At 44.6% G+C, this 72,089-nt stretch overlaps 2 protein-coding genes across 4 annotated transcripts; both read right to left on the bottom strand.

Annotated features, from left to right (window-relative positions):
- Nucleotides 1-7,162: 7,162 nt before the first annotated feature.
- LOC147904359 (glucan endo-1,3-beta-glucosidase 13-like) lies at nt 7,163-9,543 on the bottom strand. The gene is made up of 4 exons (XM_087394100.1): nt 9,151-9,543; nt 7,764-9,026; nt 7,605-7,632; nt 7,163-7,486 (listed from the first exon to the last, which is right to left on the bottom strand). The coding sequence occupies exons 1-4, from the start codon at nt 9,236-9,238 to the stop codon at nt 7,381-7,383; spliced, it is 1,485 nt and encodes a 494-aa protein (XP_087250226.1). The 5' UTR covers nt 9,239-9,543; the 3' UTR covers nt 7,163-7,380.
- A 36,764-nt stretch (nt 9,544-46,307) lies between these two features.
- On the bottom strand, nt 46,308-66,100 carry LOC147904358 (SET domain-containing protein). 3 transcript variants are annotated; one of them, XM_087394093.1, is made up of 6 exons: nt 65,961-66,100; nt 65,488-65,863; nt 65,166-65,362; nt 61,527-61,821; nt 46,853-47,115; nt 46,636-46,730 (listed from the first exon to the last, which is right to left on the bottom strand). In XM_087394093.1, exons 1-6 carry the CDS (start codon nt 65,981-65,983, stop codon nt 46,718-46,720), a joined length of 1,167 nt encoding a protein of 388 aa, XP_087250219.1. In that variant the 5' UTR covers nt 65,984-66,100; the 3' UTR covers nt 46,636-46,717. The 3 variants fall into 3 exon arrangements, with proteins under 3 accessions (XP_087250212.1, XP_087250214.1, XP_087250219.1); XM_087394086.1 differs by having other exon boundaries at nt 46,308-47,115; XM_087394088.1 differs by lacking the exon at nt 65,961-66,100 and having other exon boundaries at nt 46,308-47,115; nt 65,166-65,366; nt 65,488-65,612.
- Nucleotides 66,101-72,089: the final 5,989 nt, after the last annotated feature.

Below are 72,089 nucleotides of genomic sequence, written 5' to 3'. Positions count from 1 at the left end.
CCCCTTTCTGAACCCTACAAGCCCTTTCTAAACCCTTGAACTCCCGTGGAGGCAAGAGCCTCCATCCATCATTGCGATCAAACCCTCTTTCTCACCCACACTGGCATGAGATTTGCTTTCCATGTTTTAGCCTACACCTCTCATCAGAATATGACCCGAGGACCTATGCTAATCTTGTGAACACCTATGCTACAACAAGCAACAACACAATTATAGGTGGCCAACACCCGCGAAACCTTGACTTGGGAGAGACAATGACAACAGTGGATGGTTCCCTTTTGAATTGAATCTGGGCCTTCATATTTGGCACCATTTGTTGTATCATTGGCCATACAAGGTGGGCACCATGGCCTTGGTGGATGGTTCCCTTTTGATTTCAATCTCGACCTCCATAGTTGGCACTCATTTGTTGTACAACATGTCAAAAGATGAGGGCACCACACATTCTCTTTTCATGGATACGTAGGCATGGGGGATTGGGGGGACACTGCTAGCTTTTGTTCTATGGCCTTCTTCATTTCCTAATTTACTTTTGAAGCCATTGGTTCTAGTTAATCTTCACTTACTTGGTCTTTATTTGTTTTGTTATCCTTCTTTAGAACTTATTGTCATGATGATTGGATTTTCCATCATAACTGAGATTGAGATAAAAAATTCCACAAGTAGTTTGGTATTAGAGTTTGACTTTCAAACTTAGGACATGGACTAAGTGTATTATCTCTATCAAAATGGAATACAAGAGACCTAGTTCTCTTTTTCATTATAAGTTATCCTTCATAACTTTCATAAATTATGATGAGGGCCTGTTCAATGCCAATAAGCTTATGAGATTATTCAAGGAATTATTGCATACAAGAACTAATATTGATAAATATTAAAAACTTTAAATACTTGTTGTGGTTAAGATCCGAGAGCGAAAAAAAGAACATTTAACTAGCTTCTCAATTGTGTGATGTATATTTTGATGTTTCTTTATTTTTTCCTTTTTGTGATTCATTCTGTATTCCATCGTGTCAATTATGTTGTGTTTATGGATGTGCAAAAACCTATAACTTTATCAACCTAGTATCTATGTCTTTGATTCAATTCAAGGTAGGAACCTCCTTTGATGGTGCATCCAAGGGATGTCAAAGCAGAGGGGAATTGGTTTATTACTATATGTAGAGTATGGAAATATTATGTGTGTCTACCTAGGCTATCATATGCCAAAAATATGAGAGAGTGGAGCACTTTGATGCCTAGACTTTGACTAGCAATCCAAATAAGAATCTCAAGTTTAAAGATCATGGATGATTCAATGTTGGTAATATGACAAATTCAAGGCACGTATAAGGTTCTAAATAACTTCATAAGGAATCAATGGCTCCAAGCTTTAGAGCTGATCAACAAATTTAAATATGTCAAAATAGCCATTATCAATAGGGAAAAAGAATTTAGTGGGGAATTTGCTAGCCTCTAAATCCTATAATGGCCATGTTGCCCATGGAATTCAACCAATGATCACCAATGAAGCAGATTCCCTGGCAATTAGCAAAGACAAATGCAAAGCTCTTCTTCTCTGTTCAGGATAGATTGAAAAAGCTTTAAAACTTTTCGAGGAATTTTTTCCTAAGTAAATGTTCATGCATCAACCGGTAAAAAGTTCTAGACCAAAAAAATAAGGTTTAGAGAATGTTTTGTTGTGAATTAAAAGTATGCAACAAAAGTAATTTTTAGAAAAGTCTAAAGTTAAGGGGAGCACATATAAACACATTTTATAAAAAAGAGAAGCACTTGCAAATACATTTGTAACCAACTCAAAGTCATGTTGAGAATTTGGAAAAGTATAATGTTAACAATAGAGCTACTTTAATATGCATACCTTGTGAGGATTGCTTGTAGGGTGCATGATTTTAATAATAACTTCGTGTGGAAATACAAAAGATTTGTTGGCCCTGCTAAGGGTCTAGGAGGGATGAAGTTTTTTGCTCATCAAGTTCATTGTTTAGAAGTTAGTGCATTTGGTCAAGTTGGCCATGGCAATGGGTGTTGAGTGTTAGGATTAGTGGTAGTTTAGGCCATTGTAATGAGTTTTACGTTTAGGCTTTTGTCTTTTTGTGAAGGTCCTAAACTAAATGATTTTGTCACTTTGTGTGAATTAATTTTTTTTCCCTTACATGAGAGGTAGTGAATTATTTTGTCATTTAGCTTCTTTGACACTACCTTTATTAAAAAGCACGTGAAACGAGGGTCTCTTGCCAAAATGGCCGCGTCCCCCCTCTTCTTCTTCTTTTTTAATAGAAAAATCCAAGTATATTATAGGGGTGGTCAGCCCGCCCAAAAAAACATTAGGGAAGGATGACATTAAAATATTAGGTCTGGCTAGGACTTTTTGGCTGCGTGCAATGCTGGTCCAGGGCGGTGAGCCCAAAGTGGACCCATTTTTGTATTACTAGTCCCCACTCATATTTAATGGCCTACCCCCTCTTTCATATCTTTTGTCTCCTCTCTTTTCACTCATCTACCTTTTCCCATATTCATTTATCTTTACTTATATTTTTCTCTTTCCCTTTCATACACATTTCGTTTCCCTTTTATAAGTTATTGGAAAATTTAATTGTAATATTATCCGAGCTACTTTACATTTTCTCTAAATGGGGACTTAGTGATTGTGCCACCTTGTTGAAAGCAAGGCCGTCTTGGTGACTTCAACTTAGATAACTCTCAATAACCACCACAATCAACAAATCTACAAACCATGATAGACTACTTTCGCTTCAACTTAGTAGAACAACTTGAGAGACCATTGTATTGCATACGTTTACAGATAATGCACACTAATACTTACCTACAATAACATTTCAAAAGGCCCCTAGGGCCTTAGTGGGATTCCCACCTTGTTTTGATAACATTTCAGAGATGTGGCTTGGAAAGCTAGAGATGAACTCAACTAACATGAGTGGCTAAATCAAATGTTGCCATGGTTTGTGGTCACAACATAACCCAAAAAATGCTCTAGAATACGTTACGGGGAAGGAGCTTCAACATGCAAAAAGGAGGTGGCCAACAAACACACCTGGTCTCCTTGGTAAAAGTATACTCAAGTCAAATAATCTTTTTTGGGCTCTTCTTGATGTAGATGAGCTCATGAAAAAGATTGATCCATAACGAATCTTAATGACGTTTGTTCTTGGAAACTTTTTAGTTTATGTTCTGGTACAGTTCATTTTTGCAACTCGTTGTCTTGGAACTTAAAAGAGGTATTTGTTCTACGATTAAACAAAACGCCTGTGCACATATGATTTTAGGTGTGAAGGCTTCTTTGAAACGAGATAGATGATTCCGGTTAAAAACGTTCAAGATCCGAGCGCACAAAAACAGTAACCATTCCTTTGAAACCAAAAGCACCACACCACCAGACCCTCAGTTGGAACTGTTTAAAGATCTTGTTTTTTCGAAAATGTGACTTTTCGTTCTACATTGGGTCTATTTATGCATCTAACAAGTCGGAGGAGTGAGCTAGGCTTTGGGATACTTTTCATGCTTTGGCTATGGATCAATGCATGTTACTTCGTGATTGGAATGTTGTGCAAACCTGGCGCGATAGATTTCACCGAAGAAGGGATAGAAATGCGGGTGAGCTCGATGCATGGAGTGCTTTAGTTGACAGTCAAGATTGCAAGCATGCTTCATAATGAAAAGTCGTCAAGATTTACATGGACAAACAAACAGGATGGAGAATGTTTCCGTGCTATCAGGTTCGATCATTGTTATTGTGGTTAGCATGTCCATTGGTGGGACAAGTGTCTCTTTGATTCAGCCATTTTGGATGACCGACTAACTGTCTGAAGTTTGCTTTCCTTTAAAGGTTTAATATATCTCGTTTAGAATGGCCCGAGTTTGAACGAAGGGTGACATCTGCTTGGAAGAAAGCAACAAAGCGTATGCATGATTAATTGTGAGTGGGATGCAGATATTAGAGGTATTCTCATACTGCAAGTCAATTCAGAAGAAGAACCCATGAAGCAAATGAGGAAGTGTCATATGCGACAGGCTGTGTTGGAAGACTTGAAAGTAAATCCGATGATGAACAAATGATGATTTTAATGGTCAGGTCATTGCATAAGTTGATGATGCTTTGTGGGGTCTCGAACTACAGCATGCTCAAGAACAAAAGCCAGATAAAGTGGCCCTTCAGGTTCCATCCAAGTCCTTCCAAATGCTTAAAGAAAAGCACAATGGGAGAGAAAGTGGACAATATTTTGAATGCAGAGGGTCATTTACTCACTCAACACAAAGATCTTTTGTGGTGCATTTGAAGTCCACAGTTGGGGCAGGGCCTTTGCAAAATCATGAATGGTTAGATGGGTGTTCGAGGTTGTTGAGGTCACTAACTTCCACTTGGCAGGTTGTCTCTCATCTAATGTCAATATGGGGCTTATTTAAGTTTATTCCAAAAAGCCTGATAAGGGGGCTGGTGTCAGTCCACTGTTTTGTATAAGATGCTTGCAAAGGCAATGGCATTATGCATTAGATGGTTATCCCCAAGTTAGTTTGGCCAGAACACGGATTTGTGCAGGACTGAGATATATTTGAGAATATCTTGAATGTATTTACAGCTAGGGATTATGCCTCTAACAACGCCAGTAACTGGATTCAGCTTAATATTGACCTTATTGACCTTGACAAGGCATATGACCATGTGTCGGTGCTTTGCTTTCGAATGCTACAGCAGTTATGAGGATCAGTGGGAGTGTAGTTGGTCATCCCACCTTTGAAAGACTGGCACCTATAAGTTTTGGATCACAATTTATGACTAATGTTTGTGCTTTGCTTTCGAATGCTATTGCAATTTTAAGGATCAGTTGGGAGTGTAGTTGGTCATCCCTTCTTGGCAGATGCTTTCTAAGCAAATGTTTGTGGATTACAATAATTTAATTTTGCAACTAAAGATGATGAGATTGATGCACTTTTGGATATAATTACCTTCTTCCATAAAGCTTCACAATAGCTGGCCTACCAATACAGCGGTCAACCTGTAAAGATGGTAGATACAGAGCCTGAGGTAGCTCCTTGAGGGAAATGAAAGTAAATTAACAAGCTTAAATCTACCCCTTTACCATTGTCATTGTGTGTCAACTCAACCTCGACAATGCGATGGCAAAGCCAATTACTGCAACTTTGGAAAGGGTCGAAGCTTTCCCAGATTCAAGTTCCTACAATGGAAGATCCTCCTCCCTCTTCTTAACAGATTAGAACGGTTGCTAAGCATAGACATACGCTGTCCTGTTTCTTTGATAGCCACTGAGGTCACTCCTGTACCACTTCTGGAGCTGCCCCATTGTTCAACATGTATGGCTACAACTGCAAAGAGTTATGAGAAGGTCTAGGCTACCGTTCAGTTGTGTGATTTGTTGGAAGCATGTGCTACTAGGTGAGACTATCTGACCTAGCATAAGGTGAGGTGCCATTTGGCTTCATGAAAATCCATTGTGCAAACTGAAACAGCCCTTCAGGTGTATGGGATAGAGAGAGTGAAACTTTCATTTTACCTTTCTTTAAAGATGCTACAAGTTCAACAGAAAACAATCGTTGTGAGTAAAGGAGCTGCTGGGAGAGAGCAGGTTGAAATTTTGGGTTATGCTCATTATTGTTTACTTTAGGGAGAAATCCTTCAATTTTGTACGGGGCCTTTGTATGGGGGCTGGCCACCCACCTAAATCAAAGCCGACAATTTAACATTGAAAGAAGCTAGGTCCAGCTTGGAATGCTTGCTTTTTTTTTTGGCTCAATTTGATACTTTCACAAGGTGCCCTTTCACAGTAGAATCTAGATTAAGAACAAAAAATGTTTTGAAAGTACACAATGACAACCACGACGTCCAAGAAGAGGCTTGAAAGGGCTCTGAATATGAATTGACTTTTGATCTAGAACACATTCATCTGGGGAGCAAAGAGATGAAGCTTTTCCCACTGACATTTGTTTAACAAAGTCACGAGGGCATAAAACAAGGCCTAAAATTAACCCAACATACAGGGAGTCCTGCAGAGCTACCATGTTGAGAGGTACTACCCGCAAGGCTTAAATTATTGTTATGATAGTCAAGGTACATGCAAAAACATGGTCAAATTCAATGCCACAAAGATAGTCTTCATGCATGCTACAGATTATAGCCCTCTCAGATTATGTAAAATTCTTGGAAATCTCTCCAAGACAAAATGAGCATTTCCGTAATTGCTGGAGGTTTGGTCCTGAGATTTCTTCCTGTAACACTCCACTCTTCAAAAGCTTTCTTCTGGTCATGCGTGGATGGCTCAAAAAGGTTGCGTTGAGCCAGTCCTAACCAAAATGGAAGGGACATTCCACAGGCGGTTGGTTAAGGGAATAAGCTGAAATACTGCTCGGAAAGAAAACTTGTTTTTTTGGGGGCAAAACTCATAGCTCACAAGTGAAACATAAGCATATGTGCAAGCATGGTCAAATTTATCTTCCTTCAAGGGAAAATGTGAGAAAGAGGGGAACAGAAAAGCCTGGTTGAGCTTGGACGACTTGCTTTCGCTCATTATATTTTACCAGATTTTCTTTACATGGGATTAAGAGTGAGAAATGCTTTTTCAAGTGCTCAATGACCACCTCAAAAGCTTTAGGTTTAACCTGACCTATCCTTAATGTCCGAGAAGGGTTGAAAGGACCCCAAGTATGAAGTAACTTCTGAGCTAGCATATGTAGAGAGAAATGTTGCTTCGAGTTCAGCAAGAGCAGAAAGAAAGGGTACTGCTTGCTTTAAGCTCAGCATGAACCTTTCTCATGGATTCATTCAAAACAGGGTATTAAGAAGAAATTATTTTGGAAGTGTTCAATGACAACTAATCAGAACGTAGCAATGTGCCCTCAAGGCTGGCCTGTAATGAATGTCCATACGAGGATCCCTTCATGAGTGTTCTAAGAACAAAAAGTGCTTTTGGAAGAGAGCTAACCAGAACCTACCACTCGGTGAATAAGTACACTGTCTCTTTCGTTGTTTGAATTGCAAGATGTCCAGTACTTATGTCCAGAGAAGGCTATACGGATGGAGGCTTTTACTTTACTATTATTCTACCCATTGATCATATCCTACTTTGTTTCTTACTTTATTCACACAAAATCCCATCAACAACATATCGAGCCTTCCACAACCCTTGAATCCATATACTTGATCGAAGGAATGTTATACAAAATCTGTGCACCATTTCACAATCTTGCTTCAAGATCGTACTTGGGTACACTCTGACAGGACAACCCCCTTCAGCTGTTTTGCCAATCTTTACCAAATAATGCATTTTGAGGGTTACAGCACCTTTCATCATCAATATACAAAGAATGTGTAAATATATAGCCGCAATGCTGATCTTGTCCCATTTGCTATAGGGCAGAAATAAGAAAGATAATGACTGCAACCATCCAAGCGGGAGCAGTGCCACGTGTTGCGGAAGAGTTACCATAAATACTGCCGGAGGGTGAGAGAGCACTGTTGCAAGTGAAAGCAAAAAAATAAAGATCAGTTGCTTGCTGGTTGAGCATTCTGACTTTAATGCGAAAGCATGAACTCAGAATGAAAGAAAAGTCCGTAGGAACCAGTAGCTTACTCTGTGGGGTAACTGCAAGAACCATAACCTGCAATGTCAAGCACAGCTATGAGAAATCCAATCCAAGATCTAGCTCGTCATGCAAGGGCATCCAAAACCAAGATCACATGGGGTTGGAATCAAGCAAGCCCACTGATGGTCAAAATCAAACGATCTTACTCGGATCTGAAGTGGTGATCATGGCAGTCCCTCCGAAATTGCAGGCAGCAGTGTTGTCTCCGCTCCTCTGGTAGTAGCTATTGTAAGCATAGGATGCATGATTGACAAAGGTATCAGGGAGGAAGCAAGGCTGACCCTGTTGAATCGGTCCACAATCTGCATTCCCCTCCCCGCAAGCATAATTCAGGCCGGCCTCCAAACTATCATTGCTTGCTCCAGGCAGGGCAACACACCACGTAGCCCCTGTGCCATTAAAACTCTGAGGAGCCCCGCTTGGGGAACCCTTAAGACCAAGGTAATAGATGCTGGTCTCATCCACATTGAAAACGCCCCAATTGCGTTCTGACGTCGGCCCTGGCTTCTCATCCTCGTTGAAAACCGAAAAGATGTATGCATCTAGAGGTTGTCCCGGCCTGTGAGGCGTCCCTGTATTGTTCTGCACAAGCATCAAAAGATTGTTGTTGTATGTGGCTGCATTCTGCACATTCGCCACTGTCTCATTTGCATCCCCTTTGGTTGGCCAGCCCGTCTCGCTAAGCAAGACGCTAAGCTCACCGTGTCCCATCCCTTCCATGGCAAAATAAACCGCATCCACTTGAGCTGTGAGCAGACTAGAATACGTTAAGTTCGTCGTTGCATCGATCACCACATCCTTGGGCTCAAACAGGGCGTAATCTAGGGCTATATCTTGGGAGTCAGCAATGTAAGCATGATATGGGTAAGCGTTCACCATGTAGAAAGAGCCGATCGCCTTCAGGTAATCCAGTATAGGCTTGACAAAAGAAGTGGCGAGGCTATCGTTGAACGCACCAGCGGAGGGTGGAAAGGAGGTTTGCAGAATCGCCATCGAATTAGCAGTGGAGACCTTGATCTGATCGGCGAGACTGGCTTTGGTCAATCCCGTGTGTATGTTCATCATTGCTGGTAGAACTGCAGCGGTATACTGGGGAGTTAACGTGGCGACCTCGACTCCCACTGTCACGACCGTGATTTTGATAGATTGGAGGAGTGGAGCTAAGAAATTATTCACCCAATTGTCCGCTTGCTGCTCGGTCTGGAAGCTGGACAGCTGTTCGTTGGGGATGGTGATTATGAGCTCGATGTTGGTGTTGGCGAACGCTTGGACGACGGACGAATCGTAGTCATAAATTCTAACCTTCGTGATGGACTGTTTGGCGAGGAATTGAGCTACGGATTGGGGGGAAGGAAGGTTATCTCCATTCCGTCCATAACAGAAGCCGATACTACCGGAAAGAACCGGAACTGCGAAGCAAAGAGATAGGACGGGCATCAAACAATTTCGCGAGAAAAAAGGGGAGCTTGGACGCGAAATGAGGACGCAATTGCATGGCGAAAGTGACGAACAAGATGGAGGCAGGGAACGCACCTGGGATGCAGAGCAGCAAGCTCATGAGGAAGACGAAGATGATGAGGAAGATGCAAGAGCGAGAAGCAACCAGAGCAACTATGTCCATGGCAATAAGTTCCTGCTCCTTCTGCACATTCTCTTCCTCTACATTCCTAAATCTCAGAGTCCATTCCTTCCTCGCCGTCCTCTACAGTCCTCCCAACGCCTCCCCTCAGCTCCCTGCCGCTGCTCACACTTGCTCTGATGTCGCAGATGACTCTCGCGCAAGCTCTACCATTGCAGATGAACCGATCCTACAGAAGCAAGCTCCGTGTCTCCACGAGGAAGCAGACATTGAAAGTGAGGAGGTCCTTCTTGCTCAGCGAAGATCTCCCAGGACTCGCACGCGGCCGCGCAGCTTCAACGACGAGAAATTTCTAGCCATTGATCGGAACTAACCCCCTACTTGAGTCTTGAACCTCGCACTGTTGCTGAAAGCCTCGGAGAGCCCGCGCGCCACGCCCTCTCCCGTCCTCTATCATTTCCCTGGCTCTCGCGGCCTCGCGATCGTAACTTCAAAACACACACCTTTCTCGCGCGCTCGCTCTCACGTTCTCACGCAGTCTTTCGGAAATTCTTACTGACGGCCCTCTAAGCCAACATGCTGCTGTCTACTGAAGATGGCAGGCAACGCACAAGGGGATCGATGAATGAAGCATGTGGAATTCGCCATTGCAGCACGTCCATCTGGCAGGGAAGAAGAGGTGCGTGGGGAGTTGCTGTGCTCGCCGAAGCTCTAGTGTGGCCGTCTCGAAGAATGAAGAAGGTGGGGGGGCTTGCAAGGATCGAGAGGCAAGGAAGGCAGAGATCCAGAAGCAGGAATGGCGAAGGGAAGGGAAGGGCGGCTGGCTCGCCAGCAAATTCACTGCTCGAATCTGCAACACAGAAACATACACAGCGAAGAAGAAAGAGAGAGTGTTTATATTTTTTTTTAAATTTAATTTGTGGAATTTCTTGTGGTTTTTTTAATCGTCCCCTCATAACTTCGTCATCCTTATTCCTCCCCACCCCTTTTTCAAAATCCCTCGCTTTGCAACGGGTATACACCTCCCACGTCACCGGGCATGTTGTGTATAGAGAGCTCTCTCTCTCTCTCTCTCTACCCCCTTGGGCATTTTGCTTGTTCCGACTTGGTGGCATTCTAATCACCAACCTTGTTTCAGGCTAGGTGCAAACACGGCAAGCAATGGTGGCTAACCTACAATTAGGGATCATAGACATGGCACAGTACATCTAGCACTGCCCCAAGCCTCCATCCAATCAAAACCATTCGCACCTTGCAACGATCAGGAAATAGAACCCATGTGGAGCCACAAAATAAAGTTCTCACATGACCAAGAGGCCCATGGTAATAAATGGCTTTATTGTTGTGCCGCCATGTGTGATGACGGCAACAGCCATTCTCCAAAAGGTGTTTTGGCCTCCTCCCCCATCTACAGCCAATAGCACTGAAGGTATTCGCTGCTCCCCACTACTAGGCTCTGCAAGACCTGCATAAATACCCTTCTTGACACCTTCAAAATCTTGCTTCAAATTTTCCATGCAAGTTCTAGTCACAAAGATGCCTCTTCTCAATAATGCCTCCGTTCAACAATGCATCACAGAGCTAGAGAGCCTCAAACTCAAGGTGTTGGTTTGTAGCTGCAATGCTCTAGCCAACCCCATTGGCAAACCTAAGGTTCTACCACAATGGCACCCATTGTAGCTATTGGCCATGCCCCCACTTAGCCTCAAACTAGACCTAGCTACTACCATTTACAATATTTAGCAATGCCATCTAAGAACCATGCAAAGGCAATGATCTTGAGGTTCTCTACTAGCACCACGACAAACCTAGAGTCAAGTTGAGGATCTCAAATTTCAAGATGTTCCCACATGATCATCTCTTCGTTTGCCTACGTTTTGGTGGTACTAGTGGTCAATGTTTTTGAACTTTTGGCCTTTCATAAGACAACGACACTCATGAGCTCCCTTGAACTAATATTCCATCATTCAAACAGTTACAACTTCTGGCCACGATGGTGTTGCCCCTTTAGAACAAAATTCAAGGGGAAAAAAAAAACTTTAACACTTCAACATCATCTTAAACTGTCCACCTAGGGCATACAATCACAACAAGGTTTGCAATGCCACTTATCCTCCACATAGGCCTTGCCAACTAGAAACTTTTACTTTGATTGTAACAACCCACTGCTACACATAGGCCTTTACCAAGCAAGAGTTTTTTAACATCAACTTGGTTGCTAAAACCCAACCCTTTTACAAACATCCATATAGAAAGCGTCAATTATAATCTTTCTTAGTTTTACCTCAATTTTTTAACATCAACTTGGTTGCTAAAACCCAACCCTTTTACAAACATCCATATAGAAAGCGTCAATTACAATCTTTCTTAGTTTTACCTCTAAAAAATTGATTGGAAGCTTCTTAAGCATTACTTGTGCCCATGGCTCCCAAACACAAAGCCTTAAAGGTGAAGGATTTCCATTACAAGCCCCTCCACATGGCTACTAAGATTCTCAATGTAAAAGAGGGAAAGGTGCAAAAGCGCTTCCATATTTCATATAGACATATCGTGTGTGCTTAAACCACTACCTTATTCTTCGTCCATAAGTTGAGCTTATGAGTTGCATTTGTTACTATCCACTCCATATCTTATTTCAATTATTTCATATTGGAATTTATCAAATTTTCAATTCGTAACTCATGCATTAGTATCTCCACATTAGTTAGGAATAACATTCATTAAAAGGCCCCACAAAACATCTAGAGTATGTGTTGCCTAGTAATGAAATCTTGTTTAACTCAACATGCATGGTCAAGCATAATCAAGTTGCCATGCAACAAAACTAACACTAACACTCTTGGTCGAATAATGTCTTTCTTGAAGCATAAAGGTTGCATGTCTCACGATTAAGCAAAGCAACACATAATGAAACAATTATATCTTGCAATAACTAAGATATCTTTTGGATATTCTTAATAGTATTCTTAAAAGCCATTCTAGTGTAGATTGCTTACATAGTTTTCCTTCAATTTCGTAACTAGAGAAGATTCCTATAATCTAAAATATATTAGATCAAAAGGTGACTACTCAAACAAGGCAATCGTAAGAAACAATTCATACAAATATCCTCACATGAGCTACCCAATCTATGTGCCCCCAAAGTGTACAAGCAAGAGCTGAACCAAGCACATGTTAAGAGTTGTCAAGAGGCGGTGATTTTGTAATTTCCTCCCTCTTGAAGCTCTACTTAAACTATCATTCTGCAATGACCTATGTAGAACTATTGTATGGCTTCCACCGCCGATCCTCTGACCAATATGACCCATTATGAAAGTATCTTTCATGTGCCATCACTCAAGTTGGAGCCCCATTTTTTGTTGAATGGCAAAGCATCTTCTCAAATATATTCTTGTCTTTTGAGCCGTTGATTTTGATTCTTCCTAGTTCTTCTCTTCTTTCTTCTAGCAAGGGGGGCACCATTGTTAGTGAAGGCACAACTCCACCACTTTGTTCTCACCCACACTCTTATTTTTTGAAGGCCCGAATGGCCCCACTCACTCAAACACTTGTCAATCAAATGCTGCCAACAGTTAACTGACCCTTGATTCAAGTTTGAACCTATTATCTCTTAAACAAGACTAGCCCTGCACTTTCTTTCTTCCACAATGTTGAACAATAATTTAGTTATTTGAGCTATCAAAATCCAAAATATGGTGTGAAACTCGTGTTTTCTATTACAAAATAGTAGAGTAATTCTCTAAATGCTCTCTCTTTATGGATTTTGTCAAAATTTCAAGTGCTACTTACCTATGCACAATAGGAGGGCTATGAAAGAAAAAAATCCATTAATTTGTGTAGGTGGAAAGAAAGGGGTGAAAAGGAATGGTTCATAATGCACTCTCCTCCCACCTGCAAGTTGCCAAGACCCCCCCCCCTTCCCTTCTCTGAACAGTCCTCCGTCCGACTCGCCAAGCTCCACATGGCACCAATCCTATGCATAATGCCCTTATCAGTTCTCCATCTCTGCTCCCCTGCTTCGCCTCATGCCCTTCATTAAAATGTTCGTCAAAGAAACCCGCCCCCCCACTCAGCCAATTCCCAGCTCGCCAGTCCCTTAGCTCACAGATTAGCATTGGAAAAGCTACAGTGGCGGTTTTGAGGTCTCTTCCCGAAAACCAAGTGATCTCATGATCAATGACTAAAAGCCCTCACCTGTGGCATGAAGACGAAAGTGGTAGGAGGACGGGAGAATCAGTAGTACCAAGAGGGAGTGGCTATGTAGGATGTCGCGATCTTGCCGTCTGTATGCTTTTAAAAGAGCTCGGACCTTCCATCTAGAAACATCGTTAGGAAAGACCAAGTATACAAAATTTGGTCCTATAAGGGCTACTCGCCCTTGACTTGCGCTGCCCTGGACCACTTGCCTTACAAAAGAAAGAGGTTTGAGTATGTTAGCCTACCAAATAAAGCACAATAGATTGTGCTTTGATACCACGCCTTGAAAAGAAAGAGGTTTTGATTATGTTAAACTATGAACTAAAACATTCTTGTATTAATATACTTAAAATTGTCGTAGGCCTTTTACTTGTGAACTCATGAACTACAACTTGATTAATATCATGTTCTAGATCTGTTGGTATAAAGTGGTACAATCTCCACAAGAATACACCTTGCCTCTACGAATCCACTAATTTAACTCTCAATATGTAACTACACCTTGATTGATATCATGTTTTATATATGTTGGTATAAAGTGGTACAAATATGTCTACCACATTGCCAATTCCATAAAAATACACCTAGCCTCTATTCTCAAGATGTAAAGAATGTACCTTAGAAAGGTATCTACCTCCTTCGAGAACATGCTTTCCAAAGGTACATTTACTTTCAATAAGTGCATGATTACATTTGAATATTTGTCTTTAAAGATAATTTATTCTCCATAAGAGGGGAGGAGGAGTGCACACTAGTACAATTGAATATGAAGAAGACTATACATTCTGAAGAAAGAATCCATCTATGTTTTAGTGAGTTAACAATGAGGATTAAGATATTATCTATTTGGCATACGTGTTGTTTTTCATCACATTAGAATTTTGAAGATTTGCAATAAAAGAATGAATACTTCCAAGATCTTTTTTCAAAGACTTCCTTGCAACTATACATTATAAACGTCAAACGTCTGATGAGGCATAGTATCTATTTCCTTGCAAAGTACGTTATAAGCATCAAATGTTTGATGGGGCAAAGTATCTATTTCCTTGCAAGTGTACTTTAAAACATCAAGCGCTTAATGATGCAAAGTAATAACTCAATAGAGTACAAGTAGCTTTCATGTCCATGTCAAGCTGTGCTCTTTCTTTTGTTAAATTGAAAAGAGTCTCCATCGAAGATAGATCCTTACCTTTATGATTGTTTAGTCCAATAGGTATGTCAAAAGCGTAGTGAATATGATAGAGGGGATTTGTTTTCTTAAAAGCATAGGGGCATGTTTTTTTTTTTTTTAATGCCGAGTTTATTAGAGGGGGGCTCCCGCCCCGAAAAAAAGGACCTTAGCTATACAAAAAAAGGCCTACACTAGGGGCTAGCTCCCTAGGCCAACGCAGATTTGCAATTACATCCTATTTGAGCCACCAAGAAACATTCCACAGATAGGCAGCCACTAGGTCATCTGAGGATAGGATAGCCGATGCCATGTCTTGGAGTTGTACAGCCACGTCTGCAACCAGGACTGAGGCAGTTCCAGCCTGGGTGCCTCCCTTTCCGAAAGCCAACTGGTTTCTTTGTCCCCAAGTAGCTAGGTACACAGCCACTTTGATGAAGGGCTAGCTTGCTGCCAACGTGGAGGGTAGGCCTTCTGTGTCGCCCAGCAGCACCGCCTGCCATTTGTGCCCGCTAGCCCGAAAGCCCTCTGCATTTTGGCCCACACCTCCCTGACTACCGGGCATGCCCAGAAAAGACGTTTGATGCTCTCCTGTGTCGACTTGCAGAGTGGGCATGATGGGGTGACATTGATCCACTTGGCTATCTTCCCTGGCATGGGCAGGGTCTCCAACATAATCTTCCACAGCACAAAGCGAGCTTTGCCAAACTTAACCTCATGCCAAATTTCACGAAATCTACTCCGCCACCAACTACTTTTGCATCTAAGACCCCATTTCCTGTTCAGCACTGGTATTAGGGGGTTTGGGGGTAAAAGGGCTCTGTATGCTCCCTTTGCAGTCAGCTTCCTAAGACAAGAGCGGTTCATCTGCCACTGGTTTGCTTTCCAGTGATGAAAAAGATTGTATTCATTGGCCACCCTTCTGGAATTAGTTGCAGGCAGGGGTTCAAGTAGAGTACTTCTAGGCGATTGAGACTACACTGAGTTCTCAACATCTATGTCATTTTCCAACCCGCTAATCTGGCATCCCAAAGATCGATCCACCGTCTGATACCTTTTCTATGCAAACGTCTTGCTAGAGCCAAATTGGATTCAGCCAAGGGTCCCTGTGGGAAGGGAACAACCCTGCTCCACCAGATCCATTCACCCAGGCTGGCGTCACCTCGTAGCCCGCGCTTCTACCCTGCCACTGTAGGTGTTTCCCAACTTCCTTCCAAGCACGGACCAAGCCTTCCATTAGATCCGATCCCTTAACTTTCACCAGGAATTCAGAGAAGATTTTGTGGTACCAGGAGGTATCAGGCCAGTTTCCCACCTTCTGTCCCTTTGCCCTGTCTACTGCCCATTTAAGTATTTGCATATATGGAGTGTTAATCTTGAGTATGGCTGGCATCCATTTGCAAAGCAGGGCCTTGTTCTTGGTCTCTGCATCGACCAATCCCAAGCCACCCTAGGCCTTTGGGGTCTTAATTGAGATGGATGTTAGATGGATGCACAATGAGATGACCAAATGTGGACTAATGAAGCAAGCTAGTTATGTGCGTGCATGCGTGCATGCGTGTGTGTGCGCGCACGTGCACGGCCTTTTAAAGACTTGCACATATTTCAAGGTTAAATTGAAGCGTGATTGGTGTGAAGATCGGCACCTCGATTTTGGAGGATGCCATTCCCCACACCAAAGTGCCATTGTCCAATGAAAAGTTGGCATGTGGCACTGTTACTCGATTGAAGTGCCTTCAATTCTCTTCAATTGGTACAAATTTTGATGGACAAGCCAATCAAAGATGCCCAGCTCTTTCTGCACAGCTCCTTGCAAGCAACCGAAGGTGTCCTACGCTCCTATAGTAAAATGCTTCATGCTCTCTCAGTATTTTGGCGTGTGAACAAAATGGGGCCCCGAAACGAACGACACATTTCTAGTGTAGAGAGAGAGAGAGAGAGAGAGAGAACGCGCGCGCCAAGGCTCTCCTAACAAGCGAATGTTGGAGTGTGTGGAGGCACGGCTGCTAAAAAAATACACGAGAATTCAAACAAGGATAAAGCTGCAGATATTTTGTCAAGCTAAACCTTTAAGAAATACAACAAATGGTGGGTTTTGGGGACTCGTCTTAACAAAAGTAGAAAAGTGAGGAACGGAATCCTAGAAGAGGCGTTCCAAAACTCTTTTGTAGCAGAGGACAGAAGGTCTTGAGGGAAATGTAGTGAAAACAGCAGGGAGGCACCTACAAAAAAGCAAGACCACCCAGCACGCCCAGCTGCATTTTGGTACAGCCCCTTGTCAAAAAAGCCTTTTTACTCTCCTTGTAAGATCTGAAAATCACGAGCCTACAGAATTTGGCATCCGAGCCTCGAGGGACCGGAATCTGAAGCTTCAGGTACCCACTCTGCTCCGACAGCTTAGTTGGCCTTAATTTAACTGCCAAACGGCTCTGTCTCACATAAATACCTCCTGACTCCTCAGTCCTGATCGCGCAAAAGCCTACAATTCTGCCATTGCCAAGGACGTTCTGAGAGCGCTGCTGATGATGAGAGCGCTTTCGTTTGCTCCCATCCCACTACGGTTCGGGTCTCTGCGTCAAAGCCAAGCAAACCAGGGACTTCCTAGACAGGCTAGACTCTCTCTGTCTAGTTCCATCGGAATGAATCATGACCAATGGGGCCTTTGAGAGCTGGAATGTACTCAGATACCCCACTGATTGTCGGGAATGCAACTCAAAATACCTTTTCCGCCCACGTCTAACCATTCCATAACAGCTTTGCTTCATGTAAACTATAGAGTTTTGAACACTTATATTTTACAATTCAATTAAGGTGAGAGCCACTAATGGTACGCCATGAATCCTTGCCAAATTTTCATGTATATGAAGACAATGTACCATTAGATCCCTCTCTTTTGGGGCGACTCACAACATACTGTGAACTAGAGTTGTGGGTGGGAACTAGAGCTTCTAGTCGACTCCCATTTGTTCTCTCTTGTGGTTGGTTGCATGCCACCCACCTTGTAATTAGACTTGAAGAGCAATAAGAGATCGCATGCCTCCTCACTCTATTCCCCTTGATGCAAAGTGCCTTGAGCCTGGGAGGTGGAGGAGCTTAGGGGAGATGCTTTGAGAGGAGGTGGACATGATGCTGGACTTGGCAATAGGCATTGATCGATGATGGACACCTAGACAAAAGGCCTTCATATATTGACAAGGCAAAAAACGTGAGCTTAACACAGAAGAGGTAAAGATGTTACAACCTTTAAGAAATAGGCTAAAGAGGACAAGGAAGGAGCCCACACCAATGCGCAAAATCTTCGATGTGTTGCTCGCATCCTGTTTGAAGACGTCCTTTATGCAGTATTGTCAATTTTCTCACTATGGTGTGTATGTGCTTTTCACATTCATTGTCCCTAAGTGGTTTTAAGAGCGAGTTCGACTGTACCCTCCCACATAGTATGTAGTTTGCAGGGAAGGGCTTTTACTTGGTTGAAGTGGGTTCTAGACACCAATGAGACTTCTTGCTCGCTAAGATGGATATTATTAGAGGAATAATGGTGCTCATGCTCCCTTGATTTGCTTCTTTTTGTTTTGATAACTATTTGCGATTGAAAAGCCCAATTTGGGTGTACTTCCCTAATCTCCTTGCTTACCTCAGAAGATCCTTGTGGAAACTACTCCTTGCTCTTGGTTTCCTTGAAGATTTTGTGGGTGTGTATAAGGCTTCCATTTTACAGAACAAAATGGGTATGGTTGGGCAAAAATCAATTTTGCAGTCACAATGTTTGCTTTGGGCCATTTTTAAATGCCTACTATATTTGGTGAAAGATGAGACCTTTTGCCAAGAACGGTCTTGGGAACAATGTCATCATTAAACCACACAAGAGACCTCCCATGGGAGCAAAGAAACTCCTAAAGAAAGTAGCAAGAAGACTATAAATGGAAGTAATTCATCCTCTATGTGACAAGCAAAGCCTTGTCAAATCCCATTAGGAAGGGCAAGAGATTGTTGACACGAGACTAAACGTGCAAGGCCTAAAGAAAATGAGAAGTCATGAGAGAAGGACATGAATTTTCGAGGTGAAGTGGATTGGCAAAAACTTCAAAGACCAAAGGCCACACATTGACCCATCAAAACAAGCTTTTGAAGTCAAGCATGCACCAAGCTATTGAAGTCAATAAAATAGTCATGCTGGATATTAAAGAGGAAGAAATTCATCTTAGTGGTGGGGCCTCCAAATTAGGGTTACCAATCATCTCTAAACCTCTCCATCGCATAAGATTAGGATTAGTCATGGGTGCAGTCTCACTCTATCAGTAACCACTGAGCACCTGAGCTTGTGCTTGTGTTTGTGTTCTCGTGCTCTTGCTCGCATCCTACTTCTCAGCTCAACAACTTCCACCTTTAGGCTCAGGCAGCGGAGATGGTAAGATGCACGATTAAAATTAAGCGAATAGAAAATGCAAGGAACAGGAAGGTGACTTTTCATAAACGGTGTCAAGGGTTGTTTGAAAAGGCACATGACTTGTCAGAGTTGTGCGATGCGGAGGTGGGCATCCTTTTGTTCTCCACGAATGGGAAGCTGCACCGATTTGGAAGCTCCAGATCCAAAATTGTTGGCCTAGGGAATTATTGAATACAAGAGTATAAATGTGACTTTCTCTTTCGCTAGAGAGTTAAGATTACGGGCAAGTCGGACCAGCGCAAGATTTGCAAGACCTTTGGGCACTTCATTAAACATCACCCAAGGGATCTGAGTAGGAAGAATGGAGGAGCTGCTCGGTGAGCTCCCCCCCTCTGCCCGCGGTGGCTTGTTTGCTCCGCCCGCTGCCCGCCCTGCCTCCTTGCCTCGCCCTCGCCCTCACCATCGCTCCACCTCAACCCTCCCCCGTCTCCGCTCTGCCCTGCCTTCCCCACTCCACCTCCGCCCCCTGCCCTGCCTTCTCCCCCACCTCCCCTCGCTACCCTCTCGCTCGCCTACTGCCTTTCCCGCTCCGCCTCCCCATGCTACTCCCCCCCTCCTTTCGCCTCCTTGCTGCCTTGCACCTCCTCCTGCCCTTCTGCCCTCCCGCCAACATGCCCCCCCACCATTCCGCCTCCCCCCACCGTCTTCTTCTCCTCTTCTCCCACCTCTCCTACCTCCTTCCATTTCTTCATTCCTTCCTCCTCCTCCCCTTGCTCCCTCCTTTCCTCCCTGCCCTCTCCTTCTCTCTCCTTTGCCTCTCCACTTTGTCCTTTTTCATTTGCCTCCTTGCAGTGGGAGCATTCGTGTTTGTTACGATGAAAGAAAATCTTGGTAGTGACCTTTGGTCTAGCCAAAGGGGCTCTATGGCAACACCCTTGACTCCCACAGCCGTTAAGGTTCTTCTTTTCCCAGCTGACAAGCAATAGGTACAGCAGGTAGTTCAGTCCCTCCAAGACAAGGCACTTGTGGGCAAAATTATGGGCCTCACGCCCACACAAAGACAAGTGTGAGAGTGGATTCATGCGAGCTTGACATTAGAGGGCGACCACATCCAAGAGGTCACCATCTATGGATGAGGCATTTTCCTCATCCAGCTGAGCTCCCCTGACACTGCCTCGACACTTGTGGAGCAGAGCCCCATACTCCTTGGCCCGCACCTTGTCTACCTCTTTCCTTGGTATCATGGGTTCACAGTGGAGGACATGGATACAACACACCATGTTCCACAATTTTTGATTACACTCCGCCTCCCAGGGCTACCCAAGGAGGATCTAACCATCCTCCCTTCCATTGGTTGGGCATTTGGCATAGTGCTCGAGTCCCCGCCAGAGACAGCCGCCTCCGTTCTAGCAGATGATGGAGTCCCCAGGATCAGACTGGTGGTGGAGAGCCTGGAGTCTCTCCTAGAGCTGATCCTTCTTGAGACCCTGGAAGGGGGCACACTTCACCAGACGGTGGAGATCTCCGGGTTACCATGCCAGTGTCTTCGATACAGACAAATGGGTCACCTCGCCAAAGATTGCCCCCGTGGCCTCCCTTGTGTGCCTCCCACCTCCTCCACAGAGTAGGCAAAGTCAGCAGGCCCGAGTTCAGTGCCCTCTCAAGCAGCAGCAGGAGTCTCAAACCCCATGGGTTACCCCCTTGGAAGGGAACTAGACACAGATTAAAAAGAAAAAGAAATCAAGCAAGCAGGCCCACAAACGTCGCAGATAGAGGACCAACCGTAGGGAGAGGGACAGGGTTGACTGAGAGGCCTCGAAAGAGGAACAGCAGGAGCCACCTCCATCAGCAGCAGAGGGGAGGCCACTATCCATCCAACCGATCCTCCAACTTCGAAAGTTCAGCCTCCGCACCCACCCTTGCAACACAGAGACCCCCAAGAGCTCCAGATGTGGTGATGGCGGAAGCTGCATACGCTAGCCTGATGAGGGCCGTGGAGGAGCCGATCTAGAGCCCTGACGAGCTTGATCAACAGGGGGGCCTGTGGTTGAGCTTTTCCCTCCTCCTCCCCCTCCCCCCCCCCTACCCCTCCTCCTCTTCACTTCCCCCTCCCCCTCTAGGGTTCCCCCCTCCCCCTCCCCCCCCAGCCCCCCCTTTTATGGTCACTCTCATAACCCGCCCCCCGCCCTCCGTCCCCTACGTCCCTACCTCTCTCTCCCATCGCCCCCCTCTCCGCTTTAGTAGTAGCTTATTTCGCTTTGACACCCTTGCCATCAGGCAAGGGAATGATGATGCCCCCTTCTGTTTCCTCATCGCAGTAGCAGGTCTGCTCAGAGAGGGATCATGAGGGACGAGGCTTGTCTTCCTGGCCAGCAGCTCCCAACTTCCAACCTAGGCATCCCTTACCACGGGACTTCTAGAGGTTAGGATCTTGGAACTATTTGGAGATCCCAGACTCATACCCTCTACCATTGGAGGTCATGCTAGTGGTCCTTCAGCCTCGAAAGGGGGGTTTGATCAGTGCGGTGAGATCTCAGACACACCCCGTTTGGAGATTTTTAATTGCGCCCACAAGGTTGGAGAAGTCCCTGGAGGTGTTTGATGCTATTTTGGGTAATCAGATTATGCTCATGATGGATGAGTGGATGGGACCACAGGGACTAGAGCTTTGGTACGCCCATGGTGCGGAGGTGAACTTTCAGCTGAGCTTCACACGCAAGGAGCCGGTGTGTGGTTTGGCAACGGGAGTTATCAGATTGCCGATGGAGGCAAAGGTGGAGCAGGATCACTTCTGGCCTCTCCAGACATGCACGGAGTTGTTCGAGTGGAAGCCTCCTTCATGATCAAGTGGGCACAAAAGATCGGTATTAAGCCGGTATCCACCCTAGTACAACGCCACACAGACACTGACTACTCGCCCTCCAAACCCCCAACAAAATCACACAAGGCAGTCTTTCTAGGACAAGCACCCACTCACATAAGAGCCTTATTCCCAAATCCCCCGTCCTCATGAGCTGGACCATAGTGAGCTGGAATGTACACGGGCTCCACGACCGTGTTCATAGTCATCCGAAGTACCTGATGCTCTGGCAAGAGTTGCAAAGGGTAGTGGTAGGGTGGGCAATGGACATCCTTATGATTTAGGAGCTCCATCACCTTCTCCCAAGGAGAGGCCCAGAGGAGTGGTCACCTGTAGTAGGACAGAGCAGAGCACTCTGCATCTCAGTCTCACAAACTTTGGCTTCAGAGGTCAACGATCAAGGTGAGCTCATTCCAGGATGCGCAATTCGGATGGGAGTTCGGACGGGAGAGTCTAGGATTGGAATCCTGAACGTGTATGCCCTAGCATGTAGACAGCACTGCCCGGCCTTTTGGAGGAGGCTGTCAAAGTGTCTTCTGGATGTTGACTCCTAGATTGTTGGAGGGGACTTCAACAACCTGGAGTTTGGGGACGACAAGCAGGGTGGCGCCTCATTCTCAGAGATGCTAGCAGCAGAGCGTAGTACCTGGGAGTAGTTCATTTTCATGATTAGTGGTAGAGACCCGTGGAGAGAGCCAGAGTTCAGCAAGACTCCTGGCAACCTTCTCTTCTCCATTGGACAGAGGAGACACGATGGATTGCTAGAGAGATTAGATCGCTTCTATGTTGGGGACTGGGCATTACATAGAGGCGATTCTACCAGGATTCTGGCAAGTACCACGATGTTCAACCACTCTCCAATGGTACTTCACTTGGATCAGCCCCACCAAGGTCTCCCCCGGAAGGGCCCTTAGAAGGGGGTCCACATTCTAGAGGACCTCTTGCAGGACGAGGAGATTCAACAAGTTATGGTAGAGATTTGGGAGCAGTCAGATATGGCACCAAGTGAGGGTTGGGCTGCATGGGTGGTAGATGTGATTCAGAGGAGCATGGAGTGTAGCCTGGCAGTACGATGAACCCCTCTGAGATCCATAAGCCGTGATCTGTGTAGAAGCTCAGTTTCATCGAAAGATTGCTACCAAGTCTTGAATGTGTAGAGTTGCAAGAGATCCTCTGTGATGACCTGGTTCATCTTTTGATAGGTAAGAGGAATGGATGGAGCCTCAAGGCTATACTGAAACGGTGGCAATCTATCCATCTGTAGCCCTAGCCTTGCGAACCATGTGCATGTCCGAGCAGACTACCTCCTTTGATCCCCCTCCGCCTCCAATGCCCTAGATGAAGTCAGGGCTAGCCATGGCAGTCTGTGTCGTCTAGCTGTCGTTGTACCAAAGTCTTACTCTATGGAGATAAGTGACCACGTGGAAGACTGCATCAGGGAGCAGGACTCAGTTTCTCAGTGGCTTAGTGACAGATTGGAGAGCGCTCCGTCCCGAGCTTCAGGACATGGAGCTGTGGCAGGCTGAGTTCTCCTACCATTCCTCCTAGGCCCGATGGGTACAGCAAGGAGACAGGATGACGAAGTAGTCCTTTCAGACCACTGGGCTCGATCTATCGGCACACAACTAGCGTCTTCAAGACTCGTAGGGTATCATGCACACTGACCCACAAGAGGTTCTTAACATGACCACCGTATTTTATAGCCAGCTCTTTCAGACAGAGAGGATGACCCCAGTTGACCTTGTGGTCCAAGAGCTAGTTTGGGATCATGTTCCGACAGTAGTCTCACAGGACTTATGCAACGGACTTGAGGAGCCTTTCACAGATGAGGAGCTCTAGGAAGCCCTCAAGGCTCTCCCGACCCAGAAGTGCCCAAGGGAGGATGGCTTCACTCCGGCCTTTTTCTGGAACTTCTGGGAGATTATCTCCACCCCTTTCCGTTTAGCTTGCTAGGAGATTTTCGACACAGGCCTTATCCCTCAATCCTTGTGCAGGGGGTGGATCTGTTTGATCCCGAAAGGGGGAGATAGGTCAGATATCTGATAGTGGAGGCCGATCACTCTGCTTGATACCGCATACAAGATCCTCGCCAAGGTCTTGAGATTGCGGCTACGGCCTCATCTTACATACATCATCCATGACACACAGACTGGGTTTGTCCAGGAGCGCAGCATCCTAGACAACATCTTCACGTTCTGGGAGGCAGTGCATTGGTCCAAGGAGGAGTCACAGCCACACTGGCCATCCTTCTCTTGGACTTTGAGAAGGCCTACGACAGGGTGGAGTGGTCTTTCCTGGAGGGCACTATGAAGAGATTGGGCTTCTCAAATAGATGGGTCAGAGGAGTTTCAGTGCTATACGCAAGGAGCTCTAGCCAGATGATTATCAGAGGACACACAGGCGAGGCCTTTCCTCTCTCTCGCTCGGTTCGCCAGGGCTACCCACTAGCTCCCTCGTCTTCTTGTTTGTAGCAGAGGCTCTGGGCTACTATTTGAGATAACAGGTGGCGGGTCTCACAGGGCTAAGGCTCCCAATCAGGCAGGAGGAGGAGCTCCTTGACTCAGAGTTTGCAGATGACATGGCCTTGTATGTTGAGGGCACCACGGTGAGTCTGGAAAGTGAAGAAAAGCTTAGGAAACCATTGAACCTTTATCATGTCTTATTTAGGAGGAGGGAGGAGCGTGATTCAACTTTAGAAGCATCAATAGCTTCCTCAACTTTTGCAAAAGCCCATGAAGGTCGAAGCTTGTCTGCTACGCTTCAATAACATTGATGAGTGGCTTTGCATGGTATCTCAAAGGGATATTATGAACCATTTTTTATGGGTGGACTCTCTTAAGTTCTTGATAATTCCATGTGAACAGATCGACAAAATCTCATCACAATTGTATGAGTTGTCTTTGTAGATTGAGATTGAGGTGCACTCCTATTTGAAGGTTTCTAATCCCCTCAGGATGTTCCCAAGCAATAGAGTCTTTGGTTCTAGTAGTCCCATCATGCGAGTATTACTGTAAAGATCATGGATGCCAAGGCGCTTCCATGGACGCCAATATGTCAAAAGAGATTAGACTTCATTTGAAGAGTGGGTAGTCTGAGACTGGACTTTTGTGCATCACCAATAATCTACCCACCCAAGAGCCTCACTTAAAGGCTCATATCTATATGATTCCTGTCATGACTCATGAGATGGGTTGATAGCATGCTCATGAGCTCAAGTAGAGAAGAGGGTATACAAGGTAGTGTGAACAATTTTTGGGGAAATTGGTGTAGACAATGCAAATTCTAGATGGAAGTTGGGATCTCATGGTTCTAATCTTACTTGTAGCTTCCATATGTCTGGACACAATTTCCACACATATTAGGAGGCTTGGTTGACTTGGGTTGGCTTATTGCCCCAAATCATTGACTATAGAGCTATAAACAAGCTCCTATCTTTTAACATATAATGCATGCAAATGTGGCATAGCCTGCCAAACTCCTTTTCTAGAAGCCAATCACTTCCACAAATTATAGAAATGTGTCAGCTTTTAGGTCTTCTCTTCGTCGATCTGGGCATTGAAATGTACCATCTACATTCTTTTATACTCTAGAAATTTAGACCCTTTTCCCCTTAAACCTTCTCATATTTTTATTCATAAATGTTTTGATGGGCTTTATATCATGGGTTTTAGATCCTTGTATATTCTATAGGTTATATTCTATAGTATGTTATTTCATTTTTTCTTTCTCCCTATAGAATATACTTATTCTAGAATGAAATATCAAGTTTTGTGTGTGGTTGTAGATAATATATGTCACCAAGAACCCTCTCCATACTATTTAGAGATGGAAGAAGAAGAAGAGGATACTATTGTATTGGAACTCAATGCAAAATTTCAAGAATTGTGAGACATGGTCAATCTTGTGATGCAAATTGCCAACATCAACATGTTCTTGGAAATCCATCTTTTGTCCTTGAGATCTTTAGTGGAGAAAGAAATAAAAGCATTTTGACCATGTGGAGATATGGTTTAATTACTAGATAAGCCATTTTGTTTTGCATAACTTCAATGGACTAATATTATCCACCTAACTACCATGCAAGGGTAATTGAAAGGAAAGGCGCTCACATGGTGGTATGATTTGAAGATGAATTTCAAGAAGTTGTTCGTAAGGACTTCATTCGAGAAGGGGATGATTTTCATCAATTTATTATATTGGCAAGCTTGTAATGAATTCTCAGGGTGTGCGTCATCAAATCCAATAGTTTTATGATTTGAGTGTAAAGGTTCCTAACACAGATTCACTTATGATTCATAATATGTTCATAAGAGGACTTCAATGAGATTATCATAATGAAGTCCATGGAAGCAAGATCTTATATTTAGAAGATTCAATCCGATTTGATAAGATTTATGGATGATATGATTGTGCCCACTTGCAAGTCTACGAATCCCCCAACCAATGGAAAGAATGGTGGTTTCAAGACGAAAAGAAAAGTTCTCTCCAAATTCAAGAAAGATAGCTTGAACCCTATGCATTCAAAGAGAGTTCATCCTACAGATTTGTCTAAAGCATGCAAAGAAGTTCTATGTTTCCATTGCATGGAAGAAGACCAATGAAATCGTCAAAGTGATGAAAGTCACATATGAGTTAGAGATTTCCTCTTTTGAAAATTTTCATTTGGATCTTAACTAAGTTTCCTATTTTACTTAATGATTTCATTAAAATGAGCGGTACAATCTTAGGTCATGGTGTTCGCATCTTGTTTTACCCTAGATCAACTCATCATTTCATTGATCATAAATTGGTGTAGAGTTTGGAAATCCAAAAAATGCCTAGGGATCACTTGGATAGAGTTTAGATGGTGCCAGTTGATGGACTAATGGGGGACTAGAAGATTCCAAATCTTCATTCATACATAAATATCAAATGGAAAATTTACCTTTCCTCGTTATTAATATAGATAGGATAGATCCTCATCACGGGGAAAGAATGGCTTTTTGACAAGATTGATACTTTGAATGGTGATTGGAAAAGACATGCTATTCATTTTGTCCCAAAGTGGGCATGATGTATATCTTCAAATAGATTTTGTTGAACCATCTTCAAATATTATAATCTTTGGAAGTAGTTAATGTATCACATGATGTTGATTTTCAAAATTTTCAATGTATAGCTATTCCTTTTTCTTTTGATTAATAATCCCTCTAAAGAATCATGAACTATTATGTATGACAAACAATAGAACTCATTCCTATAAAGAGTCAAGAATTTATTTATGTGTGACAAACAACAGAGCTCCCAAAAAAGAATAAAGAATGATTATTTCATGTTTTTGTAAACAAATTGCCTTATGGGTTACCACTTGCTTGAGATGTTGACCATAAAATCATTCTACTTCCTAGTACTCACCCATGTATATGAATCCTTATAAGTGAAGTTGAGTGGAAAAGGTTGAGATTGTAAGGCAAATTAAAGATTATTTGAGGATGTCATATTAGACTAAGTAAGTCCCTTTAGGTGTACAAGTATTATTGATTGATAAAAAGGATGGAAGGATATGCATGCGTGGCAATCAAATACGTTTTATAAGTTATATCTAAAAGAGTCTAAATGTGACTTTCTATCGAGGAGGTCAATAAGCAATATGTAAGCTAGCATTTGATTTCAATAGAAGGGAGTTTTATTTTCTTGTGTAGTTACAAGAAATATACATACATAAGGGGGTTAAGGGTTAGTTAAACTTATTCTATTGAACTCAGATGATGTAGGATGTTTTACATAGTGAGCGCCTTAGGGACTTTCTTAAACATGAGATCTTAAATCTTGGTCATGTAAGCTCTAGTTATTGGACTTGAGATTTTGCTAAGAGATCTCTTCTATTAGCAAAACTTCTTAAGGAGTTGATAAAGAAGAGCAACAAGCCTGTAAGTTGGAATTAAACCTTGAACATAGTTTGAAGACCCTAAAACCCACATGGCAAGGAAGGATTATCCCACATGTCAGTAATTTATGCAAGTATATACCCCACTTCTATGAAAGGGAGATCATTTTCATGCAATAATACAAGAAAAATCTCAAGTCTTTCTATGGGTGTAAGTCTTAACCGTGTACCTTATTGAACTTAAGTCAAAGGTTTAATTAGCATGGATGCGTGGACACACATTCATGATGTGTTTTCTTCATTTTTATCCACCTTAGATTAGTGGTTGTTATCTTGCTAGTAGGAGAGCCCAATCTCATTTTTAACATGTTCTCAAAGCTTGGTTTAGCTCTCCTAGTTTAGTTCAAGAGTTTTTCTCCTATTCTTCTATATTTTCTTTGTTAGAAGCATCATTTGTGGTTGTTTTTCTCCCTCGTATCTCTCTTTGTCCACCAATGTGGAGCGTGCCACATAAGAATGCACAATGCTTGTAAAGAATATTTTTGTAAGCATCATGTGAACACACAATACCACATCATCACATAAGTGCCACATTATTTTGACCCTTCTTCTTGATCAAATTTTGACAAGCCATGCATTTTGATGTGGGAATAGTTCGCATACTGTCCAAAAAAGAAAAATGATCAATTTTTTGAGCTCGTCATGTCAGAACTATTGTATGTGATTAGGCAGTCAATTTTAAAGGAAATCTATTGGTAAGACCTTTGCAACAATGGCAAAGCACATCAACTGCATGTATGCACAAACCACTATCTTGTGCCAACCAAAAGCATACATGAGATGACCATAGCACATAACATGTCATCAAAACACCTAATGCATCAAAGGTACATAAGGAAATCAAGTATGAATCATCATGCATTAAGAAGTATCATTCCACATCAAAGGATCTACCAAAGAGCCAAGAGTCAAGCCAACGAGCAAAGATAATGCCAAGAAGCAACTCACAAGAAGATAAAAGAGTCCAAGAGCTAGGGCAAGAACATCAACAAACCAGAAAGAAGAAACATGAAGCCAGCACCAAGGAGTCTTAATCAAGCAAAGAGAAGAACTCTAGCTAAAGAAATCAGGAAGGATTACCACCTTAGCCATGCTTATAAGGTCACCATATGAGTAGGCCTTGTGTTCTTTCTATCAAACCTAACCACTTCAGAGTAGCTATTCAAGCACCTAGGGGAGGTTTGGACATGTTGTAATACCATGATTAAATAGCAATGTATGCACTAAGGGAGGTGATGGATTTTTGTTTCGTAACTCACATCTTCTCACCTTGAAGTAGCCAATACATCATGGCACAATGGGGAGGCATCGAGAGTTGTGCCACGAAAGGCAAGGTATAAGTGAAGGTATGAGTGAAGTATCAAAGCAAGAGCATGCTGCCACATGGCCAGAGGCATTATCCCACATGAGAGCAAGCAATGCAAGTATGTACCCCACTCCTATAAAAGGGATGTTATCCTCTAGTAGGAGAGCCAATCCTATTTTTAACAATTTCCCTATTGCCTTATAATCATCTCCTTTTCCTCTACCCTATTGTTTCCTTTTCCTTTCCACCTCATGAGATGAATGTTTTCAACCCCTTTTTCTTCCTCTCTCCTTTGTGCATCTCCCCTCTCCCTTAGTCATTATTCCCCCCTCCCCTTTGTTTTCTCTCATTTTTACAAACACACACCACACTACCCACCCCATCTCTACACTTCTCTACCCTTAATACTCTCCCTTCTCATGTGTTAAATGGCCATCCATGCCACCAATTCCCTCTTCTCGTCGCCAACCACACTATCCCCCTTACTCCACTCTCTCTCACCTCCTCTTAGCTTCATCAGTGACCACCTCCCTCACTCAACTCTCTCCCTTGAGGGGGCGACAGTGCTCTATTGCTGACCTCATGCCTCCACCTCCACAGCCTCATCCATCCTCCAGATGTCCTACTGTTGTTGCTGATGATGATGATTATGGTTATGACGATATGATGTCGATAATGATGCTGAGATTGATTGATATATATAGTCGAGATATGACTATGTTGTACTTAGGATTTAGTTCTACCATTTTGCATTTTTTGCATTCTGCATTGGTGTGTATGCTCGTTTAGTAGCTCCACTATGACAGCTCATTGTATCAAGTTTTTCACAATCTCATAGACCCATTGGTCTTCTGAAGACTTTAATAAACTTTCTTTCTTTCTTTCTTTCTGCCTCTTCAGCAATCTCCCCTCTCTTCACCTTTCTCCCCTTCCCATATTAGCTCAGGCTAGGCATCTCAGTGAAGCAATGTTTATCCATCCTCCTCTCCAATCATCCCCTACAATTCGTGTCATTGGAAGAGAGCCCTTAGTTATGAAATCGAGGAATCTATGTGTTACTATCGTACCACTCACGATGCATTTAAGGACCAAATGATTGGTGGTTTTTAACTTATTACAAACTCCCCCAAGGATGGGAATGTGAGCATTCCATGCTCTGGTCAATCTTAGACATGGAATCATAAGGAAGCTTTAAGCATGATCACCACTTTTAATGAAAACTTGAAAGGATGCCATTTCACATCCACTCGTCTAGCTCCTCAACGACTACTAAAGCCCATACAAGACTACACACTTCTTCTAAAGCCCCTCATGAGCCACTGAAGCCTTCTTTTAGCCCGTGCATTGTCAACCCCCTCATAAACCATATGCCCCAAATATGCACCTTAAAGCATACACTTCAACTCAAATCAAAATCCTAAGAAGCATGTCCATTTCACTTACTTGCTTGACCACCCGCACAATTGGCAATCCAAGGCTTCACGTCTCCCCCTCCTATAAAAAAGAATTAACTCAAAATCACAAAATGATGCTAGCCTCACCAATTTGGAAAGGCTTACTAGTGACAAACACAATGCGTGTTATTGATGTATCCAAACATGTTGGATCAAATGCCCATTGTTGTTGGTCTGATGATGCACATTCATGGCTCAATAGGACCACAAAATCTAGATGTTGCATCAACAAGCTCAAAAGCTTGTCACTCCCCCATATTTCAAAGGGAATGGCCTCAAATGTACCCTCCACCCCATGTAGAGAGGAGAATCAACTGAGTACTTGTGAACATCTTCCCAATATGATTCCTACAACCACCTGGTCAATATCTTCTTGAACATGAAGCATAGTTCTATCATTTGTAAAACGCAAAAGATGGAGTTAAAAGGAAAGGTTTTTCAATGGTTCCACTGTCAATTAGATCCCCAATATCAATAGTAACCTCCTTGAATATCACAGCAACTGAAACTGTTTGAGGTAGTCCTCAATGAATGACTATGTCGTATTAAGGGTGATCTCTTCATATACTTTGGATGAGTCTACTAGTAAAATATTTGGAGTAGCATCTTCCAATATGCACGTATCTTTCACAAACACATCAAGTAGCTTATCAAGCATATTTTCATTAAAGTATATTGTGATTATTATCATCCTTGTTCATTATTTCCTCATTGGTGGCCATGTGACTTATTTTAGCAATCAAGGGGTGGGAGCTATCACCATCAGTCTTTCAAGGTCATCAGTTGTATTATCAAGAGCCTAGCATCCTTGCTCATTGTCCCCTCATTGGTGGCCATGTGACTCAATTCCCAATACAAGGATGGGAGTTATCACTATCGGTCTCAAACTCATGGTCATCACTCTTATTATCAAGGGCCTCCCATCAGGTACCAAGATTTGTAGTTCATCAACACTTTCTTCAAAAGTTTGTTGAATTCTCAATGCACTTTTGCATTGAAATCTGTCAAAGGAGAAAAGGCAAGTAAAGTGTCATTAGAGGCTTGCTTTTCAATTGCTACATCCTCATACTATGAATGATCATAGAATATTCTTCCACAGTGTTGAAGATCCAAAAAAGGTTGGCATTTTTCCTCTTGTAATCATTACCGAATTCTTTGTTGTTAGCTAAAATATTCACACTTGAATTATGCCACATGTCACTCTTATGTGGATACAACTTGGCTTGCATGACACGTCATTCATATATAAAAATCCCCCCCCCCCCCAGTTTTGCCACTTTACATGTGCCTCATGAGGAAGGCAATGGGTTGGTTGTGAGGGGCTAGATGGGGCAAAGATAGGCCAAGAGGGGGTTTGGGAGAGGTGAGAGGGACTAAGAGGGGATCAATGACTACAAGGGGGTAGAGGGACATGTGCTCATGAGGAAGGCAATCGGTTGGGTGTGAGGGGGCTGGGGCACATAGAGGCTAAGAGGTAGGCGAGGTGAGAGGGACTAAGAGGAAGTCAAGGACTACTATGGAGGGGAACTAATCATAAGAGAAAGAGTGGTGTTTGAAAGTTGAGAAGGGTAGGACACACGTGGGGGAGCAAAGGGGCTAGATGGGCATATATTAAGGATTAACACTTTATTGTCAACACTTTACTTTTTATATCTTCGTGTGTGACATACCAAGATTGGGCTTTGGTACCTTTTGAAAAGGAATATGATCCTATTTCAAATGCTCTTGCAAATGCAGTTCAAACTTTTATGTCTTTGTATCCATGACCTAAAAATCAATGAGGTTGTGCCTATCTAAGTGCTTGAGTTCTCCCTATTAGGGTCCTTCATGTCAACGTCGAGCTTTCATAACTAGGTGAAGGTCAATATGGTGGCCTCCAAAAAACCACGACAATTACCCACAATGACATGGAGTTTCAAAGCTTCCTTATAATTCCACCTTGACCTTCCACATGGACCCAATATTGAAAGTAGACTTAAGGATATCCTAGTGAGTCCCAGCAATGTAAGCGAATGTTGCTACCTTTAACTGTATGACTTGAAAATTGGATACCCTTCTATTAGCAACCCCTTTTCTCCAAAGGCATGCTTTTGTTTTTTGCCAACTCTATTCAAGTTAATTAGCATTAATGAAACCAGATTCCTACTCCCCCTTGGGGTCATTGAGAAAGAAGGGCCTTGTGAAATTCAAATATCATGACAATTATCCTCATCTAAGTGTGCATGCAAATAAATCAACTATCTTCTCTCTTTCAAACATTAACATTGTATGAGTCAACTATTGTGTTAAGTTAGCTCAGCCTTTAGAAAAATATTTCTTTGGAGTGTGCATGCAAATAAATAAACTATCTTTTCTTGTTTGAACACAATTCAACCATTGTATTTAGTCAGCTCAAGCTTTAAATAAATTTGTTTAAACAAAAGACCCAGTATTCACATAGTTATCTAGCTTATTCTCTTAAAGATGAGGTCAAATAAGTAGTTCCACACTAATCATTTACCTCTTCATAAAAGATTATATGCTTTCAATGGTTAGGGAAATGAAAAGTTACACACTCGGATCCACATAAACCTCTATGTTTAGTACGATTGCATCAAGCTTATCTAAATCTATCTTAACGTGCTACTACCATTGTAGCTACTATATTTGATTCATTTGGCAAAGAGAGTCCTCCATCTTGGGTGGGGACGATTCGCTTAGTTCACTATTCCACTATCCCAAATCTAGGAAGTTTTCAAGTTACAATAGAGCTTCTCGTTTGTCTATGAGAGTGGCGGATTGCAGAAACATACGTGAGAGAGAGAGAGAGAGAGAGAGAGAGAGATTTTATTAAAGTCTTCGGAAGACCGACGGCTCTATGAGACTCTAAAATTCCTGGTACAAACAAACTATGAGGATGGAGCTACTAAAATGAGCATCCACACCAAAAAATTTGCAAAATGGTAGTACTAAATACTAAGTACAAGATAGTCATGTCAATGGTCGACAACATATCGATCTCATCATCATCGTCATCACCAACATCGTCAACATCATCAGGGCATCAAGATGGATGAGGCAATGGAGGCATGAACACTGCAATAGAGTGTTGTCGGCCGCTCACGGGTGTGGGCCTGTGACATCTCCTGGTCATAACTATGCACCTAACAAGGGCTAAAGTAACCCTGTCGACCGGGCTCCGACTCTGAACAAGTGGATATACCCAAGTGTAATCTATGCGTCAACCCTCAATCTAAGTTGTCGAGTCGTTGGCTATGGGTCATGATCATGTTGAGGTCTCATCCTGTGGGGGTCCATGTGATCCATGTGATCTGACAGGAAGAACTCTGTGATGGAGCTCTGAGAGATATCTGCTAAGAAAGAAGTCTGCTCCTGTCTCCGTGATCAAAGTAGCCTCTTGCGATGCCTAATTGCCTCATGAATGAAAGCCGCCAAGCATCTCTAGCCTAGATAAGAGAGGAACTAGGGAAAAACCCCAAAGCTATCTCTGAAGAGGCAGTGGAAACACCCTTGGATCTTATAGTAAACAGGACACCTGCTCCTCTGTCTCAACCTCCTGTACATTACACAATGTGCATATGCGTCTCTCCCTAGGTAGGCCCTCTACTCTGCCGCTCTCGATACAAAGTCTATGTGAAGAGACCCACAACTGCCTAATAGAGATCCTTAGTGAGTGGGGTAAGTGGATCTGCATGTATCCTGGTGGGACAATGAACCCCTCCTCTGTGATATGCAAGCAGTGATCCCTGTAAAAGCTGATCTTCACTGATCCTAGCCAAGTCTGGAATGTGTCTAGTTATAAGAGATCCTCGCAGATGACTTGGTTGACCTCATGTGACAAGAGGGAGATAACGAAGCGTCCATACTGTACTGGAAGGGAGGGAGTCTATCCATGTGGAGCCCTAGTCGCTCAAACCCTCTCTCTGTGCATGCATACCAGCATCTCTGGTCCCTCTTGCTGAGAGAGCCATAGAGGAGGACAGCGCTAACCATGGTAGCTTGTTGCGCCCAGAAGTGTAATCCCCATACTCCTTGACACGGTACAGATACTTAATGACTTGAAATGCAGCATCTAGCTATAATGGGGATGACCCGAACTCAGCCTGAATGATCAGGTGAGGGACGGATGGCTTATCCCGGATCATATGTGATAGCATGAGAACCTGAAGCCACTCTACACGAGCCCACTCTGTATCTGACAATTCTAGCCCCCAGCAAGGGCTGCCATAAATCCCTACCGCTGGGCGGACCAAGGAGTCAAAAAGCATCCCCTTAGTCCGCGGATCTTGAAAGTGCAAGCAAAAGTACTGCCTCTCTTGTCTAGGCCCTGGCCAATGAAGCGTATCCTTTGCCCAACCACACATGCATCGCGGGTCTCATAGTGAAGATGGGTCCAAAGAACACAACCCCAAATATGTGTATGATGAAACTATCTCAACAAGAGACCCATCAAACATGAATTGTTCCTAGCACATGACGGCGCAAGATGTGTTGAAGATCATAACCTTGGTTTTATCCGGGTTGACCTTCAGCTCATGAGACTCACAAAAGGACTATAATGTGTCAAGATGTCTTTGGAGCCCCTCTGCTGAGGAAGACACAAGAGCCACATCATCTGCGTACAGCAATATCAGGATCAATGTGCCAGCAAGAGAACATCCATCCCCCCCTGTGTCTGCATCACTATCTCGAGCTCGTTCATGTAAGACCAAGTAGGGTAGGTGATAAAAAACACCCTTGTTTAATCCCAATAGTGCTCATGATCTCGTCTGTCCACCCAGTCCCTACCCGTACTCTACCTGAGACTCTCGTAAAGTGCCATGACAACCCAAATGATATCCTAGTCATAACCCAAATCCGGTAGACGCCGGATGAGGCGAGCTCTCAGAACCGTATCAAATGCCTTGTAAAAATCCACAAAGCAACAGTAAACCCTCTGCTTCTGTGCCCTCGCCTCCTCGATGATACATCTGAGTGTGAATGTGATCCATGGTTCCATGATCACGCCGAAACCCAACATGTCCTGCTGCTCGAAGTCCTCGACATTCCGCAAATCAGCTGACCTTGGAATCAAGCACTGATGCATAAATCTTGGACATGACATGTCCCATTAAAATAGTCATGTAATTCTCCGAGCTCATGGGATCCCTTGCCTTGTGGATGGGTGAAATAGTATTACCGGTCCAGGTGTGTGGAAACCCCAAACAGACAACTTCATTAAAAAGCTTTGCTAAGATCGAGACTAGGAGGTTAATCCCATATGCAATGAACTTAGTGCATAGTCCCTCATAATCCTTCACTTGGGCATTATGAAGTTTCATTACAGCGTCCTTCAATCCCCCCTCAGTGACGAGGGTACATGAAGTGGGACGTGGCAAATGTGAGAGGTCACGGTTTGGCATGTGATAAAGTGTGAGTGCATAACTATACCAAAACTGAGTGTCAGTGAGTGGTGAGAGGGACCGTCCCTCAAGAAATATCCGCCAAAAGTCCTTAGAGTTGTTACTAAACAATATATTTGGCAGTTCCTCCTCATTTCGACAAATGAAATCTAGTTTCTTTCTTTGTACCAGTCGATGATACTCGCGTAGCATCTCTCTTTCGATCGAAGGACTATTTTTTGTTTCGAATCTGAGCTGACAGCGTAAAGCCTTATACTCATCATACCAACTATTACAGGGTACGGACCCAGGTGATGGTGGGCAAGTGCAACGAGTGGTGTGAGGAAAAGCGTAGAGGACAGCTTCGTGTGGTAAGTGATCAAGGTAGCACGGTCCTCTAATAGAGGTATGAAGTCAATATAGGCAAGAAGTATGTATAGAAGGTTTGAGTAAATATTGCAGTCGAAGCATATATCATGATAGGTGGAGTAAGAAATCAAGGTGGAGGGTGTTGTGCAACGAGAAGTGGAAATGCTAAAGAATAGGTAGGTATGGTCAACCCCTAGAAGAAGAGGTGCTACAGTAAAATCAGTGACGTGAGATGTGAAGGCAAGGGATCCCATGATGTAATCAGCAACGCTAGAACCTCCCCCTCGCCTCAAGTGGTCTCACATGCTTTCCCGGGGGGGGGGGAGAGAGAGAGAGAATTGACACAATATGAGGCAATAGCAACTATACTCATCATCAGGCAAATCACTCAATAGCAACTATATACTCATCAGGAGAATCACCCAAAGTCAGAGTAGGAAAGTACTCCAAGAGATGCCAACAATGGAGGAGGGATGCACCTTATAAAGACGTGGCAATGGCCGACCCTAGGGTTAGTCAATCGACCCAAGCTGGGTCGGTTGACCCGACTTGCTAGTTGATTAACTCCACCTGCTAGTCAATTGACCCAACCAAAGTCCTTTCCAACAAACTAGGCCATAGTGCATTGTAAAACATACCATAAATAGACAAACACTCAATCAAATATATCCTGATAGGACAGGCATACCCACATAGAAGCCCTCACTCACTATGAGATGCACATAACTCTAACACCCTCTTTACATCTCAAAGTTAGTAGATGATTTGAAGAAGCAAGCTAATAAAGGTGCCACCATGGATCCCCAGCACAATACAAACAAGAATGTTCGAGAAGATAGCTCCAAATGGTCTGGATCCTCAAAGAAGTGCCACCTCGAATCATGAAAGGGTCATCCTCAATTGTGATTTCCAAGCGAGTGGCACTAAGTCCCCACTGGAGTAACATGAACTGTGAAAGGGTCATCCTCAACTGTGATTTCTTGAGCTAATTGCACTGAGTCCCCAATGGAGTAACATGAACCACGAAACACACCACGCCTGATATCCTGACTGTGAATGCATCACATACAAGAAACCCATACAATGAACTCAAACTCCTCGGTCCATAGTCACTACGACCCCAGGCAATGAACCTTGAATGCAACTCCACACTGTTAGTTGCCTCAACAACTGATTAAGGCCAAAGGCAGTCCTCTCTCCCGACCACATGCCCTCTCTGGTTGGGACTCGTGGGGGACCTTTCACTGTCAGAAAGCTACTGCTGTCTTGGGTCGTTGACAGTCATACATGCCGTTGTCTTGGAACCACTTGCCTAGTTAGTGTCTGATGACGAGTCCTAATCCTAAGACTTACCCTTGGACTTGCAATCCCTCGCCAAATGCCCTCCTTTGCCACACTTATAGCACATGCTCATGTTCTTCTTGACCTTGTGCCAAGATGTAAGGGCCCCATCGCCACCCGGAGTGACCTCCAACTTGCCCCATGTAATAAAAATGATGACCTTTTAAGCAACAAGGAGCATAGGTCATCAAAATCACATTGGTTCGACGTGACCTGGCACTGTAATGCTCGAGAGACCATATTATATGCCAGTGGAAGCTTGGTGACAATCAAAATTCTGCTAACTGAAGGGATGTCAAAGCAGCTCCCCTAGACAAGCTACTTGCAGAGGACCTTAGCCTTCATCAGGAAGGGTTGCAACATACTACCATTGGGGAAGTCAAGAATATAGAGCTACCTCTCGAGTAACAGCTCTCATCGCTAAGTCCTTTGCATAAAGATCCTCCAATTTGGACGAGATGTCATAGGCACTGTCGAGGGCCTGCACTCCCAAAGAAGCCTCCAGTCTAATGGTGCGCACCAATATTGAGTGTGCCTTTGAGTCACAATCCTCCCAATCTACAAGCTCCTTAAGAAACTCATCCTCCTGATCCTTGGTCCACTTCTTCAGGTTCGTTAGGCGAAACCCACTCCCAAATTCCTTTGCGTATAAACCAAACCTTGAAATCAAGCTTCCAATGTGCATAATTGGCTCCATTCAACCTGTCCTTACTCCTGCACACAAGAGCCATAGAACCTTGATCAACTTGGAACTATACCGTCCTCAAAGCCTTTAAAGATCTTGCAAAGACAGCAATCCCAACTAGATCCATACGATCTTCATTAAGTTACCGGTGATAGTTTCATCCATGCATGATGAAATAAGGGTGGTTGGGATATAGACTGAAACAACACACCACTGAAACACCTCAGGTGGGTGGGATATGGGCCGAAACAATACCAAAGGCAAGATGTCTTGAGCTAGACCTTGCAAGCAAGAAGCAATAGCGCAACCTATCTTAGACCTGGTCCCAAAAGACCTTGGCAAACAGTCCAGGAACTGTTCACCAGCCAATTGAATGTCCCCCATGAGAGGGGGAAGAGGAGAGGAAGGGAGCAAGAGAGTGAGAGTAAGGGAGAGAGACACACTAGTGCGGGTGTGAAGTGATAGTAAGCCACACCACAAACTCACTTATGTTTTATTAGGATTAGGTTTACCCTATGACTGTCTTAAGACAGTCATAGGTGTCCTATCTTTAATTCTTTAATTAAGGGTAGGCAATGTGCCTTTACCCCAACAACCTCCCACCTAAAGGCCAATGTGCCTAAAGGGGAGAAAAGAATAAAAATTACAGCAATATACAGTTACTGTATACAAGACCATAAAGTAAGAATGGTCTCATCCTAATCCCATGATGTGGCGGCAATGTGCAAACCGCTCTGTAGGCAAGCTCTTAGTGAGCAAATCTGCAGGATTATCATCAGTATGTACTTTCACAAGCTCAAGACGCTTGTCTTCCAGTACCTCCCTGATGAAATGATATTTCACTTCTATGTGCTTGGTCTTCTGATGAAAGACCGGATTCTTTGCCAACATGATAGCACTCTGACTATCACAATGCAAAACTGGCATATCTCCTGTAATGCCCAAATCTCCCACCAACCGAGTAAGCCATATTGCTTCCTTGCAAGCCTCAGTGGCTGCAACATATTCAGCTTCTGTGGTTGACAGTGCAACGCATTTCTGCAACCGAGACACCCATGATATAGCACCTCCTGCAAAAGTGAAAATATAACCGGTAGTAGACTTCCGGTTATCTGCATTCCCTGCATAGTCTGAATCTGTAAAACCATGCACCAATGCATCCTGCCTACCATAGCATATGCACAAGTCTTTGGTACCTTTGAGATACCTCAAGACACCTTTCACTGCTTCCCAATGCCGCTTGCCTGGATTTGCCATATACCTGCTGATGACTCCCACCGCAAAAGCAATATCCAGACGAGTGGCAACCATGGCATACATCAAAGATCCAACTGCAGATGCATACGGAACCTTGGCCATTTCAGCCTTATCATCATCTGATCTGGGGCTATCCTTACTGCTGAGTTTTAAATGTGGAGGCAACGGGGTACTAATAGACTTCCCCCCCTCCATTTTAAACCTCTGCAGTGCTTTGTCAATATACTCTTTCTGTGACAGAAACAAAAGTCCCTTGGACCTGTCACGAGTAATACGCATGCCAAGAATATGATTTGCATCACCCAAGTCTTTCATGTCAAAAGACTTATGCAGTTGTTTCTTCAAAGCACTAATCTCATGCTGAGATTTACTGGCAATAAGCATGTCATCCACATATAGAATGAGTAGCATCAAACTGCCATCCTTTGCCCGTTTGGTGTACAAGCAATGATCGGTCTCACACCGATGATACCCTTGAGACTGCATGAAGGCATCAAACTTTTTGTACCATTCCCTTGGCGCCTGCTTGAGTCCATACAAGCTCCTCTTGAGCTTACACACAAGCTGTTCTTTCCCTTTAACAGCATATCCCTCTGGCTGACTCATATAGATCTCATCATGAAGATCTCCGTGAAGAAAAGTTGTCTTCACATCCATCTGACATAAATCCATGTCATCATGAGCAACAAGAGCTAACACTGCTCTCAAAGTAGTCATCTTGACTACAGGTGAAAAAATCTCATCAAAGTCAATGCCCTTCTCCTGCTTAAATCCCTTGGCAACCAATCTGGCCTTATACCGAGGTAAAGCATTTGAATCCACTTTGACTTTGTAAACCCACTTGCATGGCAAAACTTTTCTGCCTGCAGGTAACTGCACCAAGTCCCATGTATCATTCTGAAGTAGGGAGTCCATTTCTGACTGCATGGCTTTCTCCCACTTCTTTTTCTCTGTTCTTCCCATAGCTTCCTTGAAGCTGGAAGGCTCACCACAATCTGTCAGCATGATAAAATCAGCCACATTATTGGCTCCTGGAACAAACCTGGCAGGAGGCCGTTGTGCACAGGTGCTCCTCCTCACAAAATGTTCCGGATTAGGCTGCTGTCCAGCCTGTTCTTCATGCATGACTGGTGGCTGTACCACCATATCTGGCTGTTCTACAGCCCCATCTGTTGGCACATCCAGTGGTGCATCATTGGCAAAATTATCTGGCTGATTTTCAGCCTGTATACCCTCTTGAACAGGGTGATCTGCAGCAGGCTGCTGCTGCATATAAATGGGCATTCTTTGCTGTCCAACATCATCATAAATAACCCTCCTGTATTCCACAGGTTGCACGGGTTCCTTGTGTACACTATCTTCTTTAAAGATGACATCATTGCTGCGTATAATCTTCCGTTTAACGGGATCCCATAACCTGTACCCCATTTCACCTTCATCACCATATCCCATAAAGATGCATCTGATAGACTTTGGATCCAGTTTGGTGCGTAGATCTTTGCGTACATGAGCAAAGCACTCGCAGCCAAATACCCGTAAGTGCTTATATGAGGGTGGCTTGCCAGACCACACCTCCTCTGGCACTTTCAACTCCAAAGCCTTATTTGGTGACCTGTTAATAATGTGAACTGCTGTTTGCACGGCTTCTGCCCAAAAGCCATGGGGTAATGCAGCATAAGACAACATACATCGAACCTTCTCCTGAATAGTTCGATTCATCCGCTCACTTGCACCATTTTGAGATGCATTATGAGGGGCTGTGAGTTCCTGTTTGATGCCCTTAGCTTGGCAAAACTGCACAAAAGCATGTGACACATACTCACCCCCATTATCGGATCTGAGGCATTTCAGCCTACGACCTGTCCGATTCTCAACCTGAGCGACAAACCTCTTGAAAGCATCTAGGGCATCTCCCTTATGCTTCAAGAAATAGATCCACACCTTACGTGTGGCATCATCAATGAAAGTAATAAAATATTTTGCACCCCCTAGTGATAACTGTGGCATCTCACACAAATCAGTGTGCACTAGATCAAGTGGTGCTCTATTCTGGGGAGATCTCCTCTTATGAGGAGTAACAGAATGCTTGCCAAAAATACAATGATCACAAGTAGGCAAATCTGAAAAAGAGAGAGGCGGCAGATAACCCAAACGTGACAGTTCTTGCATTCCTTTAACAGACATGTGTCCCAACCGGCTATGCCACAATGAAACCTTTGGCAGCTCGGTTATGGCAACAACATGATTACCCACACTGGAAACATAAAGAGGGTACAAGGTATCACTCTTAAAACCCTCAGCCACTACAGTCTGGCCATCAGTAATCACCCATTTGGAATCCCCAAATGTGGTGTGGTAACCACTGTCATCTAATAAGCCAGTGCTAATCAGATTTTTCTTGATTTGCGGCACATGGCGAACACCATCAAGCATAAATGACTGTCCATCAGGAAATACTATCTGTATACTGCCAATCCCTGCAATCTGACATGCATAGTTGTTCCCAAGATGAACAACTCCATGAGTACCTGTGTAGGAAGTAAACCACTCCCTATGAGGTGTAACATGAAAAGAGGCACCTGAATCCAAGAGCCAGGTGTGCATGTCATGGCCATCAATAACCAAAGCATGTGCTATTACAGCAGAAGAGCATAAAACATCATGTATGTCACTGTCACTGTCCTCTGCTGCAACATTCACTGCATCCAAGTCATCTGCCTTGGCCTTGCCTTTGCCTTTGTTTGCATTTCCTGCATCCTTTGTTTCAGCCTTCTTGGCTTTCTGATCCCGTATGAACTTGAAGCACTTCGACTTCACATGTCCCTTCTTGCCACAATAAAAGCATTCAATGTCCTTTTTGCCACGGGACTGACTGCGGGATTTGGACTTGCCAGCAGATCTCCCCTTCTGCTGAGTCCTACCTCTTTCCTGTACTTGCAAAGCACTTGAAGACTTGCTGCCCGCATTATTCTTCCTGCTCATCTCCTCCATAAGGAGAGAGCTCTCTACATCAGCATAAATAAGAGTGGCATTTGAGTTTGACAGGGTGGTCTTGAAAGTGTCCCAACTCTCAGGGAGGGTACACAGCAAGAAAGTAGCCTTGAACTCCTCATCAAGGTTCAACCCCTGTGCAATAAGCTGTGTAAAAATAGCATTGAACTCACTCAAGTGTGAGGTCATAGCTGTACCTTCCTTCATGCGAAGATCAACCAGCTTATTCAGCCAATAAACCTTACTGGCTGAGCTCTTTTGGGCATATAATTCTTCTAGTCTTTGCCATAGACCATAAGAGGTCTTTTCAGCCTGTACATTGAACACAAGAGTGTCTGAAATAGTGAGCATGATAGCTGCCCTCGCGGACAAATCAAGCTCTTCCCAGTCATCAGCTGCCATATCAGATGGCTTGACACCCTTTACCCTTATGGGCTTAGCAATCTTCTTCAACAGAAGTACATTCAAGCACTGTTCTGCCCATAATGCATAGTTATGTGCTCCTTCCAGTTTCTTTATGTTCAGAATTGAAGAATCACCTCCTCCTGATGCCATATCAGATGAGGAAAGTACCTGACTCCCTGGAAGTAAAAAGACTGAATAAAAGTTCTGATTTCTCAGAAAAGCCTGCTCTATTCAAGAGCCAGAAGCACTCTCAATGGTGCTGTTTTTACTGTCAGTAAAATCTGCAGCAAAACAGTAAATGTCCCTGCAAATACTGTATCTCTGACAAACTGTTCTGAGCTCAAAGAGGCATAAAAACAGTAATTTCAGACTGCTATTGCTGCTCAACAAGTGCTTAACAGTGCACAATCATCTGACAAAACCACCAACACTGCTGTAAACACTGTTGTACTGACTGTACTGATCACTTCTCCCACCTCAGATGAGGTATGGCACTGAGTTAAATTGCAGAAACCACTTGACAAACACCCCAAAAACAGTAAATGACCCTTCAGCCTGTCACAAAACCTGCAACAGTAAATGGGATAAATTCCAAGCAATCACCCTTATACCAAGGGGAGAAAATGCATCTGAAGATCTCTGTCGGTAACCCAAGTGCTATCAAACAAAGTCTGGGCAAAAGCCCCTTGATCTGACACCTGAATCAAGTGGAGAACACCTCAACACTGAGGTAGCATGCAATATGAAATCTCTCTGACACTTGTACCTAACAATGTGTAATGCATAGGCTGCCCCTGTGTACTCAGTAACAACACAAATCACAACGTACAGACACCAAGAAGAAAATCTTTTGAGCACTGTCAACGATGGGCAATTAGGGACCGAGTAAACTCGATGCGCCCTGACCAAGCGTGGCTCAACTGAGATTTTCAAAGTGCGTACAAAGAATGTGACCTGCAACAAATGTCACCAAATGCACTGCGGAAATAAAGCAAATGTGTGCACCCTGGCTACACACTGCCTTAAGGCATATACTGCAAACACATCCAGGCAAAAGCCCTTTGATAAGATCACCCAAAACTGAGAATTGTACTCAGTAAATGCATAGAAGCTTCTGCAAGCATCTGACCTTCCTGAATGACAAGTAACTGCACAAACACCACCACTGTGGCACAAGTCACCTCAAGCGTGAGTGACACGAGAGTGCCTGATGTACCTCAACAAATGCACAGTATACTGCTAGAATGCTTCAGGAATATTCCTCTTCCAATCAGAAAATGTGCTGTACTTTCTAGTACCTGCAAAGTACCTGCAAAAAATATGCTGTACTTTCCAGTACCTGCTGTACTTTTGTCCCTGCAGAGTACTATCGGTGCACACTTCCCCCAAAAAAAAAACGAGATTTTTGGCAACAAAGAAAAGCTGTACTTTTGTACCCAGCTGATGTCGAAGCCAACCGTACTGCGTACAGTACAAAAAAGGAAGCCAAAGCTCCCGTACAGCTGTACGGCAGTCCGTACGGCTGTACGGCAGTCCGTACGGCTGTACGGACTGTCCGTACGGCTGTACGGACTGTCCGTACAGCTAATGTAAGAACTGCTGCACAAACACAACAGGTATGCTGCTGTACTGCAGCAGGTGGACGACGCCCACGCCCGCGTCAAGGGCCTGCAAAATGCGCAGCTGCTGTACGAAACGCGCCCGCGACCACGCCTTCTCGGATGCCCTCGAAAACCCGCGCCGCCTGCGATGCACGCACCCACGACCGCCGTATCCCCTCGAAAACGCGCCGCCGTACGGCTCTGCGTCCTGGTCCGTACGATCGTACGGACGACGTACGGCCGTACGATCGTACGGACGACGTACGGCCGTACGGATCTGTCCGTACGTCCGTACGGTATGGATGAGGATGAGGTAGAGGGAGAGAAGGCTCGATAGCTCTGATACCAGTTGAGAGGGGGAAGAGGAGAGGAAGGGAGCAAGAGAGTGAGAGTAAGGGAGAGAGACACACTAGTGCGGGTGTGAAGTGATAGTAAGCCACACCACAAACTCACTTATGTTTTATTAGGATTAGGTTTACCCTATGACTGTCTTAAGACAGTCATAGGTGTCCTATCTTTAATTCTTTAATTAAGGGTAGGCAATGTGCCTTTACCCCAACACCCCATGAACCAATCACCTCCTGTAGCCTTCCACAAACTGATGGAAGAGGCACCTTTCATTGCAACAGGACACAAGTCAGAATGCTTGCAATAACTATGCCACAATGGGTTCAAGAAAACCCACGTTAGGCCTACCCTCTCTTGGTCCCTTCCCGTCTTGAAGTCTGATACCACATGAGAGTGGTGAAGTGCTAAAGAATATGGCAAAGAGAGAGAGAGAGAGAGAGAGAGAGAGAGAGAATATGAGGCAATGGCAACTCTATACTTGGGCAAAGCAATCACCCAGAGTCGGAGAAGAAAAGTTCTCCACGAGATACCAACAGGCTGGGCCTAATAATGGCCTGGCAGTGGCTGACCAAATGGCTGCCATATGACCAACCCCAGGGTCAATCAACCAACCCAAGCTGGGTCGGTTGACCCAAAATGGGCTGGCCCTGTTGCCAAACAAACTGGGTCATAGTGCCCTGCCAAACAGCCCATAAATAGGCATAAACACTCAGTCAAACCTATCCTGAATAGGGCAGGCACACCCACATAGAAGCCCTCACTCACTATGAGATGCACATAACTCTAACAGTGGCTTCATGGAAAGGAAATCGGGTATCTACCCCTACAGGATAAAAATAGTTATATTATCTTTCAAAAAATTCATAATTCTTGGTGATCGATTGATAAATGAGCAGATGACAAGTTACAACAGCTTGACTCTAGCCTTGTACCTGTTGAAAATCTAAAGGCCCACATTCCCTTTCAATCAAGTATTGGTAATATTAGGATTGAGTCATCATCGGGTCGAAAAAGAGGGAACACCTCTTCAATCTATTTTTTAATTGTTAAAGATGAAGTTGATAAATATTTGGAGGTTATAGACATTTGGAGGTTAGGACAATCTAGATATCATAATGGGTTACATAATTTCATATTGAAGTAGATGTGTATTTCTACACTTTTGGTTCATTACTAACTTCTTGATTATGAAATGCACACTCTCAAAGCATGCAATCATGGCTGATTTCTGTGCCTTGGATTCCACAAAAAATTTGTCCCTTTAACAATAATGCCTACATGAGAAGGTAATTGGCTCAGTGAATGTGAATGATAATGTTAAAAAGCTCCAATCAAGTATACAAGCAAATATATGAAAGGACAGGTTAAATAGACCAGTAACCAATGGACTGATTTTTCAGAAACTATTTGCACCCCTTAAGCCATACTTACATTTCCTTTTGCGTCTATTGTGTCACAAATTCTCTAAGGAATTTTAATTATGTTGAGGACAGGATGGATGCACCATACTTTTAAATAAACTTTTAAGACCCTTTCACTTTGTTTGAAACTCGTTGGCACAAATTTCTGAGGATACGCCTCTCACTCACACGCAAGGACAATGCATCAAAAATCTTGTGCTGTGCAGGACGACTAACAGTTTCAAGAAGTTGTTGATCCTCATCTAGAGATGCCGTCCCATACAGTTTATCTCGTCTATTGTAAAGCCACAGCAAACCCTCACATACCTCTGCTGTGAGAAAAACATCCTGCAGGTTAACTGCCTCCTTTGAATGTGCAAGGACTCTATCCTGTTGGTTCCTTCCCCTTGATGGCACTGACTTTGATCCTTGATTCCCAGGGCTACTAGCTCTGTCTACTACAATACCAAGTAAATGATCAGTCCACTGGTAGCGTCGCGCAAAACTTTCATCTACATCTCCATTGTCAGCAGTAAAATCAAGTCTTTCAAACGCATCATCTGAAAGATGGACTACATACAACAGAAAGAGTAGCTCAATCTGCGGCTCTCCACAGGCAGAGATTTCAAAATATTCACTGCTTTGCGTTTTGCAGGCGGTACAACCAAATCGTCTCCAGAAACGCACTCGATTGCGCACATGCCGTTTTGAGAAGACCAATGTACAGTATTCCACCACTAGTGCAAAGTCAATATTGACGATGTCATACGGATTTCCAAACTCAGTGAATCCATAACGGTGCAAAAGGGCAGCATTGCTCAAACTCCCATATGTGTTGAAAATCTGCAAACAAACATGTTCGTTGAATGCATTTCAATTTGTAAATTCCCACAAGAAAAAATATTCATTTAAATTTAAAGCATGATGTCATAAATGCACATAATAAATGTTATGGATGAACAAACAGCTACCTCCTCAGGCTTAGCCTGACTTCTCTAGGGCAGGGAATATGATGGACGGTGGGAATTTCCCATCAGCTGGTAGCTGGTAATGTGATAGGGATGAAGGCTCTTTGCAGTTAGAAGTTCCTCACCTCCAGCTACATATTACCAAACTCGTTGCTAACAATCTGAGTGGAAATGTGTATGCATGCCCCATCAGTATAACTGGCAATCCTTGCCTTGGCTTTATGTTAGTAAATAAATTGCTGCAAACTTATTCTGCAATGTGGATGTGTTTGTCTAACAAAGTGGCTGGCAACCAAGTGTACATGGTTGAAAGGACCAAGGCAAAAAAAGTACAAAAACTATGCATCATATCCAATGAAGTAATGGCCAGAAGGGATTAAGATACTGATGGGAAGCACAGGCATGCTTTACATATTCAAGGCTATTGCCAAACATGTTTTTACAGCATCTGAATGGAATTCCAAGATCAAAGATGAGGACTCCATGCGCTATATTTAAAGAGCGTGTGAGATGCAGTGAAAGCATGCGATGAAGAGAAGATATGAAGAGCGTGTGAGATGCAGAAACTTTCAATATAGCGTTGCAGGGCAAGTTGGAGAAGCAGATGGCTCAGCCAAGGTGCAGCACACATGCTATTGCTTTGGGCACCTAAGTACTCTATTGTGAGACTACCAAAGCAGCGGGGCTGATTGAGGACAGGCATCCTTATGTTTACAGAAGGATGTTGCACTAAAGGCTTGCAGCTAAGAATTGTCTCTAGTACTAAATGTGTTACTGTAGCAATTGGTTTATTGCATTGTATATTCCAAAACAAAGAAGCTTGAACATACTTATGTTCAGTATAGATCATAGAAGATAGAATCTCATGTTAACAAATTCAAAATCACAAAGCACAGTTCAAAAATTTCAACTACCCTGTCTTATTGATCAGCATCAATCTTCGGAGTTAGGAGTGAGAATTTACAACAGGGATATGTACTGTGACTGGTACAAAAGAGGAGTGGAACCGTAGACAGGGAATTGGAAATTTACAACTCAGATGGACATGTACTACATGCATAGATATGTCTTCCATACTCAGCTCCCATGGCGCCGGGACCTGTAAGGCTTCAGTGCACTCCCTTGCTGAATCACACGTGCCTCGTGAATAGATGTGTCTGTTACAAAGAGTTCAACCTATTCTGAAAACAGTATCTTCTTGGGGAGAAACACGACTCTTCACCTCACAGTGTAATAGTACAGAGAGATTCTTTTTTTAAGAAATAAACTTCTAGAGAGTACGAGAGAAACTACCCAGACTAAAAAACCCCAGGTTAAATACATCATGCAGAGCATAAAAGACCCTGCAAAGTCTGAAAGAGCCAAGACTGGCTAATCATGCAAGAGTGGGACAACAAAAGAAGGGACTGTTTATCAGAAACAGCCTGCTACCCAGTCAAGACTGCTCTGGAAGACCCTTGCAACCTAGACCATAAGCCATCAAGGACCAAGATATGCATGATGTCCATCCATATGCTGGCTGTCGAGATTGATACCAACTCCACGAAGCAGAGGATAAAGCAAAGGCCAAGGTGAAGGATGAGAACCAAAGGATGAAGCCAGCCCCCGCCAGAACTCCCAGTCGAATGGTCTGAGCCCCAATAGGTTCCGAGACCAGAGAAGCCAGCGAAAGGGACAAGCCAAGCAGCCATAGAGGTGGCGGCCGAAAGTTACGAAGAGATCCCACCGAATACATTTGGCAAAATCTTCGTAAGGGAGTCTCAGCAGCGTCTTCTAGCAACAATTTTGGCATCATCAGCGGAGCACATTAAGTAGACTTTGACGTAGGAAGCATGAAGGAACGTATTTAGGCTAGTCAGAAGTTATTCAGTGGTGATAGAGTGGTTGATGGTGACAAGGTTGTGGGAGTGTTTGTGTTGAGAGCAGCAACAATAGTAGCCAGGCTGTGTGCAGTGTTTCTCAAGAGCAGGTGTTGGAGTGTGTGTAGATAGATGCAAAAGGTGAAGGTAGGATAGAAATGTGCATGGGGATGAAGACCAAAGCCAAAGGTGTCAAATGTGGAGCAATCCCAAAGGGTGTGCCAAGTGTGGTGGTGCCCACTTGTTAGTACAAGGTCTAGACTCTAAATACCAGCCAGAAGTCAAAAAACATTGCTCGCGTGCCCCACGATCCTGACCAGCTCAAAACGTGCATCAAGGATATTCTCATCCATGGATCTGGATATCTTGACCAGCTGAGGACTAACTGAAGGAGGGTTGGAGGGGGCTGCTGGGCTGCTGCAGACTATCCTGCCCTGATCCAAGCTCTGAGGACTGCTGCTGACTGAAGGCTGGAACCTGTAGGAGTAGATAAAGAATGAGGGCCAAGGGGCTGCCTTTTATAGGCGCCTTTGGACCCTAAACTGGCCAACTGGCCTGTTACAGACCCACCAACCAGGCTTTGCCTCTACCCAACCTGCACCAACCCCTGGCTGACGTGGCCCGACTGTCACATGGCAGTCTGGTGCTTGCTGACATGAACGATGATGTGGCACTGTCCCACTGCCGGCGTGGCACTGTCCTGACAGCCTACATGGCTGTCTTGCCTGTGTGCCAGCCTGAGTGGCTGTTGCATTGGTTGCTTGCATGGCAGCTGAAGTTTAATGCGCTGGCAATAGCCAGCATGGCCATGGGCTGCAGATACCCGTGACCCCCCCTTCTACTGGAACACGAACTAGGGTATGGAAAAGGTCTCCTCGTATGCTGCGAGGAGGTCTGGGTAATCCGTTTCCACCCATGGTGCCGCGTGGGAGCCTTTGAGCTTGAACTTCACTGGATACAAGTGTTGTCGATTGCATGTCCCTTTCTTGAACCAATGAAACAAGATCTACCAATGAAACAAGATCTGCTCAGGCTCAACTATCTCGGCCTCATCAACAATTTCAGCCTGCTCCACATCTAAAACTGTTGCTAGTGCCGGATCTACATATGGCTTGAGCCACAACAGGTAAAAAACGGGATGCATGGTCCATGTCTAAGGTAACTGCAACTTCACGGATACATCCTAAGGGGCCAAAGCTTTGATGCGAGAGATTCAAGCGCTGAAGACCAGTAGCAAAAGAGGATAGTAGTACTACATCGTCTGCGTATAGGAGAATCTGGATGGCAGTCTCCGCAAGAGAGCAGCCTGCACCTCCGAGTGTCCTGATGGTGGTCTCGAGCTCGTCGATGTAGAGGCAAAATAGAGTCGGTGACAAGGGACATCCTTGTTTGACTCTGATAGTGCTCGTGATCTCTGGGGTCCAGCTGGTGCCAATCCTGACCTGCCCTGTCACCCGCTCATAGAGAGCTAGTACTGCCCAGATAATCGCCGAGTTGTAGCCTAACTCCTGCAGACGTCTGATGAGTCGGACGCGGGGAACGGTGTCGAATGCCTTGCGGAAATCCACAGAGCAACAATATACTTTCTGTCTCCTGTGTCTGGCCTCCTCAATGATCCCTCTAAGTGTAAAAATGTGATCGTAAGTCGAGTGATCCGTCCTGAAGCCGGCCTGTCCGGAAGCCCTGAGCCCCTGTATCTCTGCGCGAGCACTGACCTCGCCATCTAACACTGATGCATAGATCTTGGACATAACATGTCCAACCATGATGGTCCTGTAATTCCCTGGATCCATGGGATCTCCTGCTTTGTGGATGGGTGTGATAGTGTTCAGGGTCCAGGCTCTAGGGAACCCGTGACAGACAGCTTCATTGAACAGCGTTGCCAAGATGGGGGCTAGAGTTTTGATGCCATAGGCAACAAACTCTGTGCATAGGCCCTCATGATCCTTAGCTTGACCGTTATGAAGCTTATGTGCTGCGTGGGTGACTCCCTGGGTTGTGAAGAGGATACAAGAATTGGGGCGGGGGGTGACTGAGAGGTCGGGAGGGGGCTAATCAGGGATATCATAGAGTGTGCGTGCGTAGGTGTGCCAAAGGAAAGTGTCCGTGAGGGGGGAGGGGGATCGGCATTCTAGGAATTTCCTCCAGAAATCCTTGGAGTTGCTACTAAACTCACTAGCGTATCCTCATTCTGGCGCAGGAAGGCTAGCTTCTTGCGACGGACTAGTCGACGATAATCCCTGGTGAGACGTGGGTTGGCCCTAGCGTTTCGCTGGGTTGTGAGTCGGAGTGTGCGGCGTAATGCTTTGCACTCGTCATCATACCATCTGTTGCAAGGGGTAGAGCCAGCGGATGGAGGACGGGTGGACCGGGCAGTGGAAGGAAAGATGTGGCGGGCTGCATTGTGAAGGGAGTGGGTGATAAGGGTGGCTCGGTGATCTAGAGAGGGTATAGTGCCTATGTGTCTGAGGAGGGAGGCTAGGTGGGCTGAGTAATCAGGTGAGAGGTTATGATCGAAGTGTATATCATGATAGGTAGTATAGTTAGGGGTGTGGCTGGGAGGGGCTCGGGACGCAAGTATATGAAAGAAAAGGTAAGTGTGATCGGCTCCTGGGGGTAAGGGTGCAGTGCGGAAGTCAGTGATCTGTGGGGCTAAAGCAGAAGATCCCACAAATATAGTCGACGACACTGGCTCCTCTGCCATGTGGGAAACATGTGAAACCAGAGGAGGTAGGCCACCGATCTAGTCCATTGTAGATGACCAGATCATGTATGCGTCCAAGGTCCAAAAGAGCCTGCCCATACCCAGTAACGGGAGCGCGACTGTCAGCCAAGGAGCGAGGGAAGCCCAAGTCCTCTGTGTCCATCTCAGGTAATAGGACCGGATCTAAGTGGAAATCCAGGAGTGATGTCTGACGTGCACCTGTCCTTGCGTTGAAATCCCCAACTAGGAGAACCTCTCCGCGTCTGGAGAACTCCACAATGTCTGAGTAGAGATCTAGATAGGGGGATACCCCCGTATCCTCGCGAAGCATCCGTGCGAAATGTGACGTCTTAGGAGGAAAATAGCAGACTGCAATAAAGAGGTTGCGTGTGGAGGGGCGTCGGAATCGGAGCCATAGGTAACGGGCATGGGCATCCCGTCTAACCACGGATGTCAAGCTCGTGAGTGCTGAGCGAAGGAGTACTGCAACTCCGCCTGACCCTTAGACCCCCCCAGTATATCTGGTCTCCTCACGGAATACTGACTCCCAGGTATAGCCACTGACCAAGGGGAGAGGGCGCTCGGGGCTCTCATGTGTCTCTGTATAGAAAGCGATGTCGCGTCCAGTGTATGACTCTGAGAAGTTCCCAGGGTCAGACCAGAGGGTACCATTACAGTTCCATACGGTGCATGCCAAGGGTACTGTGTGCTGAGTCTGAGTCTCATAGACCATGTCTCCCTATTTGGGGGGGGAGTCTGCTACCATGTCTGGAGTACCTGGTGGGGCTCGGCGGCGGGGGCCAACTAACAGGCGGCCATCTCGGACGACAGCCCACTTCCCCTCCTGACGGGCTACATCTCGTTGCTGAAGCATAGGTGTGAGATCCTCATCCATGAAGATAGTAGGGTGGTCCCGTAGTGTAGCACGCTGCCTGAGTGCTGCAAGTCGAGCCTGAGTATCCCTGAATCGGATGATGAGTGGCTGTGGGCGCGTGGGATCCCGTCCTGTGCGCCATGCATGCTCGATCCCATGCTCGACGAGGCCGAGGGTAGAGGTCACAAAAGCAGTCGTGTCCGCTAAGGGGGTGAGTGAATCTGCGTGGGGGATACCTCGTACTCCGATGTTGAGAGCCTTACTGGCCCTCTGTTCTTGCTCGGCGATGGTGGCTGAGACTGCTGCTTTGGGTGCCCGTCTCGCAACGTCCACCCATCTGGTAGTCTCCGCAATAGCAGTATGGATAGTAGCGATCCGCTCCTCTACCTCTGGTGTAGTGCGCGGGGCCGCTGTGACTGTAGTAGTGAGAGACAACCTCCTGACGGAGGTGAGTGATCTCCTCGCGCATGCTCTGAATAAGCTGGTCTTGTGCTACGGTGTGATCCTGTAGTCGATGTAGCTCCGCAAAGATGTAATCTATCGTCTCAGGTGGGACCCGGGGGGGTGCGAACTGGGACATGGCGTATGGCTGTGGAGGCGTGGGCGATAGGCTAGCTGTATATGGCAGAGGAGTGGAGAAAGGCTGCTGGGTGAGGGGAAGGGGGGACATAAGAGTAGTGGAGACAGAAGGAAGCTGTGTGGGGGGTGAGGGACTGTGACCCTCTCCTGTGAGGGGCAGGCTGAGTGGTACAGTGGTGGGGGGGGCAGTGATTGGAGTAGAGATGATGGCTACGGGAGAAAGAACTGCATTGGTGTCCATTGCACCCGATGTTCAGGGCTGGTTGGCTGTCAATTGCTAATCCACTCCTGGAGATGCGCTTTGTGATCTCTCCCACAATTGGCTTCGGAGATTGTTTGGGTTTGTGGGCCATTGTAGGACTTGTTCAAGTGCACGATTTCCAGGGGAGGCAGATCTTGTGCAGCATTGTTGTAGGGGTGCGCAGGCCTGCGCAAGGCCAGTGGCAAGCCAAGGCTTGCAGCAGACAAGGGCCCTCAAACCACGGGAAGGCTGCGGGAGGGTGTGGGGCAGAGGCTAAGGGAGGGGGGGTGGTGCAGAGGCTGCGGGAGGGGGGGGAGTAGAGTGGAGCTACGGGAGGGGAGGGGCAGAGTGGAGCTACAGGAGGGGGGGCAGAGTAGAGCTACAGGGGAGGGGGGGCTGAGCGACGAGGGAGGGGGCGAGCGACGAGGGAGGGGGAGGCGGAGCAACGAGGGGGAGGGGGCTGAGCGACGAGGGGGTGGGAGGGGGGGGGGGGGGCTGAGCGACGAGGGGGGGGGAGGGAGCTGAGTGGCGAGGGAGGGGGCTAAGCAGCGAGAGAGGGGGAGGCTGAGCGACAAGGGAGGGGGCTGAGCGGCGGTGAGGGGGAGGGGGCTGAGCGGCGGTGAGGGGGAAGGAGTTGAGCGGCGGTGAGGGGAGGGGGCTGAGCGGCGAGGGGAGGAGAGACGACGAGGGGAGGAGCGAGGGGAGCGGCGAGGGAGGGGAGCGACGAGCGAGGGGAGCGGCGAGGGAGAGCGGCGAGGGAGAGCACGAGGGAGAGCGGCGAGGGGGCGGCGAGGGGGGGTAGCGCGAGGGAGGGTAGCAGCGGGAGGGAGGGTAGAGGGAGAGCGACGAGGGGGCGGCGAGGGAGCGTCGAGGGTAGCAGCGGGAGGGAGGGGGCGGCGAGGGGGCGTCGAGGGAGGGTAGCAACGGGAGGGAGGGTAGCGGGAGGGTAGCAGCGAGGGAGGGAGGGTAGCAGCGGGAGGGAGGGTAGCGGGAGGGAGGGCAGCAGCGGGAGGGAGGGTAACGAGAGGGAGGGCAGCAGCGGGAGGGAGGGTAGCGGGAGAGAGAGAGAGAGAGAGAGAGAGAGAGAGAGAAGGGGGGGGGGGGGGGTGACGAAATAATGCTCAAATGAAGACATGAAGAAGGCCTTCATTCATTCATCACGTGTATCAAGACAAGTGAAGTACAAGTCTTATATAGGCTACTCACTCACATACTAGCACCTAGTGCATATGGGATAAGTCCCATGATGACACGTGGCACTCACACAAGACTCACACACATAGACTAGTACTAGATCACCTCGTACTAGACACCAACACACTCTTTGACTATGATATCTCCAACACCCTCCTTCAGAGCAAAGAGTGTGACACGCAAGAGTAGACCGATCCCCCCTCCACCGCAATACTACAAAGAGCAAGTCCAACTATCCAACACCTCCCGTGTGATAGTGACTTCTCAGTCAATAGCTTGCGACCGGCAAGGGCAAACCATCACTCGTCATCCCCCCTTACTCTGAGCTGGGTGGTCAATACCATCAACCAAAGTAAAAGACAATACATTCATTTTTGGGGGATAACCCACGGTAGAGTACCTCTTTTTGACTCCAAATACATTCAATTTAGAGGGACAACTCAAGGCTGAGAACCTTTATTTGACTCAACACAAACACACATAGCATAGGGGCCTAGAAAGCCTGGTCAAATGGATCCTCGTTGTCAAGAGAGAGGCCATGAACCTCTGCTGTAGCTCCATGTATCTCCTCCGAGGGCTCTTCAGGTTCAGCTTCGTCTTCAGCTAGAAGATTGGTATGATCCTGTGCTTTCTTCTTGAAGCAATGGGCTTCAATGAGTCCTTTCCTCTTGCAAAACCTGCAAATAATGTTCTTGTTGGTCTTCCATTTGCTTGTGGAAGCAAATGCATGATCAATAGGAGAGGCAAGAGTGGCTTCCTTATTGTGATGATTTCTCAATGAGGAGGGCCACCATATCATCAAACATGGTAGTGGCAAGACGAAGGATCTCAAGAGTGTGCTCAAAGTGAGAAATGCCATGCATACTCTTCATAAGGACGGCCATTTTATCTTCATCATCAAGGACACTCTTCAAACTTGAGAGTTGTTGAACAAGAGATTGAAACCAAGCTAGATGATCACTCAACTCATCACTCTCTTGCATTTTCAGATCATTAAATTTGAGCTTCAAAAAAACTTTAGAGTTGGTGATTTTGTTACCAAAGGTCTCGAGGTGACTCCAAATCTGCTTAGTTGTTGACTTGAAGTCCATATGATGGATGAGAGAGTTAGCTAAGCAAAGACCAATGAGGGCAATGGCCTTAGCATTCTACTGCTTCCAAATCTTTTGTTGTTGTTGATTAGGTAACTCAACCTGGTCATCCTCAACATCCTAAACTCCTTCACGCATAAGGAGAAGCTGCATTTTGGTTTGCCATGTGGGAAAACCTTCCCCTTTAAACTTTCCCACAAGGATAGAACTTGAAGACAAAGAGGTCATGACTGAAAATAGCTTTGTTAGAGTGGATAGCAGCCTAAAGTGCTGTAGCAGGTCCGAAATCTGCAAAGCGGCTCACTAGGGCACCCCGAAGTGCAAAGGCTGGTCACCAACGTGCAGGGCGGCTCCCTAGAACAGCTCCAAAATGTGTAGCAGGACACTAGTCTGAAAATCGCTGTAGTAGATGTGCTGGAAGCCAAGAGACCGCTCGAAAAGGCCCTCAAATGACTCGAAATGCTGCAGAGAGTGCTGTCAGGTGGCCGACTACACAGCAGCAGTAATAAAAGCCTGTTCTTGGCATTGAAAACCTCCGAAAATGCTCTGTTGAAGGCAGCTATGCAGCAGCAGCTCAGAAACCCTGATTTTGGCGATGGAGAGCTCCACAACCTCCTTGGGGAGCCACACGTGCAGGCGCCTCTTGCAGGAAGTGCCAACCAGCAAGCAAAGAGGGAGCACCTAGTGCATATGGGATAAGTCCCATGATGACACGTGGCACTCACACAAGACTCACAATACATAGACTAGTACTAGATCACCTAGTACTAAACACCAACACACTCTTTGACTAGGATATCTCCAACAGAAGTTACTAGTAGTTGGTATGGACACAAGGATTGTGGTCACAAATGCGGCACGGTGGTTGGCTAATCTCTGACTCGAAGGGTGAACCTTTGTACAGGATCAACAGCTAGAAGTTGAGCCGCCAGCTCCCCTATATAATTCATGATTGTTTTGCAGGCCTTGGCATTAGAGTAGAACCTGGATTACACCCAGGCTTGGGCCTTGGTGCTCGTATCAGTTTGTATCACAGCCACTCTATCGCTAGAAAAAGAGTGCAAACCTCATTTTTATGAGAACTTGTCTTTGTGAGTTTTTGAGATCATCTCGTCCAGGGTTATCCTGGATGGAGCGAAGCAAGTTGTGAAGGTTTTACTTTGATACAGGATCATACAGAATTCCAGGTCATGGATATGATGAAATTACAGATTTATATCTGGATTGAGAATCGCAATTTAGGTTCCCTGAAGGGAGCCTGGTCATGAAGTAAATTTGAGAGAGGCTACCATGACAATCGTAAAGCAATGCGAATCGGACTCTAGTCAATTCATGAACTGAGTGTTCTGTTCGGGCTGTTTTGTTTGACTGCACAGAAATCATTGGCAATTTTGTGAGCTTGAATAGGATAAAGAAGGTGCAATTTTGCAGATTCTTCATCCCTGGCATGTTCCCTCATATCCATCAGCTCCAGCATTGGCAGTAGTTGCCTTAGCGCTAGTGCAGTAGTACCATCAGCCCCAACCAGTAGTAACAGCAGTTCCCTTAGCAGCAACGGCACCTCAACCTTCATCACCGGACTGTCCAGCAAATGCCTAAGCTTCTGCAGCAGGCTCAACAGTCACCCTAGCCTCTTCAGATCCCAGCCTATCGGGGCGGGGTGGGAAGGGGGGGAAGTTGGAGGAGGGAGAGGGAGAGTTTATTAAAAGTCTTCGGAAGACCAAAGGGTCTATGAGACTAAAAGAAACCTGATAAAGCGATTTGAGGGGTGGAGCCGCTGAGAAAGAGAAAAGAAAGAAATATATATCAACGTCCTCGGGAGGCCTCGTGGGCCTATGGGACAAAGTACACCAAGAAGAAAACTCATTCAAGCCTCAATGGGCTGAAGCAAAGGGCACGTTCGGAGCCCTTGCTGAGTACTAAGCTAAGCAATGCTAAGCTAAAGAGCTCAAGAGCTCAAGCAAAATCAAATACAAACTGAAGCAAACTGAGAACTGGGACTCCAAAGCCAAAGCCCGACACCGTGGTGGCTCTCCGGTGAGCTGTGAAAATATCTCAGGCTGTCAAGTCGTCTCACGCTATGGCGAGGGACGTGGTCTCCTCGATCTCTGAACCTGCTGAGCTATGTCCAGAGTTCCTCCTCGTCTCTGCGGTCTTCTCTGAGGAAAGCTGAGATAGACTGGACCTCAATAGTGTGCGCTAGTCGCTCTCCATGGCGTAAGTGGTCTCTGGGTCCCTCTCCCTTTGCTGATCCAGACTGTCCTCATATCAGTTGGCTCCTCCTCCACTCCACTGTGTCCTGGAGCTGACTCAAATGCATAGAAGTCTGTGATGCGCCGCTGTGCTAGGTCTACCTCTATATCCTGAGGCCTGGTCACATCCTACTCGTCTCTAATCTGTCGCAATAGTGTCTCCCTGTGTCGCCGCATCTCGATTAGATTGAGCCCAGTGCATACCTGGTCATGGAAGTGGAACAATCATGAGAGTGGACCGAAGCCGCCCCCCTCCTGGTAGAGACAATGGTATCATCCCCGGATCTCATAGTAAATTGGGTAGGCAGATATAAAATGCTCCTCTCTCTCAACCACCTCGAGCGTGCATAGCATACAAATCTACTACTCTCCCGATATACTTGCAGCTCTCCCCCTCAATCCTCAACTGATGGGACAAGACCCGTATCTGTCCAATGGCGATCCTCAGTGCATGTGAGACTCCTCTATCCTTGAGGTACGGGGGTCTAATGATGAATCCCTCCTCCGATACTGTCAAGAATTGGTCGCGATGATAGAATTGGATCTTGGTGGGGAACTCCCGGTCTCCTCCCCAAGTCTGCAATGTATGGAGCTGAAGGAGATCTAGCCATCTGATTCGGTTACTCTTGTCTCGTGGGATCGACTCAGGTGGCACGTCCATGTTGTACTGAAAGCGGGGAAGCATGTCCATCTGAATACCATGCTCGGCAAACCATGTGGATATACATACATACCATGTGTTTGCCCCGCTCTCTGCTAGCCGTCTGAATGACTCTAAGGCCAGCCTCCATAGTCTCCAATGAAGTGGATGAATGTTACTGTCTAAAAGATGGCGTCAACCTGGAGAGGTGTCATGGCAAACTCTTCCTATATTTTCTCATGTGGGACTGATGGCTTACTCTAAATCATCCTAGACCCCATAATCACTTGTAGCCGCTCCACTCTGTCACCGAGAGATCACTCACCCAGAACGGTGCTGCATACAATGTACATGGCAGTCGGCCGCACTAAAGTATCGAAAAGCCAACCCTTCACCGGTGAATCATGAAAGTGTGCCTCGAAGCACTATCTCTCTAGCCGGGCCAAAGCACTCTACCCCCATGTGAGTCGAGCCCTAGCTACTTGGGCATGGTGAATAGAGGTTCTGTGAAGACTGCTCCGACTACACTACTCCACTGGCTCACCTCGGTCAGTGAAGCTACGTCAGTGAAGCACTATGCCTGAGTTGTTGAAGATCATTATCTTGGTCTTCCTAACGTTGATTGTCAAGTCTCTCTCTCTACAGAACACCTCCAGGGCCTGCAAATGTCTCTGCAGCCCCTCCGTTGAAGATGGTATGAGAAATATGTCATCAGCATATAGCAATATCTATATCACGAGGTGAACCAATAATGATTCCTCGCCTCCTAGGAAATCTATAAAGGATGTGATATTATCAATGTAGAGTCCAAAAATAGTCGATGAAAGAGAGCAGCCTTGCTTCACCCCCATCGTGCTCTCGATCCAATCCGATAAGCCTCCTGGAGCACCACTCTCCCTCTAAACTCATATAGGCTCATCACACCCCAAATCAGAGTCTCTTGAATCTACATCTCCTGTAGTCTCTTGATAGTCTACAAAACAAGTGTAAGATGACGTGTATGGAGGAAAACAGCACACCGCAATGAAGATCCGTCTAGCATCTGGTAGCTGGACTCATATCAACATATGTTGTGCGTGCTCCTCTCTCTGTACCACCAATATGAGTGGGGTCTCATATGTGATCTGAAAAGGACAACCACATCCCCTAAGCCTCATACTCCACTATCTCTCCTCACTCTTATGTGAGCTGACTCCCATGTATATCCTGTCACTGCACTCATCCCATGGGCCCGACACCATCATGTGCTATCCAGTTCCCCCTTTCCTTCTCTTCCTTCTATTCCCTATCTATCTACTCTCAAATAATCACCTTGCCAATCCTGTATGCATCCCATTTTCCTGCCTCTCTTGCTGCCATCACGCGCACCATTCCCTCCCTCATGTGCTCTTGCTGTAGGAGAGTGAGATCATCATCCAAGTATATCCCGGTCCCTTTCAGAGTTGTCCTCATACTCATGAGGCTAGATCTGTCCATAGCAGTCCTGAGCTTCATTACTTGTGGTCTCATAGGTGTCTTTGCCTATCCCACTCTCCAGGCTGTCTCACAAGTGAGATTGACCCCCATCTTATCAAACAAGCTTTTGGCATCTGTCGTTGGAGTATCTCCCACTATGACGCCTCTAACCAAGACATTCAGTGCCTTGCTAGCTCTTCTATTTTCCTCCTCCAGGGCTTCAGAAATAAACTCTTTCTTGGGGGCTGTTGTATGTTTCTTGACCACATCTTTCCACCCCATCATCTTCACCTCTCCTTTGCTGATTTGTTGCTTGAGCTCAGCATGTGTTATTTGCATTCTTGCTTGCATAACTGCGATATCTCTTCTTTTTCCAGAAAAAACTGCGATATCTCTTCTAAGAGTGGCATTTTCTGTTTTGAGCTCTTCCATGGCCTTACAACTCCCTTCCGGTACCCTTCATGTCCTTTCATTGCTCCACTTCAATTCCCAAAGCATGTGCCTTATCCTGGAGTTTGTTTTTTAGAGCTTCCCACTCAGCTTTTTCTTTCTCCCATTCTTCCCCTTTCTACCTCTCCTTTCTCCATTCTTCTTGAATCTTCCCTCCTTGCTTCTTCAATTCAGATAATGTTTTATCCACATGTGATTTCTCTATTAGGAGGGCCACACTTGTGGCCTCCACGATATCAATTTTCTCAATCAATGCTAAGCATATTTTGTTGAGACTTGCAAGGACATTGGATGTAGCATTATGAGTTGTCCCTGCTGTGCAGAATTGAAGAAATTCCTCACATTTGTGGGAGTGGGTGTGTTTGTGTCCTGGTATGACCTTCAATCGTGTTGGTCTTTTCTTAGTGCATTGCAAAGAAATACTGCTGGGATCTCCTTTTTTCTGCACTTTCTTGATCTCTGTCCTGACTTTCTTGATTTTCTTGATTTCTTGGTCCTTCTTACAGGTCCAGACTCCAGGGATGGCTGGAGCAGAGGCAGGGTGTTTGACGAGAGTATGGCAGCTGGTGTATAGAGAGAGAGAGAGAGAGAGAGAGAGAGATCATTTGCTATCTGTACCAGCCCACGCAGTTGTTTCAAGATGACTCAAAATGTCAATGTTTTATGAAGGATTTCCTGAATTTCAAATACTTCTTGCTGTGTCTGAGGAAGAAAAGAGAGGCAAAAAACTCTCTAGGGTGTTTAGTTTGGTAATACCTTCAAATGTCTGATGTTAAAAAATGTTAGGCAGAAAAGAGGAAACAGCAGTATGCAAAACAAAACCATGCACATCCTACTGTATTTGCTAGGTCAAAAACCAACCACCCACAACACAAACCACATGACTAGCCAAGTTTCAATATGAAAAGGCAGAAAAAATCAGATTATTGCGATCAAACTTTTTTTACCTCTGATCCACTTGACACATCCTTCACAAGGATCATCTCCAAAACATCGCTAGTTTCGTTTGAACATTCTGTGGAGTTAAGCGATCCTCGTGGTGCTATGTGTTCATTTCTTTCAAGCCTTTGCATTTTATCACCCTTCCTCGAAAATGTTGGACTGCCTCCCTTCTCCTCTGCAGTAAGTCCGATTCTGGATGCCTCTTGCTGTTTTGAAGTACCAGGATCTTCAACATCTGATTCAGAATCACTGAATATACTTGTGAAGTGTACATCTTCTGCTCCCGTTTTGTGATTAAACCTACAAAAGATGTGCAGACACGCAGAATCATATACGATGCAGTTCCTTGAGATGCGGACTCGTACATACAAATACTTTGATAAAACATGCTAAAATAAAATGAAAAGAGCAGTTTTGTAACGTATCCCCCACACAATTACAGATAATCAACACATTACAGACAATCGACAATTGTATTAAACACTAGCTGCTATCACATCCACTCCAACGTCATTAAAGCCCACCCTCTTTAGACTTTACTTTAATGAGCTGGCCTCTTATGTTGATGCTCTAGGAGGTCAAGGATCTCTGGCATAGTCTGTCATACCTATCTTGCTATATGGGGATGCTATAGTTCTGATATCAAACACAGCAGTAAGACTATAGATCCATCTGGCAACTTTTGCAGGCTTTTTGCGAGAACCGTAACATGAAGGTCAACCTGGGAAACACCAAGATTATAAACTTCAACACTATTGAAGCTCCACTTCTGCAAGAGACTTTCACACTTGCAGGGGAACCAGTTGAGATAGTCAGATCCTCTAGTATAATTGGGATGTGTTTTCTTAGGGTCCAAGATTACTATGAAACTAGCACATCAAGCACGCTCGACCAATAGCATGATTCTTTGTCGAGACTAGAGAGACTGTGTTTCCAAGCACATTTCCAGTATGTGAATACGAAATCACTCCTTATTGCCTCCCTAGTTTGGGAGGTGGCTCTATGCGCAGGTGCTTTTTGGATAGTAGACCTCTGAGAGGATTAGTGCACTGGCTTTAAGAGGCCACAAGACAAGCGCACGTACCCGTCAAGAGGATGAAAAGTTCCAACACTCTTGACGAGGGCGGCGAATCTCTGTTAATGGTGGCTCCTGGCAACTTGAACTTGGCAAGCTACAACAATGGCTATCTTGGATTCAGGTCAATGAAGAGGATTTTGACCGAGACGAAGGGGTCACCTCCAACTTCTCTGTGTCCTTCACCCAACCCAGTCCTTTCCTCTCCTTGGTGGCAGTTCCCTGTCTGGCCTTTGTTTGTTTGTTCACGGCCTTTATTGAAACCCTGTCCCTTCGTTCGAGGGGTTCAAGAGTATGGGACATCTTGCAGGACCTATATGAAACAAACAATACAGCAAGGATCCTCCACCTCCAAAACCCAGCTGTTCACCAAGAGCATGGAGGGTAACACTATGCAGGATGACCTCACGAAAGTGAAGGTATGAAAGATCAACTCAGAGCAGTTGGCCATAAGGTGGACCCAGTTCAGTTGCCGATGCTCATGCTTCAAGACCTTTATTAAAATAACCCATGTGTTGTATATGTGTGTGTGATGATGGTGTGGACATACCCTAAAGTAAAGAGTGACAAGAGAAGGTGTGAGATATGTATGGCACTTGATTAAAGAACAGAAAATTCAAGAAGTCTGTGAACAAGAAGAAGCAATGGAGAAGATTAAGAAAAAGGGTTGAAGAATTCTTGTCTCTTGTATTTGCCTAGCACATCACACACATTCACTCACAATAGTGTGGTATCAGACTTTTTGAAGGTCAGTTTCAAATGCTCTCTCTCTCCCTTCTCTCATTCCTGCTCAAAACTAGTCACCATTTTTGGAGCTTGTTATTTCGTTGTCTCTTCGGTCACCGTTTCTTGCAGCAAATCTGGACACTAGCCTTCCCGAATCAGTGAACCAGAGTTGTTCACAAGTGACATCAGTCCTCAAACTGTATGCTACTTCAACAAAGGTGACTTGTACCTCAAAGAAGAGGCAATTGTGTGTTAGCAAAGGTGAATGCAACTGTGAATGTGACGCTGGCAGCAAAGCTAGAAGCACAAGCAAGAAGCAACTAGCCAGCTAGCAGCGGAAAGCAAAGTAGCATTAGTCAAGCATCAGAAGCCAAGCAGCTGAGCGAAACAAGCCGCAGCAGAGCCTAGCAGCAAAACAAGCATACATTCCTCATGGATGAGGGGATGGTTGCCACTGTTAAAGTATGGCATCTCATAGTGAGAGAGGGCTTCTATGTGGGTGTGCCCGCCAGAAAGGATACGATTAGGTAGGCCTGATAGGCTAGGTTACGCAAGGGCCAACGGCCCTAGGTAATGGCTGGGTTGGAGCCAGTTTGGGCTCCCAATCAGGTTGGGACTGGTCGGGTTAACGTACCCACCCCGACTCTGCATGGGTCGGGTCAGCCAACGTATGGGTCGGGTCAGGTCGACTATCTGGTCGGTTCATCTGGCCAGCCCACCAGGCTGGCTGGGGGCCGCTCCTCCATTCTTCATTCTGTGTCTCACTTGTGGGCCCCCTTGGCTGAGAATTGTACCCTGGATAATTCAGTTGCTATTGCCTATCTCTCTCTCTCTCTCTCTCTCTCTCTCTCTTCTCACACTTCCGCACATGCACCACTCTTATATGGTATCATTCGCCATCGATGATGAGGGACCAAGAGAGGGCTGACCTGGCGCAGTTTTGAAGGCTTTTTCAACGTAGAACTAAGGCGCTTCAGAGGGCTTCTTGCTGCTTGCACGGCTGGCTCACAACAAGCTGACGCAAAGGTCCTTAGACATTCGGAGCAGTCTGCCCAGGCCGACCTGAGGATGCAGTTCCAAGCACAATGGGCGATTTGTGAGCAGCATAAAAGAGGTCAGCCATTAGTCCTATAGGCGGCCTGATATGCTCAGACAATTCACTGTAGCAGAGAACTCAGAGGGGCATCTGAGGCAGCAATTTGCAGCTGACTGCCCATGTCATCTTTTGGCAAACACACTCGCTTCTATTTGGTCAAATATTTTATTTCATAATAGCATTGATGCAAAGGCATATCTAATCTTGGAATCTCAGTTCGTGGTCTCTAGCTTGCATTTAAAGAACTATGTTCACAAAGAATATTTACTATCTTTGAAAAATCAAACCAATGGGTTGATTAACTCGTGTGATTGTTACGTAATACATTTCATGGTACATTTCAATTCCTTGAACTATGTCTTTTCATTTGTCGCTCTTTGTAAGCTGAGCATGATAGTCAAGTTGCCATTGATGTAAATCCGTATATGTATTCAACAAGATTAGGACTTAAGCATTGTGGAAAGCAAGTAGTCAGCCTATCCTATCCTTGTTGGAAGAAGGCAACGAAGCCCAATGAGAATCGAGATCCCACTTTTTCTAAAAAAATTTATGGTGCTTGAATCTCATCGTCTCGCACTCGCAGCCAAGCCTCCCCATTTCGCTTTGGTTTGCAATAGGATGCAAAAGCTTGAAAACAGCGGTTGGAGAAATGGGTACGTTTACGTTAGAACTGATCCTTGCATTGCTTGGATGAATTAAGAAGCAATTCATAAAATGAAAGCCATTGAAAAGGTTCAGAATACCCACAGGTCAGCCAGTGGAACCATGCCATAACCGTGGTGCTCATCGATTTCAAAGGTCCGAGATGCCACAAGCGTTTTTGCCGATAAGTACTCCTCCAAGGAAAAATGTTCGAAAGGAAAATCACGCGGATACAGTTTACTCAATGGGTAAATACATTCCTCCCAGTCCTCTTTAATGAGCTTCTTGTCCTCCTGAACAGCCTGCCTACATTATCACAAGCCAAAAGAACGGAAGTCACCCTAGCTCCCCGCCAAGTCTGGCAAATAGACGGACCTAGAAGTCAAGCCTCTGGGTTTTTGGCATCGTTTAACATTCGTATACTCACCGCATGTAGCTCAGTGCCACGTAGGAGTTCTATCTCGCGAGGTTCCCAAACCATAGGCAATGCCTGCCGGGAGGGTAGCAGCTGTAGATATTCGTACCAGGGAGATCTCTCTTTCCTACTTCTTTCATACATCAGAGCAACAGCAAGCCCTAAGCCGCCGTCTAGTTCAGCTTCCTGTATCAGCTCTGCTGCACCTGTCGTTTTCACAGTTAAGCAGGCCTTTTTGGGTATGGTTGCAATCAAATCCCCTTCATGGAAATCGTACAGTGCCTTCACACCAATGTCAGAAACAATGCCATCACCAAGAGTGAAATCAAGACCATCACTACATTGAATGCCATGGGCAGCCATCCACTTCAAAAAACCTCGGATTCTCCTGCATACATCGGATCAAGGGAAACATGTCAGGGAAGAGCCCTTTGGCTGTCTAAGGTACGTCTAAGAAAAGAGATGTGAAAGTGAGTGGGAAGCACCTTGCTGTAGAAGAAGGTGACATCGTTGAGAAGTAGCATCCACCAGATAGTGGTTTACGTCTTTATATTCCTATTTCTATTTTCTATATTTCTATACCTAGGGGGCCGGTACTATGGAGGGCTAACTTTTTAGCACTAATCTATGGCGGAAATGGCCTTCCTAAAATCAGAATTCAGTGTAGACATTACATTCACGACATTGTCTTGGATGTGTCTCCTTCTCACAAATCCATACTCTTGACTGGAGAATGCCTTTGGAACCAGATTAGCTATTCTTGAGGCTACCATCTTTGCTATTAGCTTGTCTGAAACGTTGAGTAGAGAGAGGGGTCTCCAGTGTCCAAACCTCTCGGAGATCCTTCATTTGGAAGAAGACAAGGTGGAAGTGGCTCTCGTGGTCCGTCCTCTGCTCTCCTAAGAAGTTGGGGGGTTTTGGTCTCCCTGACTTGAGGAGAAGGTCAATCTCTTTCCTTATGAAACTATGGGTACACTTCTTGGATTCTAAGGAGCTGTGGACACGTTTTCTAGAGGAGGCAATTCGCTCTGCCTGTGTCAGATACTTCCTGGATATGGACATGTAGACTAAGGTCTTTTTTATTGCCCCGATATGTCTGAAGTCCAGCTTTCACAACAAGCTAGTTGCTGCATGGAAGGAGGGCATCACATTGCTCAGGTGGAAAGGACTACCCGCAGGTGGCTCGGACTTCTCCCTTAGACTGTCACCATGGTGGCAAGCAGTGTGGCCAGGTGGAGGATTCTTTGTGGTGGGGAAGGAAGCTTTGGAAAGGAGGATAGCAACAAAGGAGATTCTTGTGTGGGAGGACCTCTGGGACCCATTCACAGGTGATTGGTTATCTCCCTTACAAGCTGGGGTTAAATTTATGCTGTCCCAAGATGAGTTGTGTTTGGTGAGTGAGATATTGAGTAGGAACCTAGATGAATGGCCCTTTAATCCTCGGCCCTTGATTGGTTCCATAGCGGACGAGTGGGAATGGGCGCTGGGAATACCCCTTCATAAGCTAACTGCGAAGGTGATGGACAGACTCCTAGTGCATAATGAGGACTGGTTCCAAAAGGCCAATGACAAATGGCTGAGAAGTGACCTAGAGCACACTTGGAGGGGAAGAGTAGAATGGGCCTGGAAAGCTACCCCCTTTAGCAAGGAGAACTTTTTAATGTGGAGAATAGTGGGTGGCCACTTCTCGGTTGGCAGCCATGTCCCTTTGCTATAGGTGGATGATAGATGTAAGATCTATAGATCCTCTACTGAAACCATTACACACCTATTTTGGGGGTGCCCATGGGTGAGGAATGTGTGGAGCACCGTTCGAACACTCTGTGCTAGGATGCTGGGTTTGGAGTTCATATGCAAGGGAGCTGCTATGTTTGGTGTGGATCTAGGAGTGGATAGAATTGAACTATGGAACATTATCAGATACACGATACTACATAGGATTTGGGTAGCCAGATATGAGGCTTCAGTTAGTAGGAATGTTGTTTTTTCCCTATCTAGTAAGCAGGCTGTTATGGATGCTACTATCCAAGTTAGATGGCTAGTGGCCAGTTGGCCGGATGAAGCTGCCAGAGCTTTTTTGCAAAGCATTTTGTATGAAACTTCGTTTGGTGGTGTTTGAGTAATATATGAGTAGACCTCTTCAATTTTAAAAAAAAAATCAGAATTCAGGTTTGAAGCTGTCGTAGTCATTGGGTCATAATAGAGAGCTAATTTTTATTTTCAAACTTTTCAAAAAATTGTGAAAGATAGAAATCTATGAGTACCAGTGCTTAGGTCAGGTGAGGGCCATTACTAAGGCACTGTGTGTCCAAAAAATGGTGAAAGGAGGGGTTGACACATCATCTTTTTCTATGAAGAGCATTGGGTGGCACCGGCCTCCCTATTGGGGGGGGGGGGGGGGGGTGATGACATTTTAAATGCACCCGCCTCTTTATTGGCCCCTTTACCCTATATCTATCTTCTATCTTCTTCTTCTTCTATTCTTTAAGGAGAGGTTTTGATGTGGAGGATTGTGGAGGTTCGAGAGGAGGAGCACGGTGCTTTGTGGGAGGTTTGGGCTTTGGCTGAGATTCAGAGGGGAGCCACATGCTGGAGAGAAGGGGGGACGCCCGCTGTTGTGCCACTGTCACTCGCAAAAGTCTGAGATAGCAGAGAACTGTAGTATTGAGTGGACCAAAAATTGTTATTTATTCAGTTATATACATGTATTATATCTATTTATTTATTTCTCTCTATATTTATATATATAGAGAGAGAGTAATATAATATATTATAATATATATTATATGCTATTTAATATATGTAGTTTATTCTATTATATACATGTATTATATATATATATATATATATATATAGAGAGAGAGAGAGAGAGAGAGAGAGAGGGGGGGGGGGAATTTAAAATTGAGAGGAGGGAAAGTTAAAAGTAAATAATAGAAAGGGGGGAAAATAAGTAAATAGAAAGGGAAAATTTTAGATACAAATATTTAGAAGGGGGAGAAAAAATTAATTAAGAAGGGGGGACTTAGATGTCGACCTAGACTGTACTTATGGAGTTATATAAAAATATAGGGGAGGGGAGGGGAAAGGAGAGATAGGGGGAAAGGGAGGGGGCGGGAAGAGGGGAGAGAGAGTGGGGGGGGGGTAACTGCAATGTAGTGTACCCACAGGGTCTTCTTAAATAGGCTAGCCAAGTGAACAGTCAAGGAGTATGCAGGCTCGAGAAGCGGGTAAGTTAGAAGCTTGAATATGCAAACTATGATGGGTATAGAATACAGTCGGGTAGAAGTGCGGGGAGGGTCAAAAGTAAAGGTAGATTTTATAACTATAATAGGCTTTAGATTTGCGCATTTAAATAGGCTTTAGTTCTAACCAATCTAATAGTTTTTAGACTTAACAAATGTAATGTAGGTAGAATTAACCAATCTAATATAGGGAAAATTAGAAATTTATAAGGAAATTTAATAGAAAAGTGTAAATAGTTTAAGGGAAGAAAGGGGGGGGAAATTAAGGGAAATTTCATCAACGAATTTAAGAGGGGGGAAATTAAGGGAAATTTTATCAACGAATTTAAGAGAAGAGTGTCGTGAAAGGATCTCTATTAGTTAAGGAAAAATAAAGAAAAATAAGGAAAAATAAAGAAAAATTAGAAAAATTTAAGGCAAGTTAAGGAAAATGATAAAAAATAAGGAAGCAATAAGGAAAATAAGGAAAGATAAGAGACAATTAAGGAAAACAATAAATAATTAGGGAAAATAAGGAAAAATAAAGGGGGATTAAGGAAAAAAGGTAATAGGAGAAATGATTAAAAATAAGAAAATTTTTAAAAAAGGAAAATCCTAGGGAAATTTATTTAAAAAGGGGGGAAATTAGGGAGAAATTAAGAAGGAAAATAAAGGAGTTTGAGGGGAAAAAATTAGGGACATTAAGGGGGGTTGTCGAGAGGAGCTGTAATCAGCAAGTGGCAAAAACTAATGGAGGAAGGGATAGTAAGTGCATGTGTGTGTGTGTGTGTTTGTGTGTGTGTATACCCACCTTTGCCCCAGTAGGATACAACACACTAGGTGAGACAGTAGGTCATCACCTAGTGTGATGACCTACTGTCTACCCGAAGAGAATAAGAAGCATTGAGAAGTGCAATTTAAAGTAATGGAAATAGAAGAGAAGTACTTGAGTGAGGTAGGTGAACAATATGGAAAAATGGTGTAACAGATATATGGGTAAGTTGTGGTTATAGTAATATTAGGCGAGAAAAGGAGGTGGAGATTTTAGACAATAATCTAGATTAGAAGAGTATTATATAGAAAGGGAAAAATATAACAACAAGGTAAGTTTAGTAAAACAGTGTTGCTCAAAGAGACATGAAAGGAGTCAAAAAGGCCAAAAAGCCATAATGACTTAAATGTATTGTTTGGGAGGTGGGAGCCGAAATTAGGGGAGGGTTGTAGAGAGTTTTGTATTCAAAGCGTGACATCTTATGAATAACTCTGCAAGGACAAGAGAGGGATTAGAAAGATGTTTATTAGAAAAAATAAACAAATTAAAGAACAAGCTAAAAAAGGGAGTCAAGACGCCAAAATGCCCATAATGACTTAAGTGTACTATGTGCAACCATCCAGAGTTGCAGGGGAAACGACCTGTGTGTGGAAGACTTTACAACACCCCTTTGCATAGTGAAAAGACAAAAGAGCGAAGCTAGACAATGAAATAAGACTAATTGCATTAACGAAAAAGTTTGTACAAGTCATTGAATCCCTATTTATAAAGGAAACTAGTAGTGGGCACTTTTGTAGAAATGGCTTTGTGGTGGAAACTGTATGGAAGTTGAGCTTGGATAAGTCCTAGCAAGCATCACTTTTATTAAAGAGGGGAGTCTGCCTACCTCCCACCATCTGACAAGCAAAATAGTGACAACCAGCTTTACAAGCAAAATAGTGAGAACCAATTTTAACTTTGGTTGGGAAGACAGGTGTCATCAACACCCCTCCCTTGGTATTGGAGTATATTAGATATAATACATTATATGTTATTTAATATAAATAGACTGAATTATATATATAGACCGAATTCAGTCTATATATATTAAATAACATATAATGTATTATATTATCTAATATATATTATATTACTCTCTCTCTCTCTATATATATATATATAGAGAGAGAGAGAGAGAGATAATACAATAAAATATCTATTTATTATTATAGAATAGAATATAATATATTATAATATACACAAAATAATATATCATATATTATATACATACACTATATTTTATATTTTATATTCTATTTTATATTTTTATATATTTATATATATAGAGAGAGAGAGAGAGAGAGATAAATATGTAATACAATATAATATTGGTTTATTATGTTATAATAGAATATAACATATTATAATATATATTGATTAATAAATTATATGTTATATAATATAATATATTATTATTACATATATACATTGAATTATATATTTTATATACTATACACACACACACACAAAGAGAGAGAGAGAGAGAGAGAGAGAGAGAGACAGAGAGACAGAGAGACAGAGACAGAGACAAAGAGAAGCTTGTGAGTATTGTGTGTGTGTGTTGTGTGTGTGTGTGTGTGTGTGTGTGTGTGTGTGTGTGCGTGTGTGTGTGCACGCGCACGGATATTTCAAGACAAACATAATCCATTTAAGTCCTTTCAAGACAAGAAGCCACAAGACAAACTTTAGAAGAAGGTTCTTAATATCAAAATTTTGATTTGAAGGAGCTCCACTCACCTGCGTCCTCCACACAAAGGAAAAGTTAGAACTAGGACCTTTGATTGTGGGACTGGAGGCTTCACAGCACAACTCCACTTGTTATCGATGTCACAACATCATACATTGTTCATAATAGTGAATTTCATGAACCCTTGATTATGGTGCATATTAGGGCACCTTAACACTTGATTTTGACAAGTTTCCAAATGCTTCATCAAAAGATCTTTTCCTTGTCATAGGGCGATATGAGCTATAATTGGAAATTTCACTGGTACAATATACTATAAGTGCTATATGAAAAAGTAAAATAAGATCACCATACCCTAATCTAACACAAATGACCATATTTCCATGCACAAGTTGTTGTGCCCTTACTATTCTAAACGTGTAGCCTTGAACATTAAAGTATGAAACCTACCATGGATACAATCTTTTGAACCCATGAAATAACCATTGGGACATGTATTTAGGTTGTATCATGGGAATAACTATTATGGTCATGAAACATTAATAAATGCCATGTAAATGGGAGTAAGTCATTCTTAAGTCATACACACATATAGTACTTATAAAGCAAAAAATCATATCCAGTTTTTTAACAGAGTTTTATTAGCACGTAGCTAGTCGTATATGAACTCGTCAAGGTCTAGGTGTGTTGATAGACCGAACTGAATTGTGTGCAAGGTAATCATAGTAAAAAATAGGATGTTATCAGTAAAGTGATGATTGCAAATACCTTATGGAGTTTCCGATAGTTGCCCTTCCTTAGTTTGTGCATCCCAATGCTGAAGCTCTTCTCAAGCTCTTTTTTGGCTACTCGCAGGCTATCAAATTTGACATAAGTCCATCCCCAATCATGGCAT

The sequence above is a fragment of the Dipteris shenzhenensis genome, chromosome 2, assembly GCF_047967505.1.
Source record: "Dipteris shenzhenensis isolate YYH24624 ecotype China chromosome 2, Dip_SZ_1.0, whole genome shotgun sequence".
Lineage (NCBI taxonomy): Eukaryota > Viridiplantae > Streptophyta > Polypodiopsida > Gleicheniales > Dipteridaceae > Dipteris > Dipteris shenzhenensis.
This window is presented reverse-complemented; position numbering and strand designations above follow the sequence as displayed.

Bases quoted from the DNA above. Each gene is read 5' to 3' on its own strand.
- LOC147904359 (XM_087394100.1), bottom strand. From the start codon at position 9,238: ATGGACATAGTTGCTCTGGTTGCTTCTCGCTCTTGCATCTTCCTCATC. The intron at 9,027-9,150 runs GTGCGTTCCCTG...TTTGCTTCGCAG, and splicing joins CTTGCTGCTCTGCATCCCAG to TTCCGGTTCTTTCCGGTAGT. The intron at 7,633-7,763 runs GTAAGATCGTTT...TTGACATTGCAG, and splicing joins GATCACCACTTCAGATCCGA to GTTATGGTTCTTGCAGTTAC.
- LOC147904358 (XM_087394086.1), bottom strand. From the start codon at position 65,983: ATGTCACCTTCTTCTACAGCAAG. The intron at 65,363-65,487 runs GTGAGTATACGA...TAATGTAGGCAG, and splicing joins GTGGCACTGAGCTACATGCG to GCTGTTCAGGAGGACAAGAA. The intron at 47,116-61,526 runs GTAAAAAAAGTT...GTTTGTTTGCAG, and splicing joins ATGTGTCAAGTGGATCAGAG to ATTTTCAACACATATGGGAG.